Source organism: Bactrocera dorsalis, chromosome 4 (assembly GCF_023373825.1).
Source record: "Bactrocera dorsalis isolate Fly_Bdor chromosome 4, ASM2337382v1, whole genome shotgun sequence".
Taxonomy (NCBI): Eukaryota; Metazoa; Arthropoda; class Insecta; order Diptera; family Tephritidae; genus Bactrocera; species Bactrocera dorsalis.
Genome location: NC_064306.1, coordinates 63,683,305 through 63,753,932, shown reverse-complemented (window position 1 = coordinate 63,753,932; position 70,628 = coordinate 63,683,305). Strand labels below are relative to the sequence as shown.

The window sequence follows — 70,628 nt, the reverse complement described above, 5'->3', positions numbered from 1 at the left end:
ACCAATACCAATCAATGCCAATACCAATATCAATACCAACACCAAATCACCAATATCTCTGGCAAAAAAATAACAATATCAATATATCAATACCAGTACCATTACCAGTGCAATTACTAATATCAATACCATTACCAATACCGAAACTAGTACCAAAATCGATATTAATGCAATTATTAATACTAATTTCAATGTCAATACTAAAAATAAATCAAATAACGATAACATAAATACCAGTATCAATATAAATATCAATACCAGTATCAATACCAAAATCAAGACTAATGTCAATATCAAATCCCAATACACATAAATAAATAAAATAACAATAACAACACTAATGCCAATACCATTTCTAAATACCACTAACAGTACCACTTCCAATACCAATAACAATATTTATGTCTATACCTATAAAAATACCAATACCAGTACCATTACCATTACCAATATCAATACAATTACAAATGCCAATATAAATACCACCATCAAAACCAATACCAACACTAATACCAATATCTTATTCCAATACCAATAAAATTGCATTACCAGTTGTAATACTATTACTAAGTATCAATACTAGTTCTACTTTCAACTTATCTATTTTATGCTAAAATCAATAAAAAATACCAATACCAGTACAAGTACCATTACCAATACCAATGCAATTACAAATACCAGTACCAATACCGAAACCAATACCAATTCAATTACAAATAACATATCAGCAATAGTTGTACCAATCCCAATCCCAATACCAATACAAATACAAATACCAGTAATAATACCATTACCAATACCAATTACAAAATTAATGGTAAATGAAATCACTTGAAAACATGATGAATTTGGTATACTCACTGGGATCTATTTATTCCTACAAAACAATTGAACCGTAGCTGCAAGTGAGACAGATATCGCAGCGATTTCCAGCATTTCAATTACATTTTTGAGCATACAGTAGCGGCATTTTAGGCGCATAACAGCTTCCACTTAAAATGTCCAAAGTTATTTGAAAAAAGAAATTACAACGAACCTAAAGTCATTTGCTATAACGAGATTGCAAAAACAATAACAACAGCAGGCACATATACTAACCGGCAACACACCCAAAACAAACAACAATAACAAATAGAATTTAAGCAAAAGCAACAACAACAATAACAAATAGAATTTAAGCAATAACCGAAAAATATACATTAAAATGACGGCTACAAGGACGAAAAACAGTTAATTTACATGAATCGGAATGCCAACGACGATGCTGGTGAAGGTAAATGAAAAAGAAAGCCGACAACAATTTAGAAAATGTACAACAAATATGTGCGTGAGTGTATGTGTGTGTGTGCAGAAAGTGAAAGAGTAGATATGTATAAAAATAATTTGCATAATAGAAGAGCATTGTTGTTGTTAGCTATAGCTTGGTGCTTGTTTTGTCTGTGTTGTCGTCATTACGCGGCAATGATACGCTCGCTTCGACCAATGCCAACTATTGTTATAGCCAGCGACATAGCGTTTGTTGTTGTTGTTATTGTTACTCAGCGGTTATTATATTGTTGTCACAGCGGTAAGGCAGCACCGTTATATTAATACATATATAAAGAATATATGCAAATGTGTGCGCTGTATTATATCGGCAGATATATTTAAAGCTCGCGAGGTTCGCTATTCACACACCTGCCAAATGGCCTGCCAATGTGCCTGGCGAGGGAACACGAAATAGAAAGGATAATAGAAGCGCTAAAAATGTGTGTCTGAAAGTCGAGCGCATATATAATAAAAAGCGCACACACACATACATACATATATACACATACAGTGTCTGTATTGTTTAGTTATTTGCTTGTCGCTTGGTGCGCTAATGCCTTCTATATTAAATACAAGAACAATATCAAAGGAAAAGCAGAAAAATTGTTTAGTTCGGTGGCACTATTATACCCTACACAAATAAATTTTTTTTTCATACATGAAAAAGATTTTGATTGGTCAGCTTGTATGGCAGCTATATGATATAGTGATCCGATTTGAACCATTTGTTCTGAGATTGTAGCGCTGTCTTGGAAAATACTCCATCCCAAATTTCGTGTCGGTATCTTGTTTATTAAAAAAGTTTTTTATAGAAGAACTTTATTTTGATCTGCCAGTTTGTATAGCAGCTATATGCTATAATAGTACGATCTCAATAATTTCTTCGGAAAATATAGCATTGTCATAACCAATAATTCGAGCAAAATTTCGTTAAGATATCTCAGTAAATAAAAAAGTTTCCCATACAAGCACTTTGTTTCGATCGTTCAGTTTATATGACAGCTATGTGCTATAGTGATCAAATAACAGCGGTTCCGACATATGAAGGGCTTATTGGAGAGAAAATGACGTTTACAAAATTTCAGATTGATAGCTCATAAACTGAGGGATTAAGAGGCGCTTACACAGTTAAATAAAAAGACAGACCTGCAGAGAGACCGGCAGACAGTCAGACATCTCTAATTCCACTGCTCTTCATGCTGATCATTTCCATACATATTTTATAGGCTCCCCGACGCTACAAAGATTGTGACCAACTTAATACGACTATACCCCGTTCACGGTATAAAAAGCTAAGCAGCCAAGTGTGCAGGCTGAAGGATAATTTTTTGCTTACGAAGACGGCAGGGGAAATTAAAATACCACGCAATGTCATTTTCATTGTTGTCAGCGCCGCCAACTTGTCTGCGTTGAAAGCGCCAACTTTTCGCCGTGTTTTAGCCTTGTTTTCGCCTTGCTGCGCCCATTATGTATCCACATAAATAAAACTAACTGTGCGGAGCTAAAAATGTACGCGCTGCCTGGCGGCTCAAGCAAGTCGAATACGCCCCTATTAAGCAAGCAAGCAAGTGAAAGTGTCGCCAGCGTTTGTTGGGGGTGGGAGAGGTTGGCTGAGAAACTCTTTAACTTAAAGCCCACGTCATTTTGTCATGCACGTTCTCATTATATAACTGTAATTGAATTCGAAGACAATGCAATAAGACGTTTATGTTGTGGAACTAAGGCGAAAGTAATGAAAAGGAATTTGCGAAAAACCGAAAGTAAATTAGTTGAGTAAATATTGCTTTAAGTACAAAATGGCGACGCCTATGAACACAAAGGGAATTTGGAATTTTTCCTAAAATAATGGAAGTTTATTTTAGTCAAGGAAAGAAAAAGAAATGTTGAATTCAAGTATTTGAAATATTCAAGTCGCTTTGGCATAATGAAGTTTGGAAACACTTAATGCCACTGGTAGAATTATAGATTAGAAGCATGTGAAATATAGTAGAGATTTTCAGTGTACCCTGTTTCTAAATACACATACACCATCTGGCCATCCTAGCGGATTAGTCTCCGCAAGTCTATGGAAAATTGAATTAGGCGGTGACATGCTTGCATTGACTCAAAAGAAAACGAAAGAAAGTGAATTTTTTCCCAGTCCGGGTCAAATTTGATCACATGTTAATATAGCAAAGAATACAATAAAACAGCGGACCTTAAGTAATACTCCGTGTTGTTGTTGTTGTGGTAAAAAACAGTACTCGAGTAGTTTTAGAGAAAGTTGAAAGTGGATAGCGAACAATTTATCCCTGTGTCCGTTGGTAATTCCTTCTCAAGCTATTTCTCCAGGGACGTAGTGGTGTCTGTTGTTGTTATAGCGGCAGAATTATGTCGATTTGATAGACTTTGGCCGCATAACAAAAACAAGGTTCGTTCCGGTTACGTAGGCCCGACTTTCGTAGGAACGAAGTGACGGTGATTCTGATCCTCCTAGTTGAAAAGGTTGGTGACACCCTCAATTGTGACAAATGTATACTTCGAGTAAGCAAACATGAAAAACGCACATGCATAGACAATAATAAATGCAAACGGGATGTAGTGGGCTTTTTCTCTTGACAACAGGTCCCAGATATTACTACATCAGGACTACCATAGAAATACTTCTTCTTTCTGAAACCCACTTCCTAAGTAGTATTGCCGCTAAGTTTGAAGGCGCAACATCTTTTAGAAGGATAGCTGTCAAAGTAATCACATTATTTTGACATAAACCATCACTATATTTTGGTATATTATTATGCAAAAATTTGCATCGGAAAAAAGCTTTTGAAAACCTAAATCCTGACAAGGTTACTGTTTACGTTCCAAAGTATAACTTATTAGTTTTTAATCCTATATACAGGATATACGAGGGCTGTCCGATAAATAACCGACCTCAACGTGAAGCTAGCGGCACATCTGAAAAAAAAGTTTCTACTTCAAATTGTGCATATTATAATAGCTACTCGCCAAAATTTCAGAAATTTATCTTGCGCAATTATCTGTTGATAGTCGTCTTTGTGAGTCTATTTCGGTGATTTCCCCAAAATGGAAAAAATTGAATATCGAGCTGTAATTAAATTTTTATTTTTGAAAGGCAATACGCCTTCACAAATCAAAGATGAGTTGGACTCTGTGTATGGTGACTCTGCACCATCGTTTACCACCGTAAAATTTTGGGCAGCTGAATTTAAACGTGGTCGCAGGAGCTTGGAAGATGATGAACGTCCTGGGCGTCCAAAAACTGTAACCACTAATGATAACGTCGCTAAAGTTCATGAATTGGTACTAGACGACCGCCGGATTAAAGTTAGGGAAATAGCTGAGATTATGAAGATGTCAAAAGAAACTGTTTGTCACATATTAAACCAAGATTTGGGCATGAGAAAGCTGTCCGCGCGTTGGGTGCCGCGTTTGCTTACGCTAGACCACAAACGTGCGCGCATGAACATTTCCAGCGCTCTGTTGGCTCAGTTTAGAGGCAATAAGACCGAGTTTTGGCGCCGATTGATAACTGTAGACGAAACTTGGATTCATCATTATACGCCCAAAACAAAAAACCAATCTAAACAGTGGATTGAAAAGGGGGAACCAGCCCCAAAAAAACCTAAAGCTGTGTATTCGGCTGGGAAAGTGATGGCGAGTGTTTTTTGGGACAGCCATGGAATTATTTTTATCGACTATCTTGAAAAAGGAAAAACTATAACAGGAGCATACTACGCATCATTATTGGACAAGCTAAAGGAAGAAATTTCGAAAAAATCGGCCACATTTGCAAAAAAAGAAAGTCTTGTTCCACCAAGACAACGCACCATCTCACACCTCAACAGTTGCCATGGCGAAAATCCACGAATTGCGGTTCGAACTGCTTGACCATCCACCTTATTCACCGGATCTAGCACCAAGCGACTTTTTTTTGTTTCCTCAACTTAAAACTGCGCTCGGCGGCCAGAGATTTTCGTCAAATGAAGAGGCAATCTCTTTCGTGAACTCGTATTTTGCAGACAAAGACGCCAAGTACTATTTGGAAGGGTTGCAGAGATGGGAGCATCGCTGGGAGAAGTGTGTGGAGTTACAAGGAGACTATGTAGAAAAATAAAAAAAAAAATTTTGAAAAAGTCGCGTGCATCATGGTTAGGTCGGTTATTTATCGGACAGCCCTCGTACATACATACATGTACAAGTGCCACAGTCTGAAAATTCTGAACGTTTTGGTACCCCAACTCAAAATCAATTATTAAAGTACTGTATGGTGTCAGCTCGATGAAGTAACAAGTCATCCAGTGGTGGAATCTTTATTGTTCTTGAATGGAAGCCAATAAATTTCAAATAAACAAGTCAGTAGTCTATAAGTATTCTGAAGTATATACTTGCCCCAGTTGCAAATTAACATACAAGCCGGTGTATTAGCAAGATGCTACGTTGGGCAAAAAATAGTAAGACTTTTTAATTTAGATATCGTGCGAAATCCACTCATCAAAAAAAAATTGTCTAGGGTTAGTATGACTGTCAGTGATATCTGTGCCAAATGTCATATCAAAATAATAGTGAGTGTTTAGTACTCGTATAGTACGCGTTGACGATGAACCACGTCCAGGAAGGCCATCAATATCTACTGACGATCAACACGTCAATAAACTAAAGGAATTGGTACTTGAGAATCGATGGTTGACAGTCAGAGATCTTACTGGTATCTTTAGAATATCATAGGGATTAATGAAAGCCATTTTGAAAGATCATTTGGGTCTATGAAAAGTAAAAACACGATAGGTTGGAAAATAGTTTTTTCAATTTTTTTACGAATTTTTTTTCGAAAAACAGCATCTGTGAAATAATGCTTTCCGACTACCAGGATTTCATGAAACGTATTATTACTAGCGATAAATCTTGGATCTATGCTTAAGAACCGGAAACAGATGGTCAATCGGCTGGATATCGCGGCAAAGGTGAGAAATCAGGGTTATGTTGTTTATTTTCTTCGATTGTCGAGGTGAGGGACACTCCAAATACCTTCCGACTGGCCAAACTATCAACAAGGAATTCGTTTAGTGTGTTATGCGTCATTTGCGCGAAACTGTTTGTGAAAAGAGGCCAAATTATAGGCTGTCAACTCTTGGTTTATGGAGCACAATAATACACCGTCGCATATTGCATTGGTTCTTCCAGAGTTTCGCCAAATTTTCAACCAATAACGTGCCGCAACCACCATATTCGTCTGGTTTAGCTCCGTGTGACTTCTGGCTATTCACCAAACTCAAACGAACGCACCAGAGAACTCATTTTGAAACAATTGAAGACATTAAAAGTGAATCACTACCCGATTGAGACCTATTCTGGAAACTGACTTTAACAACCGTTTCGAGGATTGGAAAAAAATGTTGGCGGAAGTTTATCAGGGCCCAAGGGGAATTACTTTGTGGGCGATGACAGGTATTGAAGAATAAATTAAGAATTTAGAAATTATGAAAAAAGTTTTATTGTTTTTTGCTTGAATGGTTAAACTTTGAAAAATTAAAAAGTCGTTTTTTTTTATTTCTAGGCTAGGCTAGGCCCTTTAGTATTCTGAGAACCTCGTAACTAACGTAAAAATTTTTGAAATATTTATTATTAAGAGACATTTTCGATTTATAAGCTATGAGAAAATGAATTTTAATTAAAATCCTGTTTTGCAGCAATGAATTTTTGAAAAAATTTTGTGCTTTTTTAAGCAAGCAGATTTCACAGCCTTCTAAGATATTTCACACCGAGCAATTTTTTGTTTTAGTGGTGTCTTGTATATACATATTTATATATACATGTAAACACAAATATGGTCATACACACACATATACATACCTAGTACACACTTAGAATGTTTGATATGTGCATATCCTTCATTCAAGGTTACCAGGGCACTCGTATGACTCGGTGACATTCTTAACGCTTGTAGCTGCCAGCACCAGCCGAAAGGGGCTGCATTTTCTCATTTCAATGATGAAAACGTCAATTGAAATGCTGAAGATTTTTCTCCAGCAACGGTAAAAACGAGCATGTCACGTTGATGCTGCTGTTGTTAGTGCTAATGGACACATAAATTATTGTAGCGTCGAGCTGTGTTTGGCTTATCGTACGACCGTCGTGGCAGTTCCATTCAGCACTCGGCTGTTATGACCGTGTTTATGTGACTTTTGTGGTAGCCATGCACGTGTTTGTATGCAAATGTGTGTGTGTTTTTACATTGCTGGCATAATATTTCTGTGACGGGTAATAATTTTGCGCTTTAATTGCAGCATTTGCTCGGTGATAATTATGTGAGGACTTTGCATGCAGATAACTGTGTGGACCAAGCAATCACAGTGACATGTTTCATAAAAAACACTAACGACACACAAACACACAGACAAATAATGAAACCTTTCACTGCTTGCCAACAGCAGTTATCCTGGCTAGCTTCTATTATTAACAACCCCCTGCCTGGCGCACATTTTGCGGCTGGCGCTACCTTTTCGGTGTTGTTAATTTTATGTGCTGCTTGTTACCACATTCGGCATTATCATTATTGTTGTTTTCTGCTCGACGCATTCGCGAGCCTTAATTACACCTGCCGCCAAAGGCTAAAATTGAGTTTTCCTGTTCACGTGTTGGCGCTTGTACCGCAGTGGAGAGGGGGAGGGGACTAAGTATACGCTGTCAAGCCACAGCCATTCACATTGTCTACAACGATAGGGGGTATATGCTTAAAATAACGCAAAACACGTGGCCGCAGGTGGTGGCGTAATAACGGTTTGGCCGTGTGCGTGCGGATTTAGTGGTATCCTCAAAAAGATAAGATAAGCACAGTCTTGTACATCTTAATACTTACCTTCACACACACACATAGATTTATTTGTGTATTTATGCTGTTATATAAAGTCATGCATATTTTAAAAACAGCACATCATCCATCTTTGATACGCAGCCAGCCGCGCGCCGCATTGTTGTCGGCGTCAGGTGTGACCACAGCTTTTTGATGAAACCTTTTCAACCACCAATTTGGCAAATGAATATATATAAACTCTCACACTGCTCACACACCGCCTGGCAGTAAACACATATATACATAACTAACCATAAATATACAGGAATGTTGTAGAATAGCTTAAGTCGAGTTAAGTGAATTTGAATATTTTGCGTTATTTTGAGCAACTTTTCTGAGACTCGTTGCTAAGTTTTCTCGAAAATAACATTTTATAAGTGAAAGCTTCAATTGTCAGTAAAATAACTTTAAAGGCTATGATCAGCATTTTATCAGAAACCAAAAAAAAATTGAACATCACTAAGTCGACTTAAGCTATTTTGGTAGTTATATCTTGCGCAATCACACGGTTTTTCCAATTATGTCTGTACATGCATGTTATGAATATTATTTGACTTATTATTCGAGATAATTGAACATGCATATTCATGTACGAATACATACATATATACCCTGTAATAGATATGTAAATATGATTAAGTCGTGGTTGTAAGTATGTGAGAACTATTTATTGTTGTTTCAAATGCTCAAAGCAATGGCTATTGGTGAGTACAATAAAAGTAAAAGCATTTATGGCAGCATTGGACATAATTTTCTAAGCCTTAAACATAGTCATTAAGTATTCATACGGTCCTTATAAGAACCTTCTAAAAATTAAATAACCATAATCGGTCACTAAGCGTATTATTCGCAACACCATCACACATCTTGAGAACCAGCATTCATTATTGGATAATATTCGACCGAATATATAAGGTCCAGCACGCAAAGAAAGAAAATATAGCAAACGTAGCTGAGAGTGAACGCGAAGCCTCGAACTTGAACTGACTATGGACCGACTTGACACATTTAACATCGAGATCTTATGTAAATTGAAAGCGTACAAAATACAGCTTGTGCAAGAACTGAAGCCGTTCGACCCTCTCAAGTGACATCGCCTCGCTCTATGTGCTTTTAAAAGTTCCAAGAAGATCCGACTCAATGGGTATGTAAACAAGCATAATTGCCTCATTTGGGTCGAAAAGCAACCTGAAAAGATTTAAGAGCTACCTTTAATCCAGAAACAACAATGGTTTAGTCAGGTCTGTGGCCCGAAATCATTGGTCCGTGTCTCTTTAAAAATAATGTCGGTTAGAACAGAACCGTCAATGGGAACCGTCATAGCGCTGTGATATCTCACTATTTGATCCCTGAAATAGAATCTCGTGGTATCGGCAACATTTGGTTTCAACAAGACGGCGCCACTTACCACACATCACATCAATCAATGAATTTATAGAGAGAACACTCTCCGCTTCGATTAAAGCCTTGCAGCAAAACATCACGCGTGTCGTTCGACAGTTACCAGTCGAAATGCTCGAACGAGTCTTCGAAAATTGGACTCAACCAACGGACCATCTGAGAGATAGCCACGGCCAACATTTAAAAGTGGTAATCTAAAAAAAAATAAATACAAAGTAATGTTTTTTTGAATGATAAAAACATGCCCCATTAAATTTGAAGTTTATATGTTTTTTTCTTTAAAAAAGTAGAGAACCTTGAAATGGGTCACCCTTTTGATTTTTGAGATACATAGCAGTACCTAAAATGTGAATTAAAACTTGGAATACACCCTGGTTGCAAGAGAGCGCGAAATGTAGATCCTCTCTTTTTATTAAAACAAGTTTTATTCCGGAGCCAGTTTGGGTTATAAACATATTTTTTACCAATATGTTAATTCTAGCGTCATCTAGAGAAAGATTTTTCCAAATACGGTTAGTTAAACATTGTAAATATGTATATATTACAAATATGAGCAATTAAAGAATCCAAACTGCAATATTCTAAAATTCAACCCTGAAAACTTACAACTTAGCATGCTGTTGTTTTAACGGTTATATAGTCCCCTTTGGGGTGGTAAGGTTCAATTAAGTTGTCATTGAGGTTATTCAACGGTAGGCTCAGGAAACGTCGTGTCTCGATGGGTTCGGACCATAAGGAAAAGGGTGTCAGATATATAGGAATAGCAGATCATGCAAAGAGATTATTCGAGTCATGTGAGGACTCGGTGTATGCTGGACATTTATTTGATATGACGGCGTCGATTTTGGATAATTATGCGTTTAACCTGCTATAGTGTCCAGAACGCAGCTGCACAGGGGTCACTCTTGATTCTCGCGGCAACTTCAGCTCTTCGTCTGCGATGGGTGGTGGTTTGACTCCAAGTACTCCATTCACTGAGAGGGAGTCAGTAAAGGTGTTTCTGTCTTCACTGTGAGTGGCAGTCAATGCATGTCTGAAGTTAGTTGTGCCCGAATTCTGGTAGGTGTACATATTGTCTTATATCATGACGTATTTCAGGAAGGACCTATTGATGCTCCTAGGAGGGGGTTCCGTTTCAAGCAGATGACTTCATGGCACAGTCTACTCCTCTGTTGTACGTCTACTCCTGATAGCTTTTTTCACATACCAAGGGGAGATATGTGGATGGGGCAAAGTCATTGGAGCTGGAGGCGCAGTAAGCTTTTTAACGAGTTTTTGGATGCTTAGAGAGAAAGTTGGAGCGGAAATTTTTGATAAGGAGCTCTCAATCAAGTATAGTTTTGGGCTACCGGTATACTAAAGTGTCTTTCCAGTAGAGGTACAGCCTCTTTCAGGAAGCGTATTCACTCCGAGAGCAGAACAGCTGCTAGCATTGAGCTCGCTCACTGTGTGCTCAAAAGTAGTCAAAGAGTGTCTGTCTTTCACATCTTCTTATCTTATTGATAGCACCAAGTAACTTACTTTATTATCATATTCATTTTGTCATAGCGGAATCGTTTCTTTTTCTTCTTTATTGGCGTAAATAAGACTATTGTGTTCTTTTCCTTGGTTGTTCTTTTTTACGTGGCGGGTCTTAAGCCCAGCTCACATCCTTGAGGAGAGATTTTTCACATTCTGACTTCAGCTCGCATTCAAACGGGCGTCTTTTGACTACTCAAAGGATACTTGGTCCAAGACCGAAAGTCGTAAGGCACTTGAGCCATTTGTAAAAGATTCGTTTCTGCCCACTAATAACTGAGTGACGCTCAGAAAACTTTTCTCAATTTCGGGAACTTCTAAACAGGGTTCTATTCTCCCGGAATCCCTGAAGACGTTAAGTCCGAACAGCTTCGAACACCTTTATATCGATTACAGGAGATTGACAACGAGTTGGGTCTCCGTTGTATTTTCAAGTTCTTTGGGCTCCATCTCTGCACTTCATGTTAACTTAGCAGGTGTTGTTGGTTCAACCATAAGCTACTGTCTGTTTGCGAGGTCCTCTTCGCTTAGTGCGGTACGCAGAACACTATCAGCTCTCACAATGGGTTCATTTTGCCGCATGCACAATAATACCCACCAGTAAAGAACCGGAAATTCCCCAACAGCACCACCAAAGCTCTGACTGTATTCGTCGCAATACCCGCAAGGGCAAGCAGAGGAACCTCTCCTCCGTTGGAAGGACCAGGTGGAGAAGCACATACCTTCACTTGGAATCTCAAATTGAGGCCAAGCAGCGAAAAGGAAGAACGACTGGCGCGCTGTTGTAATCTCGACCATAACCACATAAGCGGTGTCTACGCCAATAAAGAAGAAGAACCTCAGTAAAGGTTTGAGTAGAAAAAAAAATCGAATCAAACCCTTTTATTTAATATCAGTAGTATTTATATTGTAAAGCAAAAACTACATATTTTTTGTATTAACGATATTATATAAATATATGTGTCTCGACGAAATTTACATGCTCTGAAATCAAAACCTATTCATCATGACACTACATACATTTACTCACACAAACATGAAGAAATACTTTTAAGCCACCAACTCTCTTATTTATTTTTATCGTACATATTATCTATGTACATATATTTACATACTAAAAATTGGGTTAAACATTCACCCACATATTGCTCTGCTACATGTGCCATACACACACAGACAAACACTTGTAGGTAAAGGCCTTACTATGTACCCTGGTGTGGTTTTATTGATTTCCGAAAAATTGTGTATAAATAAATGGGAGAACTGGAACACAAAAGCGAACTGGCAAGCAGAACAGCGTCAAGTGTAGATACATATAAGTATGTATTTGTATGTGTACACAAGCTTTACCCTTGCTAGTAAATACAAGAGAATATGACAGTAAATTGTAGCTGTTCATATTTTTATTTTCTTCCACTGAACTATTTAAATATTTTTGTGTATATGAACACATACTGCATACACTTTTGTGCTTTCAAAAACAATTTAAGTGAAATATTTGCGAGCAAAAATATTTAAAAACGTTCATAAGTTCATAAGCTTGAAAGAAATTAATTATAAAAGTGAAATAGTTGAGTAGATTCGTCAGCAAATGAAGACAATACGTCAATAAATTGCATCAGAAATGTTTGGATAATGAAGATATATGAATGAATAGTGTGATGACGAGGTTATTTATATTAAAAGATAAAGGTAAATACAAAATAATTTTTTTCTGTTAGGTGCACCTCCTCTTGACCTGATTGTGCTGTTGTGTTCAGATTAAGAAGGGATTTGACTGTGTCATTGCTGCGGAATGACTGGATTTCCGATGATGGTGTGGAAAAGGAGGGGTATCTAGGGAGCAGGTGGCCTCTAAATGATAAGGTCAGGTGTAGGTGGCAAGATCGTTGAGACAATAGTCCTAGAAGTCGCACGATAGGGAGTCGCTTGTCTGAAACATCGTTTGGTATTTTTCAACGCCAGTTTACATAGCCGTAGGCAGCCCCTTTTCGTGCTGTCAAAACTAGCTTTGAAATCGAAGAAAAGGTGGATCCTCTTTCATTTTTGTGGGGTCTTCTTGTCTTAAATTTCAATTGTCGGACATGTGAGAAGATTCATATACCCCATACGAAAACTTAACAAACTTCAAATACTACTACCCATCCACCATAGTGCACCAATTTAATTAAAGCCTTACAAATTCGACTGAAGCATAAAACTTTAATTCTCCACAGTGACAATAATGTGTTTTTGGAAAGCCGTTAAGGATAGCCATTTTTATTACCACCGCTTACTGTCAGCCACATATTGCGCATTGTTGTTGCTTCTGCTGACGCGATTGCACCATTAGTAAATATGGCCAATGTGGCAGAAATTCCAAAGGCAAGGCCATAACAAGCAAATTTATGTAGGAAAACTACCGAAATGCATAAACACATATGCACACAGTATAACGGTACAATTGTGTGTTAGTTAGTTTTCGTAAAAAGTCTTTACCCGACGCGCACATTCCGCTTTATTGTGGTTTATTAACAATTGCGAAAATATGCCGCATACGCCATGTCGGCCCAACTCATAAAACCCGCAAACACACACACACACACAGGCAAGTGCAAACCAAGCGTAGCCATTAGGACGGCAATAAAGCTTTTTAGCCGCCTGAGAATGAGACAATTGGTGATAAAGCTGTTTTTGCGAATATTTTTATTACTTTTGCATTCTGGCCATTTGCTCGGCTAATTTGTGGCAAATGGCAACCCAATCGAGACGAAAGTATTTTGGCAAAATTTGGTTTAAATGACATTACATTTAGAAAGTGTGTAGCAGAATAGATTAATATTAGACTGCAAAGTTTCATGAGCAAGCGAAAGTGTTTCTTTTATCTCACACTTTTTATATAAATTAATAGTTCTCCGGGGGAGAATAATACTTTTTATCTAAAAGAGGTGATTTGGGAATTTAAAAGCATTGACATTTAGATATGTAGTAAAGCGTCATTTATGGATATAGAAAAATTATTAAAAATGCACAAAACATAGATGTGTGTTGTTGAAATATTTCCCTGCTGTCTGGAGATCGGCTTAAATATGGTTTAAAGGTCGAAAAAAGAGGTGTTCATTGGTACATAAAAGGCAAAATATCATATCCGTCGTTTTTTAAGGCTCTCATAGTCCACTTATTGTTTTTTTAGGTATAAGAAAATATTTTTTTAATAATAAATGAGGAATGCCGCTACGGTGATAGTCCTTCTTCCTTATTGGCAAAGATGTGACAATCCTTGACCGTATAAAAATACGGATCAATTCAGATTACTTAGACTAGATTGTCGTGGAAATTCGTTTCAACCTTTTTCTTAGTTATTTTTTTCAAAATAAGTACCGTAAACAAGTCTCTTTAGACATACTTCATCGAACGAATTCCGAGCCCACATTCACGGAGAGCAATATAACTGCCGATGAGACATGGGTTTATGAGTTTGACATGCAAACAAGTCAACTATCCTTAGAATGGAGGGAAAAACGAACCGAAACTACGCCAAAGCCGCTCAAAAATCAAGTTGTTGTCATTGTTGTTTCCAATATTCGAGGTTTAGAATATCATGAATTTATTAAGGAGTTTTATTTGGCCGTATTAAGGCACTTACGTGAGAACATCCGTCGATGGTGGTCGAAATCGTGAAAGAACAATTCGTGGATTTTACACGATAGTAATGCACCATCGCCTGGAGCCATGACTGGTACCGAATTTAAAGCCCAAAACGAAATGGTTACCATCGATCAGTCACCGTATTCACCAGATTTGGGTCCGAGAGATTTTTTCTTGTTCCTCAAACTAAAATTGTCGCGCCATGAAATCCGTTTTCAGTCAATCGAACAGATCAAACAAAATTCGCTGGAGGAGGCCGTCCCCAAAAGTGCTTATGAAATGTGACTGGAAAATCGTGGGCATATACGAGGTTTGACAGTTAAGTAATGAGACTGATTGATTTTATTGCCGCTCATATGGTAAACCTGTCACCTTCCGCCATTTCTCCCCTATCCATTGATATATGTACCATCGCTCTAGCTTGTTTAGTTCGCCTGCTGCGTCACGTTGAGTAGACGTGTGCTTGTAGTGCTCGTCATGAAAATGGAAAAACGAAATCAAGAGCAACGCGTCGCGATAAAATTTTGCGCCAGATTGGGCGAAACAGCTTCGGAAACGTACGCTAAAATTGTAAGAGTGTATGGTGATAGTGCTCTTAGTCGTGAAACCAAACGCCAAAGCTCACAATGGTTGTCTCCGCGCGCCCCCCGCCCGAAAAAAGCTCGCATGAGCAAGTCGAAGGTGAAAACGATGATTATTGCCTTTTTTGATAGCCGTGGAATCGTCCACAAAGAATTCGTTCCACCAAGGAAAACTGTGAATCAAGTCTACTATTGCCAAGTACTCGAAAGATTGCGAAAACGAGTCAACAGGGTGCGTCCAGACATCGCTCGTAACTGGATCCTTCATCACGACAACGCGCCGTGCCACACCGCCCTCAGCGTGTCCCAGTATTTGGCCTCTAAAGGGATCGCCGTGTTGCAACAGCCGCCTTATTCGCCCGACATGTCACCCTGTGACTTTTTTTGTTTCCTAAAACAAAATCGGTGGTCAAAGGAACCCATTTTGAGTCGATTACGGACATCCAGGCGGCCGTGACGAGGGTACTCGCGGACATCCCAGTCGAAGCGTTCCAGAAATATTACGAAGCATGGAAAATGCGCTGGAATCGCTGTATAGCTGCCCAAGAGGACTACTTTGAAGGAGATGGCAGATTTGTAGAATAATTTTCAAATATACGGTTTCTATGGAATCAGTCTCATTACTTAATTGTCATACCTCGTACAATGGTCGATTTCTTCAGATACTGTAGTCTGCAGAGATAAGAACTTAATATAATAAACCGGATAGATTCCGGACATGTCTAAATCTATTCAGCTCATTACGCTAATCATTTATATATATTTTTTTTAATGGACTCCGACTGCGTGTTACAAACCTCATGATTATAATTTTTTGAAAAAGCAAACGTGTACTTATTCGCCTACATTAATGTTGTTGTCTTCAAAGCAGCCCACAATCGATAATTGCTTTTAAGCTAGCAGTCTTCTGTCTTCAGAATTGTCCTTTTTAAGCAACAGAACTTTGCCATACAGTCTAAAATATTGTAACATCCCACAAAATTTCCAATTTTCAACGCATTTATGCGTCTAAAATGAAAACTCGATTTTCCCTACATATAAGTATATATCTACATATTTCATTAACAAGCATGCTTCTAGTGTGCCGCCGCATTTATTTATTTCTAATTCCCAACGCCCATCAGCATGTGCGGTTTTACCTTAAATCTTTAATGCAGACAACTCCCACAACGCGCCCCCACAAGGCAACAACAGCAAAAACACAGGAATAAATGCGCACTTATGCATATTAGCCCCCCGCCCCCACTCTGGGACCAGCTGTCTGCTGCCTTAGCAGCTAATAAAGGTATTTACCGTTATATTGGTGTGCATATATGTATGTATGTTAGAGGGTATTTTCCATTTTTTATTTATATCACTGTGCGCCAATGTCAGTAAATTGCTTTTAACGCAATTGCCGCCAACCCGCCCTCCGCGCCGCCGACACCATTTACCCTTTCGCGGTTCCAGTGCGCCTTCCCACGTTCTATCAGTCTTAACGTAGCATAGCTGGTGTAATCGCGTAGTCAAGTGTTTTTCGCAAAAGATTAGCATAATTCCGAAGCGCTTGGATGTGGGTTAAGCCATGTTATTGCACTAAAATTCCCAGTAGCTGTTGGTTCGAAGGAAATGGTGGGAAAGAAAGTGGAAAACTATATGAAAAGTATATGCAAAAACATATTCTTAAATATAGACATCTGTATGTATGTGGGTGTGCAATTTGTTATAACCAAGCTTTAAAATTTGGCGCCTAAGCCACCACCAACCTAAATCTACAACCGAATCTACTGTGTCCTTCTGCACTACCCACCAAATTTACTTAGGAAAGACTTGCATATGCGCATAAAATTATAAATTGATGATTATCACTGGCGTTTGTCGTCCTTATTTTCATCCCTTCGCCCTTCCTTATTCGCTATAACGACATTGGTTCGTCAATAATGCAACAGCTCATTACCACTAGATTTTCTATATAAAAAACTTCTCGTCTTTTTATGTCTCTCTTTGTGTTTGCTTTAAAATTGAGTATTCATATTACCCAACAAGCCAAAAATATTATTTTTTTTTGGGTAGTAGCCTCTTATAGATGGAACCACGTATAGAAGTTTACGCAAGTGAGGAGAGTTCTCTGAGCGCCATTCAATTGGGAGTGGCCATTAACCATTCTTTTACACATGGTTCAAGCATCTCACGACTTCCGGTCTTAGACCAAGTATCCTCTGGGTAGCCAAAAAACATCCGCTTGAAAGTGAACTAAAGTGAGAAGGCGAAACATCCTCTTCCCAGAGTTGTGTGTGTGGTTTGAGATCTGCCACGTAACGAACACCACCAATGAAAAGAAGAAATGGAATGAATGGCAGCTAAAGCTAACAACAGGAGATAGTGAACCCGATTCCCCAGTCGATGCCCGACGATGAAGAAGTTAGAACAGTAATTACCCATTTGAAGAACAACAAAGCGGTATGGGCCGATGGATGCAGCGAAGAACTGATATAGAGCATGCATCAGTTTCTTTGTAGAATATTGTCGGACGAAAGCACTCCCGACTATTGGAATTTAATTCTGTTCTGCCCAATCCGCAAAAAGGAAGACCCCAAAATCTGCGCCAACTACCGTGGAATAAGCCTCAGCATTGCGTATAAGGCTCTATCGAGCGTATTGTGTGAAAGATTAAACTCCAAAACTGAATGAACCTTATCAGTGTTGCTTTAGGCCTGAAAAATCAACGAAGAGGATCGGGAAACCCCTCTCCAAGTCTTTCCACACCAAACGAGGTTTCGGACAAGGCGAGGCGAGGACTGTACAACTTCTGGCGTACGCCGATGATATTGATATCATTGATCTCAACACCCGTGCCATTACTTCAGCTTTCTCCAGGACAAAGAAGCGAAGCAAATGACTCTGGAGTAGAACGTGGGCAAGACGAAATATCTCCTGTCATCAAACAAACAGTCGTCGCACTCGCGACTTGGCTCCCACGTCACTGTTGACAGTCATAACTTCGAAGTCGTAGATAATTTCGTCTATCTTGGAACCAACATTAACATCAACAACAACGCCAGCCTCGAAATCGAACGCAGAATAACTCTTTCCAACAGGTGCTACTTCGGACTGACTAGGCAATTGAGAAGTAAAGTCCTCCCTCGACGAACAAAACCAAACTTTAAAAGTATTATTATTCCCGTCCTACAGAGGCATGGACGATGACAAGATCTTATGAGTCGACGTTACGGGTTTGCGAGAGAAAAGTTCTGCGGACGATTTATGGTTCTTTACACATTAGTCACGGCGAATATCGCATTCGATGGAACGATGAACTGTACAAGATATACGACAATATCGACAAAGTTCAGGGAATTAAAGACAGGGACTGCGCTGACAAGGTCATGTCGTCCGAACAGACGGAATCACACCAGTTCTGAAAGTATTCGACGCAGTACCCGCCGGGTCAACTTTAATATTGAGTTGCTTAGTCGAAGAGACCGAAACTCATGTCGATGTCTTCCTCGGACTCCGACTCCTTTTTTTGTCAGGGGAAAAGGAAGACCTCCACTCCATTGGAAAGACCAGGTAGAGAAGGACCTGACTTCGCTTGGAATCTCCAATTGGCGGCAAATTGCGAAAAAAAGAAAAGACTGGCGCGCTGTTTTTAACTCGTCTGTAATCGCGTAAACGTGTCTCCGCTTGTAAAGAAGAAGAGTTCCGTGTTACTTGATCGCAATCCACTAAGTGTTTATCGACATGAGAACAAAAACTGAACTAACTTAAAGTTAACTGTTATACTTGCAGCTAAGAAAAATTCAGTTTCTGCTTGAAAAGGGTTCTACTTGTAAAAGACACCTCAGCTTGTTGAATGATGCCGATAACGGGTTTTTATTCCAATTAGAGTGAGAAAATTAATTCTAAATAATTTATTTGGCAAACCTTTCGCACGTCGCTTAACGAAAATAATTTTAATTATTTATTTTACGCTCTTAAGTTTTATTTTTAGCACCTTTAGTAACTTTAGTATGCACACACACACACACCTTTTTACCTTAACACATGAGAAAATGCAGAAAAACCCTTGTCAAAAATTAAAAAGGGCATTTTACCGCTACTGCCTCAGATTAATAATGCGTTTTTTTTTTGTTTTTGTCACTTAGTAGTTTTTGTGGGGGCTTTCCTTCTAATCACCACCGCCCACGAGACCTCATTTGCGCAAAGCAATGCCACAGCCGTTGCGTCGCGTCGCTCATACGCCTCCAATGCCACGTAAATCGCAGTGCCGCCAGCTAACCACTACACTCGTGTGATAAAATAAAACCTACATGTTACCACCACATACAAGCATAACAAAGGCAGCAGCATATTCTCGCCAAAAACTACCCCGCTGACCCCACTTCAATCCGCTGCTCAGCTTTGCTTATCATATGCTTCGACTTTCAGCTGCTGAACCAGCTGCAGCTTAGCTACCCTCCACCCTTATCCTACCCTTACATGTATTACTTAATATGTAGTTTGTATGTATATATGTGTGTGTGTGGATTTTTACAGCTCACGCCCCACAATCCTACCTCAAGCATATAAACATCGGCACGTCTCGACGGCGTCAAAGGATAACTGCGAACAGCAACTTATTAGTGTATGGTTGTAAATTGTTGTTGTAGACATTGTTGTTGTTGTTGCTGTTGTTTTTGTTTGTGTTGTAGTGGTTTGTGCTATTTTTAACACGAATGCATAACCTACTCTACTCTACAGTTAGTCGTGCTACACTTCGTGCGTTCGCTGCTGCTCCTGGCGTTACAGCCGTTACACATACATGCATGCATGTATATATAGCTGAGTGTGTTTGTATGTATTTGTAGTGGAAATGAGCTATGGCGAATGTACGCACACATTACAAGCCTTAAAGCTGCCGAGTATCTGTCGACTGCCTTTGCTACTTCTGCACAGTTTTCACTTACTAACTTACTTTTGTTGTTGTTGTTGTTGTTGGCCTTGTTGTTATCATAACTTTTTTATATGTAGATTGCAACACTAAAGGTATATATATAGTTATGCTTATATATACATACATATATACGCCTTTTTTGCTCGGCGAGTTACAGAAAGCTCGCCAGCAATCTCCGCGCTGAGCGCAAAAGCCTGCAAGAGCAGCAAAAGCTCGCAGTCCTTTCGTGTCAAACGAGCATATATGCAATTTAGATATACATATATAAAATATTTACACACATACATATATACACTCTCAGGCGCACACTAATGTGAAGTATCTATAGTAAAATAGACGAGCATTCGAATCACTGCTGCGCTATCATTAGCCACTTGCCTTTGGCTTTGCGAATTAGTTGCTCATACGCGAGCGCGTACGAACGCCAATGGCTGCCCCCCCGCACATCGCTGCCAAACGGCTGCTGCTCCACTTTTTTACGCTTTTATTTATTTACTTTTCACTTTTCTACTTTTTTTTCGCTATTTGTTGGCTGTTTGTTGTTATTGTTGTTTTTTAGTAGATATCTTCTGATGTGTATACATATAGCTTTTATATATGTATATCTATGTGCTCGACTTTTTTGTTGTTTGCTTTTTGTTGGCGTTGTTGTTGACGATAACGCAGCTGTTTCTTCGACGAAAGCGCTGGCGACGACTCGGCAATCCCATCGTCATCGACGACGACGACGAGCAAGCACTTGAAATGTGTGTTGTCATTTTTGTGTGTGATTTAGTTACTTCGACACCTTCAAGCGCTGCGGACGTACAAAACGGGCCAAAACACTCTGAAAAAACACTCACAGAAAATACAACAAAAAATAATATCAAAGAAATTCAGTGTTTAAAACGGTAAAAAGTTATAAATAATTGCAGAAAAATTTCAAAAATTTAAATAAAAAAATTTAATAAAAAAAATTTACAATAAAAAATATTTAAAAAAAAGTTTAGTTAACGGTTAAAAGTGTTGTTAGCCGACAGTGTGTGTGTTGTTGCAGCAGCAAAGCTCAGTTGTTTTTGCTTTTTTACGCCTATGCGCTGCGGCGTTGCACTCACCAACGGAAAGGGGTAATGCAAACATATAACTAGCTTAATATTTACAAAAACAAAAACAAAAAATATAGCTACTGGCATATATACCAAGTAAATATGCATATATGTGTGTGCCTGACAGCAGTTGTAATTGCATTGAGTCGTTGAGAGGGGCTGCACTTGTCGCCAGCGCAATGTCGTGCCCACTGTCAACGCGCAGTAGTGGCATACAGCCACAACAACAACAATAAAGCCGAAATGGCAGTTGCATCTATATATAAAAACGTATATATTTACATATGTATATATGTATGCATTTAGCCTATAGCTAGCATATAAAATATAAAGCATATAAAGTCTTATATAAAGTGCCAAAAACACAGACATACATACTATATATATGTATGTATATATAAATTGTTTTTTTTTTCATTCAAATGTTTGCGCAAAAAATATATCCAATTTGTATATTCAATTGCATTGGAATTTTGACGTCGTCGTATTCACCGTTACGGTACGAACACACTCACCTGCACCGCATGCCACAGCCAGTCGGCCTAACAGCCAGCCAGCCAGCAATGTCTTCGACGCCATCATCAACAATTCGCATGTGTATTTGTATATGTGTGTGTGCATAATTGTCGCCGTCGCCATTAGAAATTGTCGTCATTGCCGTTGCCGTCGTCGGCGTGGCCAACAACAACAGTCGTAATCGTTTTCAATGTTTTTTTTTTTAAGTTTTTTTTTTCAATTTTTTTTTGTGGATTTTTGTTGCCTCTCCTCCTTGCTTCGCAAATTCGTACGGCTTGCTGGCTGTGTTGGTGTGTTTGCGCAGTCACCTGCCAACGCCACAGCTGTGTAGCTGCATGATATAAGCATATTTCGGCAGGCTTTCAAGTGACGAACAAATACATACCACTACACACACACACATACAAATGCAACAATTTTAGTGCCAACACGGTTCGTCTTGCACTTGCAACGAAATTCAAGTGGCCTCTCAGAAAATGCTGAAAATTAGATAATATAATAATAATATGTACAGTTAAATATATAATATAAAGCTATATATAAATGAAAAATAAATAAACAAATATATAAACAAATACAATAAATGTAAATATTCTTGCATATTTACAATGCGAAAACATTTTAATTGCTTGCCTCGTGCCGCATGTGTGTGTGTGTTGCACTTTTGTAATGCTAACATTTCTAGTGAAAAACAATGAAAAATGTAACAAATAAAAATTAACTGCTTGCAAATACAATAATTTAAATAAATAATAATAACAATTGGAAAATATATAAGACAATTTATCAGTTGTGCAATCATTTACTCAGGCGTATTTGTCCACAGCCGTGTGTTAATATGTAGAACACAAGCGAAGTAAACGTGCAAAACGAAAGCAGTGTTAAAAATAGCCATAAAAATAAATAAGTAAATGAATGGGAATAAAAAAAATAAACAAACTAGCAACTGATTATGGTGACTTTTTACTATTTTCTAGAAATTTTGAAATATTTGAGCGCAAATTTTGGGAAGAAAAAATGTGAATGGAAAATTATTACGGTATTTTTGATAAAAAAAAAAAATTATTGGAAAATTAAAAAAAATACAAAAATTTGCAAAAATATTCTTTGTACGTTTTTTTGCTTTTGTTGCATTTAAAACAGTTACATTATAAAGTTTAACAATAATTAAAGCAATAAAAAATAAATAAATACTGGCTGTATAAAAATAAATAACAGTTATAATAAAAATAAATTTATTTATTAAAATAATACTCGTACTAATAAATTTAATAAAAATTTAGGGAAGTTAAAAACTATGAATTTCAAAAAAACCATATTGTTAAAAATAAAATTTTCGAAAAAATTCTTTTAAATTTAATTTTAAATGAAGAAATAAAGTAATAAACCTTTAAAAAATAAAATAATTACTAATTATATAAATAAAAAATTTAAGAAAGATATAATATAAATATAAATACAAACAAAAATTAAAACGAAATATTTTTTTAAAAATAAAATTTTAAAATTAATTTCAAACGAAGTAAAAACGTAAAAAAACTTTTTATAAATAAAAAAAAATACTAATATAATTAAAAAAATAATATTTATAAAGAAATTTTCGAACTTTCAAAATTATTTTATACAAAATCATATTTTTGTAATTAAAATAGCCAATAAAATTTAATAAAAATTAAAATATTAAAAAAGTGAAAAAAATTTAATAAAAATTAAAATATTAAAAAAGTAAAAAAGTAAAAACGAAGTATATTTTAAAAAATTAAATTTTCGAAAATAATTTTTTTTTTAAATTAATTTCATACGAAGAAAAAAAGTAAATAAACATAAAAAAAAAAACAAATTACTAATAAAAATAATGTATACAAAAATATTTATATAAAAATTTTCGAAAATTAAAAACAATTTTTTAAAAAATCATATTTTCGAAATTAACTTTTTTTCAATTGGTTTACATATGAAGGAAAAAAGTATATTCACTTTTTAAGACTAAAACACAAATTACTAATATATTATCCATAATTCAAAAACAAATTATCCAAAAATTTAAAACAGTTTTTAAAAAATTTTATTTTTGAAATTCTTCTTTTTTTTTGAAATTAAAATAACCAAAAAATGTAGGAAGATGTATAAATATAAGAAAAGTAAAAACGAAGTATTTTTTTTTTTAAATAAAATTTTCGAAAATATTTTTTTTAAATATAATTTCATTTGAAGAAGAATAAGTAAATAAACTTTTTAAGAATAAAAAAAAACAAATTACTATTTGAATTAAATAAAAAAATATATATGTATTTAAAAATTTCCGAAAATTAAAATCATATATTTGACATTAAGCATCTTTACGCGCCATTAATCACATTTTTCCCGAATAATCATCAAATATAACAAATTTTGCTAGATTTTTGTAATTACTTTATCTCGTCAAGTCCAAAAATTCTTTGAAAAAATTTCAAAATATCATATTGCATAGCTCTACGTACATTGATCGCGTCTCTACGCCTCTTAATAATAAATTGTTTATCATTTTTGGGAGTTTACTTTCTTATTTTCGACTACCTATCAGTTCTATTTGGTTTCAAGTTGATTTTCAGCGGAAAAATCACTTCGTATACGCCCACAAGCACACGCATATGGCAAAAGTGTCTCAAATTACGAGTTGTACTCTACTGAAGCTGCTCTTATGGAAGCATCAGCAACAAATTCAAGGTCACTTACTGCTGCACATTTTTCAAAAAAAAAAATTGAAATAAAATATGTATTTATCGTTAAATTCTTAACGGATCATCGCTTTCATCAACTCAATTTTGACAGACAGCTGATAAATTGTTTATCTGTCACCTTAACTCAACTAGACTTTGTTGATTTTGTCTTGAGTACTTTTTTGACTTTAAAATTTTTTTTACCTAAATTGTTTTTTCTTTTTGTGTGGTGACTAATGTTTGAAAATTTCCAATTGATTTTGGCAATCAGATAGCTTATTTCTTTAGATAATGTACTTGAGGGTACTACCTGTGCTAAAGGAGTGAATCCCATGATATTTTGAACAATTTGTTGGCATTTGTCAATCGAAAGGCAAGACATATTTTGCAAAAATGCTTTAAAAAAAAATTTAAAATTTACTCAATTTGGCGGAATAATGAATCATTATTAACATATTTACTTTTGAGTGACAAAAGAAGATTCGTCAAGTTAGCAAATATATAATATAACAACAAAACAAGAAGATAAACGTGTCTATTTACGCGAGTGCGATGAAGTCGCAATGAGCAAACTAGCATGAATTTGGAAATTTGGGCGCAAACATACATAACTCAAATTATACCAAAAAATACCTAATATTTAGTAAAAAATTAATGTGTATGTATATTACCTGGAGTTAAAGTCGGGTTTATCACCTCCAAACCAATAGATCAACGTTTGTACTCAAAGACAAACCATCTCCAGCCAAGATCTCAGATTGGAAACAGTAGTTTTCTTTAATAAATTTGCAGTTAAATTTGAGTTCGAAAAATGCGACTTCGAATATTTTTGGTAATTAAATAAATTCGATTTCGAAAGTTATGATTTCGAAGAAAGATCGACTGAAATTTGTGGTGAGTCTAATTTGTACCGCTGATGGATTGAATGTACTTTGAAGTTAAATTTGAGTTCGGAAAATGCGACTTCGAATATTGTTGATAATTAAATAAATTCGCTTTCAAAAGTTATGATTTCGAAGAAAGATCGGCTGAAATTTGTGGTGAAACTCATTTGTACCGCTGATTGATTGAAAGTACTTTGCAGTTAAATTCGAGTTCGAAAAATATGACTTCGAAAATAGTTAGTAATTGAATAAATTCGATTTCGAAAGTTATGATTTTTGTGATGAGACTCTCTTGAACGTTTGAGTGATTGGATGGAATTTGCAGTTAGATTCGAGTTCGAAAAATTCATATTCGAAGATAGTTAGTAATTTAAATAAATTCGTGTTCGACAGTTGTGATTCTGATTTTAAATCAGTTGAAAGTTTATGGTCGAATTCGATTTCGAAAGTTATGATTTCGAAGAAAGATCGGCTGAAATTTGTGGTGAGACTCATATGTATGTACCGCTGATGGATTGAATGCACTTTGCAGTTAATTTCGAGTTCAAAAATATGACTTCGAAAATAGTTAGTAATTGAAAAAATTCGATTTCGGAAGTAAATTTGTAAGTTTGCAAATTTTTGCATATTTAAACTTATAAATCAATTTTCGATTTTAAAAAATTTCAAATAATCGAGTAATTGATAAAAAAGTTTCGTGCATAGTTGCCATATTTATAATAGAATTGAAATATTAATTACTAAAAAGAATTTTGGAACTTATGTAGCAAAGTTCAAGGCGTTTATTTTGATGTATTAGTGAAATTTTTTTCAAAAACCGCTGAATGCTGAATCTCTCATTTCTTTTACGTTAAACTTAAAAACAACTTGAAATTGACCATATAGAATAAAAAATTAATTATTATAATTATAATAATTACTTATAAACTACAAAAAAAAATTTTAAATGAGTATAAAAATTAAAAAAATAATAATTAAGCACTTAAATATTTGAATGCATTAAATAGCAGTATGAATTTTTTAATATTTTTTTTTTTTTAATTTTTAAAATTAGCTTATAATTATTTAAAAAAATTCTAATTTCCTTAAAAAAATCTAATGATATTTGGCAAAATATATATTTTTAATTATAAAAAATTGTATATTCATCAACACTTCAATTAAATACGAATTAACAACTGACATTAAGAAAAAATACGCTTAAAGCCTCGTTATTGACACACTAAAAAATTAACTTCATAAACAGCATTTGCTGCGAACGCCATAACACAATTTAAACCCCATTTCTACTGCATTCGCTTAAAGTCAATTTCTTCGTGCTAAATTAAAAATTATGTGTACACACAACTACATGCATATACATATAGTATGTGTGTGTGTATACGAGCAGACAAACTTATATAAATATAAATGCGCGAGTATGCACGGCAACCCCTTCCAATGGGGGCCATTGTGTACGGTTTATTTACTATTTCATTTAGCTTACGCGCTGCGCTCACTTGTGGGTTCTTGAAATTTGATTGGCGCTCAGCAGCGCTCTTGCGCGCTCTCTGGCGCTCCGGCCCACTCCGGCGCTAGTTTTGTTGGCGGCGGCAGCGGCGGCCCACAGCGCGTACTGGCGACGGCACAACAAGCAGTTGGTTCTGACTCGGCTGCTTTTGAGGCTGTGTTGTCAGTCATTGATTGTAACTGTTGGACGACGCCAGCAAATGACGGTACAAAACAGCACCTCGCGCTCAACCAAAACACACACACGCACGCATACATAAATTAATAATAAAAAACAAATTTTTTTTTAAAGCGCGAAGCACAATTCGGTCGCTTCAGCAGCGCAGTTGTTCGCCAAAATATATACCGACGCACACACGTACGCGCGCATAACGGCAAGTGTATGTAAACAGTCAATAACAACAACTACAATAACAACTGCAAACAGCCAAACGCCCCAGTCAGTGAGGCAGCCAAGCAGTGGGCCAGCCAACCAGCCAGCCATTGAGGCACTCAGTCAGTCGGTCGCTCATCACTCGTCGCTCGGTCAGCTGTTTTGTGTTTTGTTGTCTCCGCTCGGTGTGTGCGCTCGCTGTGCGCATCTCATATGTAGCGGTGCCCGCCACCTTTGCGACTACATTTTTATTCGAGCATTACGAGCGCTAAGTGTTGTGTGTGTCGCGCGCGCGTCTGTCGTTAACGTTAAGCGGCAACTTGTACATTCTCAGTCGAATTTAAATAATTTCAAATTTAATTAATTATAATTTATTTTATAGTAAAACAAGTCAGTCATACGTTCAACTACTTAATAAAAATCAAACATACAAACGCATAGTTTCAAGTTCAAATGCAAATTCAAAGCGTGGAAAAGTGCTTGTGTTGCATGTGAGTGTCTTTATGTGCGTACGCGTTGTCAATTGATATAAATATTCAGATTTAGTGCGAAAGTGTTGCAGAAAAAAATCCAACAAACATAAAAAAAATCATACAAATACGCGCCTAGATACAGCGGCAGCGCGCAACGGAAGTTCGAAAAGGCAAGTTTTATTAATTCTGCGAAAGTCAGTGGAGTAGATAAATATTTTATGTGGAATAAAAACTGCTAAGAACCAAATATAAAATTATATATAAATAAATATATGATTGTTTATAAAAAATGCACAAATGAGTGTGACCGTTATGTGTAACCGCAATATAAAGTATGCAAGTCAAGAAATATTGTCAGCAATGACTAATGAAAACTAGTATGATAATATTGTTAAGCGCCAGAAATATAAATATTTTTTTGCTTATTATTAATATTTATTATTAATAATGTGCCAAGAATTTGCTATCAGTAACTTAACTCGAAAAGTACTTTTTTTCTACTGTGTTGGTATATAGGTTAAAGGTTTAGCACATAAAAGTGGCTTCCAGCGAAAATTCCAGTTAATTGCGATAAAAAATATGTGACTAAATTTTTTTGATTAGAAATTTTTTTTTTTATCTAGGATTAAAAATATTTTTTAATTATTAACTAATTATAAAATTTAAAAAATATTTTTTGAAATTATTAATTAAAAAAAAAATAATTAAAAATATTTTTTTTTTGTTTTTCAACTTTAGTTTGTTCTAAATTTTTGCTTTTAAAATTTTTTATTAAAAAAAATGTTTTTTAATATTTAAATAATTTTTTAATAATTAAAAATATTTTTTTTTTTATTTTTCAACTTTATTTTGTCCCAAATTTTTGCTTTTAAAATTTTTTATTAAAAATTGTTTATCAAGAATTAAAAATCTTTTTTAATAACTAATTTAAAAAAAATTAAACATATTTTTTAACAATTTGTTACAAATAGCTTCGCGCAAATGACGCATAATAGTCAAATCGTATTCCTTGTTGACAGTTTGGCCTATCGGAAGAAATTCGGAGTGCACTAGAAAAAAAATTAACTATAAAGTCTTACTATTTTTACCCACAGTAATTTATATCTACATTTGTTACTCTAAAAATAATTTTCGACCAAAATCAAAAATAAAGCATAAATCATCATGACTGCAGCACACTCATTTGAAGTGCTTAAATTTATCAGATGAAACTCTCGCTTTATTCCCTCTGCAGCAATATCTAAAAATATATATAAATAAGCGCTTATCAGCTTAAAGTTTCGACATTATTGCCAACAAATTTCATGCCTTGCCATTATGCAATTTTGTTTGTGTGGGTGGCCTGAACCGTGCAAACTACAACAAAATAGGCGAAAATGGCTTTAAAGTTTATGTGCAAAAAGTTAACCTTGAAAAGCTTATCGGCTGCTAGCTGGCTGGGGGACTGTGGTGTGTGGTTGAGCTGCAAAGCAGTGGAAAATTTAATAATTTGCATTTCATTTTTGCTACTTTCTTTTAATTTCTAAATTTTTTTTTTAAATTTTGTAACGTTTATTAAACATTTTTTTTTTCTAATTTTTTAGCACATTTTTAAATTTTTTTAATTTTTCTCATTTTATTTTAATTTTTTTTTTAATTTTATTCTCAGTTTTAAAAAATTTTATTTAAAAATTTTCAATTAAATTACATGTTTCTATTTCTTAACTTAAATAACCTTTTAATTTTTTTTAATTTTTTAAATACATTTCAAATTATTTCTATTTTTTTTACTTATATTTACACTTTACTTTTATTTTTTTTTCTAATTTTATTTCAAGTTTTTTCAATTTTATTTTTAATTTTTATGAATTTAACTAAAAATGTTCAATTAAATTAAATGTATCAAAAATTTATATGCAAATTGCATGCTTTTATTTTTAATATAAATAATGTTGTAAATTTTATTACTTTTTTAATATTTTTTTACAATTTTTCATTGTTTTTAATTTTTTCAACACATTTCAAGATCATTTTTATTTTTTTTACTTGTCATTAAAGATTTTTTTACTTTTATTTTAATTTTTTTTAATTTTTTACTTTTATTTTATACTTTTTTCAAATTTTAATTTCAGTTTTTATAAATTATAATTAAAATTTTTAAATTAAATTAATTTTTTTTTATTTCAGATTTAAGTTTTTAAATATTTGTTAATTTTTAATAATATATTAAATTATTTTTTAATTTCTTTAAACTCATTTCAAATTTTTTAACTTTTATTTTTAATTTTAAATATTTTTAATTAAATAAAATATTTATTTTATTTAAATATTTTCTTTTTTAATTTAATACTCCTATTATATAATTTTTATTTATTTTTTAAAGAAATTTTAATATTTTGTTCGAAAACTGGTTTACATGTAATTTAAAATTTTTCAAGTTTTATTTTCAACCTTAAAAATTTTCAATTAAATTAAAAGCTTTTTTATATTTAAATTTTTTTTTTTATTTATAACATCTAAATATTATATATTTTATATGCGCCTTCAACACATTTTAAAATTATTTTTGAAAATTCTTTTACTTGTAATTTAAAATTTTTAAACTTTTATTTTTAATATTTATTTTTTTTTTACTTTTTTTAATATTTTTTAAACATTTCTAACTTTTATTTTGAGTTTTAAATTTTTTTTTTGATTTGCAATTCAATCAAAAGTTATGTGTTTTTAAATTTAATTTAATAATTTTTTAAATTTTTTAAATTTTTTGTACTTTTATTGTATTGTTTTATATACTTTTAAATTAAAAAAAAAAATTATAAATTATTTTAGTACTTTTTTGTTGTAATTTCAAATTTGTTAACATTTTTTCAATTTTAAATTTCGTTTTAAACTCCCTTACACATTTATACATATAATTACAGCCAAAATTATACCTTATATTAAATATTGTTGTTTTTGCAAAATAATATTTAGTATTTTAGCGCTTAAACTACATTAAACAGCTACATTACACTAGCGCTTTCATATTTTCAATCTAGATAAAATCCTCAAAACTCACAGTTTTCTACTTCAATGAACACGTGTGAACTCCATTAACTCCACTAAATACATAAAACTTCGAAGAATAGAAAATAAATTAAAATTTATCTAAATTAAGCAAACCACTGCTTTGGCACAGCTGTTTTTCTCAAGCGAGTAACACGCATTGAAATGCAAATCACAAGCGAAAACAAATTTATCTTTCCATAGTAAACATTTGTAGGCTTCATTAAAATTTGAAAATTGCCTTACTTTTTTGGAAAATTTCCCATTAGCAGCGCCGCGCACGTTTTTATAGGCGATTAAAGCATTTCGCACTTCGCTCGGCGCACTTTAAGCCACAAACACACACATATACATACATACATACACATGCATGTATGTGTGTGGCATTATCATTAAACGCTTATTCATGGAATTTGAATCGAACCACACTATCAGCGCTGAATCGTGCCATAAACACGCCGCGTTCAGCATTGACCGGCGGGGGAAAGCCCGCATCATGCCTTGGCGATTACGCGAAACTCTCTGTCTGTCCATTCAAAAGTCCACTAAAACAATAAACAAAAAACGACAAAATGTCGCAAATCGTCATCAGCGACAGCGGCGGCGGCGGTGCTTTATGGAATTCACTTTTCGGTTGCTTTGGATTGGAATTGGCTGCTCTCGCGCGTAACGTAAACAAAGCAATTAAAAGTAAAGTAAAAGTAATTACGTCTGTCTCTATGTCATCTCCAGCGTGCGAGGCGAGTGTGTTCTGTGCCATTCATTCTTCATTCAATTTGTTTGTCGACAATTCTTTACAAAACGCCGTAACGCAAATTGTTTGAAATGCAACAAAAAAAGAAACAGACAAACGTTGAAATTTCATTGTAAAAGCAGTTAAAAATGAAAGCGAATTGTATACAAAGCTGGCAGCGCAGCTTTCATTATTTGTTGCGAGCTTTTGTGCGGCTCCAAATGGAGTGGCGCAGTGTGTTGCCAAGTGCAGTGGAAATGTGTTTGGCTGGCAGTTAATTAGATTATTTGGGGATGTTCGCTGGTTGGTGCCTCTTACAGCTGCCGGGAATAACAGTTTTGCAGAAATTTAAGAATTTAATCGTATGGTTTTGAAAGACAGACTTTATACGGATGAAATTTTCTGTTGCTGGGGTGTTCGATTCGCCACTTTTTGCTCGCTAAGCTCAAGCTTTGAGCTCTTGCCACAAAATTTATATATGACAGCTTTAATAAAATCCGAGTTGAAATCAAATATGTGAGAGATTTCCCAGGTTCATTACAGCGTATCTTCAAAAAAATCAAAAATAGTTGTCTATTATTATATCTAATATGTAACAATTTTATAACCAATATAACCATTTTACAACCAGTATATTTTGTTTTAATATGAGTGTATGATAACCAATATATGTATAACCGTTTTGTAACCATTTTATAACCAAAACTCAAGTTTTGTTTCAATAGGAGTCTGTGATAACCAATATATAACCGTTTTCTAACCAAACTTCGAGTTATGTTTCAATGTGAATGGTTTCTACTACATCGTTTTTACTTCGCCTGTAAATGAAAAATGATGTTACGTTATTTTATTTATTTATTTACGACATACATATAGTATATGGTCAATTTCACATGTTACAAAAGCAAACTTTCACAACATTTTATTATTATTATCGTAATTCGATATTTAATACAATTAAAATATGATTTGAGACCCAACCCTTGCATACATTGTAACACTTTTTATTATGCATAAAACTCTACTCATGTAACTTAGCTTTAAATCCTAATTAAAAATACACTTATGACACTTAAAAATTATAATTCATTATAATTTCATTGTTTCCGCGTGATTTTTGCTATTCGTGAAAATAATATGAAATTAATATGCGTTTAATATAAGATTTGTGGTTTAACTGAAATCTGAGATTGGTGATTTTTATGACAAATTGCCACGTGATTTGACTGATTTAAGCAGAAATTTACTTTAATAATTGATTATTTGCGTTTTTTTTTCTAATTGAAATGAACTAGGTATATTTTTATTATTCTCTACATGGTCACCTAAAATGCAAAATAGCGTAACCTCGATTTTCATAAGTTTATAGGCGAAAGAAAAACGATATAATGGAAATCAATCATATTGAAACAAAATTTTAGTTTTGTTAGTTTTGGTTATATATCGGTTATATATTGGTTATCATACACTTAAAGCAAACTTGAGTTTTGGTTATATATTGGTTATGATACACTTAAATCAAACTTGAGTTTTGGTTATAAAATGGTTATATATCGGTTACCATACACTCACATTGAAACAAAATTGCAGTTTTGGTTATATAACTGTTATATATAGGTTACTATATCTGACAGCGATTTTCGATTTTTCTTTTTTTGATGATACGTTGTTTTGCATTTTAGGTGACGATATATGCAATACCTGTGAAAAAAGTGTTAAATGAAAGCGAAAATAAAGCGAAAAGCTTCGTGTTAAAAGCTTTAGATTGTGCATGAAATAATTATTTTCAAGTATTTCACGATCATTTATAAATAAGTCTGAGTAAAGTAATGATGAAATTTAATATAAAGTATTGACAGATCGAGATAATTGTATCACGTTTAATTAACAGCTTTCGCAATTAGCACAAAAGCTGAAATTCTACATATTAGATTTATTTATTTGCTGATCAGAAATTGCTTAACAAAAATCAAGAACTCAGTTTTTGACTCCAATTTTATTGATGAAATATAATTATATTACATATATATATTGACTGCGAAACTAAGCTAACGACAAAATAATATAATAATTTATGTATTATTTCAAATCGTTCTAATGTAAATTAACAGAGCTCATGAGTAAAAAAATTGAGTGTTTTTGAACAGCGAAGTTTCGAACTTAACGCTGATTGGTCAAATCATTTTAATAAATCCTTTGAGAAGCAGAAATATTATGTAAAACTCATATGCAGCGCTATGCTTTCATCTTCAGCTGCAATTTTCATTTTCGAAGTCCAATCTGATTTTTGTAGGAAGCAGATTTTTTCAATATTTTTTTGAATCTGAAGCAACTTTTCGGAAGTTGGTAAAAATATGGTTTGTAAACGACTGGATTATATGTAAGCAAGTATAGCAAAGTGATTTTGAAACCATTGTAGTTTGATTGACGTTTATGGTATAACCTGAGCAGGGTCCATAAAATTTTCCACGAAGCTTGTAACACCCAGTAGGGAACGTTGAAGACCATATATACGCGTATTAAATGCTCAGTGAGATATCGATCTGAAATTTTCTGCACCTCATTTTCTTCTCAACAAGCTGCTTATTTGTCGGAAGCGTCGGTATTGGATAAGTATAGGGTATAGCTGTCATACAAAGTGACTAATCAGGTTCAAGTCTCTGTATGGAAAACTTTTTTATTTGATAAAATATCTTCACAAAATTCAGCACAGATTATTGTTGTTGAAATTGCGATAATCTCTGCAGAAATTGTTCAGATCGGTCCAATATAGAATAGAGCTGCCATACAAACTGATTGATCAAGTTTAAGGCTCTGTATGGCAAACTTTTTTATTTAACAATGTATCTTCATCAAATTCGGCACAGATGATTGTTGTAAAAATTGCGATAACCTCCGTAGAAATTGTTTAGATCGGTCCACTATAGCATATAGCTGCCATACAAACTGAACTGAACTGAAGGTAAAGGCCTTTTTATACCCTTATGTGCTATAAGAATGCAACTTTAAAGAGTATAGTGAAGAGTAATCTTGTTACCATATATATAAATAAAATCCCGTTAGTGGATTATATAGTAAATATAGCTTATAAGTCGGCATCTGCTACAAAAATTAGTCTACTTCAACGCCATACTCGCTGAAACAGGTGAAATTATTTAATTTTAACTGCTGCGGCAGCCCTAACACAGCAAGTGTCTTCCATCACAAGTATCCGTCAAGTAATCCGAAAATAAATACAAAGTTTACTGTTACGAGTATTATCAGTGCACACATGCTTATGTCTGTGAGCGCATGGCAAAGTATGTTGTGCAAATATTTGTTTTCAATCAATCTAAAAAAGCAGCATTATCAAAGAGTCTGCTTGCGACGGCCCGAAAACTTCCACTGTACACAAGTGTATACATAATTATATACATACATATGTGCATAAGCATTTACTTCCTCACACGCTTGACTTGATTATGAAGCACGCGTTTTTCGACTTAAATTAATGGTGCGTCGCGTAACACATTTACTTATTGGCTGCTAGCAAACGGCAGCGAACTATTTAACAGACCTTCAGTTGACACTCAATGATTTCGGCAAGTCAAAAAGCAACAACAAAAGCACTACCTAAGCATGTGGGCATTTGTCGTCTAGCGAGCTGCTTTAATAGCAATCAATCTTTTTTTGCCGTAGTTTTATTGCCTTCTTAAGTTGTTGTTGTTGTTAATAGTGTTAACAAAAAAGCTACTTTAGGTTTAAAGGCCATTTGAGTGCATTACTTGCGTTTTGAAGATATTCTTTCGGAAAATTTATAATTACTTTTGTGTGTTTGTTTGCAAGCAGTGAAGAATTTAAAGCGAAATTTATGAAAATTTTGCAATTTAGTGGCTGTCACTGTTGGCTTTTGTATTAGCTAGGCTATTACCATGTGATTGCGATCTTTTTTACAATGTTGAGAAAACGGGTTTAGTTGGCAAGCTATCTTTCCGAAATTTGGCAAGTATTATTGCTGAAGACAGTGCTACAATCTCCAAACATATTGTTGAGAACGGACCACTATAGCATATAGCTGCCATACAAACTGACCAATCAGAATCCAGTTTTTCTATGGAAAACTTTTTTACTGGGTGAGATATCGTCACGAAATTTGGTATAGACTACTTTCCAAAGCAACACTTCAATCTTAGAAGAAATTATTCAAATCGGATCACTATAGCATATAGCTGCCATACAAACTGATCTAGCAAAATCTAGTTCTTCTATGAGAAACTTTTTTACTGGGTGAGATATCGTCACGAAATTTGGTATCAAATATTTTCCAAGGCTACGCTGCAATCTGCGAAGTAATTATTCAGATCGGAACAATATAACATATAGCTGCCATACAAACTGACAGATCAAAATCAAGATAAAATTCTTTTTATGCACTTTTATGCTATAATAAATGCAACTGTGAAGGGTATAATGGCTTCCGTGTTAACATTTAAGTTAATATTTTTCTCGGTAACGGTAACTACCGTACATAAATATATATTGTATAATAAATTTGGCTAAGTATATAAGCGCTGCACTTGGCTGGCGTCAAAAGGAAGTGCCACTTTGAAATGCCAAAAATTTTAAAATGCCGCATATGTATTGGTGCTTACATATATGTATACTTATATACAACTACATACAAAATCCAACTCGCCTACAGTATCAGCTAAAAATATGCTCACGTGAGCTAGAGCAAGATATATGGCCTTAAGGTGCGCACAATTCTTGTCATTCTTATATTTGACGGCATAACAACAACAACAACAAGCAACCGCATTACTTACCTAAAAGCCAAAAACAAAGAAAAATGTTTCAAAATACCTTTACGAACACATACACATACATGCAGGCATACACACGCTGTGGAAATGACGCGCGAGGCCAGCCGTATCGCATATGCCCAATCTGCGTTTGCAAAGTCAACGCAAGCGGACCAACAAAAGGCGAACGATATTCCGATGTTTGTTTAAAAATAGGTCTGCCATTAGTAATCGATTCTATTTCGGCAGCCGGTAGTTGATGGAGATAGCAGCTACAAAGTCAAAATTTCGACTCAATTGCTGACAGGCGAAAATAAATGAATGAATGAGTGCGTAAATGCTTATGTAAATAGAAGTGGTTGTTGTTTTTGGTTTTTCGAAATTGAAATTTCTTCAAAATTCTTTGGCGTGTGGATTATGCGAAGATGGCGTCAATGTACAGCATTGAGCAAGTGACAAGCATGAGGAGGCTGCAGCGGCGGCAGAAAACTATGTGGCACCTCAGGAAAACGTGTCGCTGGGAGATTACTCATTAGCACATATCCATGTATATGGGATTGTTTATGAAGCTGTTGCATAATTTGAAATCTATGAAAATTAACAACTACATAAGTTTGAGTGGCATAACAGCTGTTCGAAGATCTGAGACAATTGCAATGTGTAAGCAAAATGTAGGAAAAATGTAGTTTCTTTCTTTCTCGCTGAACAAAAGACAATAGTATGAATAAATTATTTTGTATGTATAATGCATATAATTTAGATAACGCAAATGTCATGACTGAAACACTTTATTTTCGTATAAATATTGTATAATTTTTCTTAGAATGCCAGAAAATCCTATTTAATATCTTGTCTTGTTGAAACAAGCCTATGAATGAATGAGAAAACGCCAATTTTTTATTTTAGTATTATATATAAAAGTTATCGAAATTTTCGATAAATCGATAACAACATTAAAAATTGAAATATCGATTAAAGGCTTAACATTTTTTTTAGTCAGAAATTATTTCTGTGATAGAAATTAATATTTGTGACCACACAAACAGAGTTATCGATTATTTTACTAAGGCTTCATCATATACCAAATATCGAATATTTATTCTCAAAGTCCACAAAATCCATTTAGCATTCTCTTATGATAAGTTCGTTCGTTATTTGTAAAAAAAACACATTAAAAACAAAAGTTATCGAACATTACGATTAATCGATTTCAATTTTAATTAATTCTCTCCTGATAAGTCTGCTCGTTATTTTAAAGAAAATTGTGAAAAATACACAAAAATTAAAGATATCGAACACTAAAATTTATCGATACTAACTACTTTGATCGAAAATAAATCGATAACATGGAAAATAAAACTTACGCAACATTTTCGCTTTATTTATTATCTACAACTTTGACCAAAAATAAATCGATAACATTTAAAACAAAAGTTATCGAACTTTGAAATTAATCGATATCAATTTTGAAAATTTTAAAATCTTTAACTTCATTTTAACATTATTTATTATTATTGCTTTGAACAAAAATTAATCGATAACAACTGTTTGAATTGAATAAGTGCTTTAAATACTACCACATTTTAATCGATTTTATTTGAACAAATGCCTTTTGCACTTTAATTAATATAAAGAGAGAAATTAATAGTTGCACTGGCGCACTGCATTTACTTCAATATAAACTCTAACTAAGCGGTAATTTCAATAAATCAATAACCACTTTTGGAATTAGCATGTGTACGCATGTCGATTATATGTTTGCTAAAGTGCAATGCATTAATGAAATTATTTGATTTTGTTAAAACACGTGCTAACCAGACCTAGATTGAACACTTTAACAAAAATTAAATTTGTCGAAAATTTCGAAAAATCGATAACAGCATGTAAATTTATCGATAAATCGTTACAATGATTATGATAAAAGTTATTAATGCTACTATACTGCACTCAATAATAAAAATTAGATGCATCTAAAATTTCGATTAATCGATAACAACATGTAAATTTATCGATAAATCGATAGAATTATTATGATAACAGTTATTAATGCTACGAGATTGAACTCAATAATAAAAATTAAATGTATCGAAATGTTCAATTAATCGATAACAATAAAATTTATCGATTATTCGAAAAAATGATTATGAGAAACATTATTAATCTATTTCTCAGAGCTTGAGCTTGCTTTGACTGGATTGAGTTAAAAATATAAACCATCTCCGATGCTCTGCCCTCATTATTGATTGTTACAATGAGTACACGAGAACTTTTTAAATAATACAGCTAAATACACACTACCAACCACTTTTAGTTAATATAAATACAAATCTAGTTTTCCAGTAGAGTGGTGACTCTATTCCTCTTATGACTTATTGATTTATAATCTATTTTCAAACTGTTTGCTGCTTCGCAATAATATATAAATAATTCTCTAAGCATTTATATACTGCATACACACAATAAATAATGTACATATTAAAGTAAATACAACTCGTTTTCGACCTTACTAACGGCGTATACAAATAAATTCCCGTTATGTGCAAAAGTAAAAGAAATATCATCTGTTATATTTATATAAATAAATCAACAGCCATATATTTATGTATCCTTTAAAGCACATAATGTGCACAACCACCATACACACACACAAATCATACATATTTACATATCTATATTTAAATACAGCAACAACACTGATAGAATGAAAATTGAAAAGAAAGCTCGAAATTCAACTTTCGCTCCCCCGACTACCAACAATGAGTTGTGTGTATTTAAATGGCTGTGAACACACACACCTACGCAAATACATACAATTTGGTATACACGAGTGTCCCACGCAAGGAGGCGAGCCTTTCACTGCTCCTAAGCCCATTACAAAGCAGCAACAGCAACAACAATTATAAGCATTTACGCTATGCGGTGTGCTCAATGCGCACGCAATGCTTTCGCTGGTTACATTGTTCACAACAACAACAAAAAGCAACAACATATTTACATTTATTTATATGTGTGTGTATATGTTCGCTGCCTGTAGACACCGTCCGTAATGAATGCATTGTAAATATGTATATCTCTGTTTATATTTGTTGTTGTTGTTTGTTAAAAAATTCTATGTGAAAAATCAATAAAATCTGGGGCAACAGCTTTTACGTTTACAACCACTCAAAGCGCTCACACCACAGCTTCAAGCGCGACCATATGCATTGAAAGAGAAAGGATAACACTCGACACAGACATAAGAATACACAGAAATATGTACAGTGTTGTGTAGAATAAAAGCAACAACACTAATACATTCACATATACATATGTATTGGCAGTTACATTCATGAAAATAACATTTTTCGTTGTTGCTGTTGAAAAATTACTCATGCTCGCGCTCTCTCTCTCTCACACTGCAATATTTTACGATTGATTTATACTTAGTTTGCAGCAACAGACACACACACACACGCACACATGCGCACTCTCACTCTTATTGAGAGCTACAGCAGTTGCTCATTTTTCACAATGTGCTCCATAACGCCATTGAATGTTACGTATACGCCATGTAGACTACTCCAACCAACTCTGTTGGAGCAGCTGTGGCGCTGTGCTGCCTGCTGCAATCGCGTTTGTGTTGGTGTTGATTGTGTTAACGGCACTGCTGCTGGTGTTGGTACGTACGTGTTCATGCATGTCAGCTGCCCATTAACATAGTGACCCACAACAAACTACACTTTGCTTTGGGGGCTGAGCGCAAGGGATGCTCAAAAAAATTTTGGCACAGAAACGAAGTGGTGTCCTGCGAGTGCAGGATGCGCTCGTGTAGGCACCACTGTGTACATAGCAATTGTAATATATGCTAGTAGTGGCGATACCGAATATTGAAGCTGCGCTCTGGCGACTGTCGTTTACTATTTTGATTGAAAGTTTTTCTCGCTCTCGGCATCTCGGCAGCGCGCTCTCGTAGCAATCTCTCGAGAGTAGGAGTGGGTTACCCCGTGTGCTTTGCGTAAATTTTCATTGCCATATTTGGCGTAAAAATAACTGGAATTGCATTGGCATGCAGCAGCAGTCGGGCGGCTCGGCTGGAGTGCAGGCCTCCGCCCCCTGCCTGCGACAGTCGCCTTCGGCAACAGCCCTGCGTGCGAGTAATGAGTTTGGGTTTTGCGTAACCTAATTTTATTTTTGCATTCGCTTTTTATAGCATTCACATAATGATGCTTCGTGCCTGCAATTCCTTAACCAGTAGTCCGCGCTTCGAGTATGTATTGGTGCAGCTGCACTTGTCTCACTCCTGCAACGCCACGTACCCGTACATGCGCAACATCTCATAAACTTTTTCTTTTGTTTTTCTTTTGCTCACAAACTTGATTAAATTTAAATTCAACTTCGGCGCCTGCAAAGCTGACATACCTTTAAGTATTCGCCTCGTAACTGTAACGGGTAGCAAGTAGTGTGGCAGCGTGGCGTTGACAAGCTTGTAATAGTAGCGCTAGTTAAAGCGACTTGTTGTTGTGCATTACGTTTTAGATTACACACAAAAACAGCTGATATTTCGTGTTTGTATCTGTGTGCGTTGGTGTGTGTGCGCTCGTGCGTGTTTCGCTTTAATTACACGATTTACCACAAAGTGCGGTGTAAAATTTGGGTTAAATTAACTAATAATATATCGAATGGTTAATTTGGGTGTGTATTTTGGCGTTATTTTTAATTTGAAAAATTGTGTGCTTTGTATTCTTGTATGAAAAAGTGCCCGAATTTAATGTAATTTTATAATAACACACATAAATTTTCAGAAATTGAGCTTATTTCGAAACTTATTACAACTCTTTCTTAGAAATGTATTATTTATAGTTGTTTAAGGAGAAGTTTAGGTTTAATTTTTAAACAAATTAGATTGTTTAAGTTATTATTGGATCAATTGCAGACTTTAAAGCTTTTCATTCAAGCTTTATACAGCTTTTTCTGCCTAAAGCTTTTAATTTTTGTAACTTTTAATTATTCTATAGACAAATTATAAATTGAAATTGTTTATATTTCTTCTAAAAATGTAATTTCCATTCCGATACCAAGCTAATACGACAAAAAAGCTTTGGGTGTGAAGCTAATGATCCTTTCTATACTATATAACATAGTTATACTAATTGCGTTGAGAACTTATTTTATTTTAATTACATTTCCGAAAAAGCTATTTAAATTGACTGATGAAAATCTACATTAAAGCTCAAAGAAAGCTTTTCAAATTGGCTCCACCTCATCAGAGAAATTAAAAAAAAAATCCAAAATACATTTCTCTACATTTTTTATTAATAAATGAGCCTGTGAAGCCTAGCCAATAAATTTATAGTGACCAAAAGATTTTCATTCATAATACGACAATGTCTTTCGAATAATATTTATATTCGAGCTTTGGCGGAGCTTTTAGTCATAACTTGACTGCAGCGCCATCTAGCAAAGAGCTTTTTTACAAACGTGTATCCATATAGATTATGTTCCGAATCGTGTAGCTATATGCTGACGCTTAGTACGAAATTAAAAACAAAAAACATTTAATTAAAATTTATAAATATTCTACCTTTAAACCGAACTTCCTTCCCTTCCCATAAACTGTAAATGGGAAGAATCCGTTGGAATAGAAGGGCAGTGAGCTTCTTTACAGATGGGCCAAAGCTTGGGGAGAAGGTTGCTAGAGTGGTTTACTGTCAGGAGCTGTCCAATTCCAGCTTCAGACCTCCTAACTATTGCAGTGTTTTCCAAGCCGAGGTTGCACACATTTGAAAAGTGACCATCCATTCAGATACAAGCCTTGAACTCATTAACAGTGCGTTCAGGACAAGAAGTGCCTAATCTCGCTATCAATATCATCCAGTTTCTTTGTGACAGAACTGGTATGGATACCAGATCACAACGGAATTGTAGGAAAATGTAAAGCTCATGAGCTAGCAAGGAAAGGCACCTTAGAACTCCCATCATTAGAATGGGAACGGTTCGACGTCAATAAGCTAAGCTTCGTGGGAGATTGGCAAGCGCTGGGCCAACATCGACGCTGTCGCAAAATTCTTTTGGCAAACATCGATAACAAGTGATCTAATGTTATCTTAGCTCCCAGTAATGCTAGCCTCTCCCTAGTTGTGGGGCTTTTAAAAGGCGATTATTCTATTGGCGTTCATGCTGTAAGGCTGGGAATCTTACCAAACGCCATTTGCAGAAGCTGTGTGGAAGAAGATAATACTCAACTCAAAACTTCCTTCTTCAATTATTGCAATGATTTCTCTTCCCATTACTAAGATAATGACCAAAAATACATACTTTTCATATAACTCGATTGTTTTAGAGTACAATTGTGATTAAAAGTATGATCTAAAGAACAAAATCTTTTTAGATTTATTTGTTTGGAATGAACTTATTTTTTTCATTGAGCCTCTAAAGACTTCTTTTAGCTCGCAGAAACATTTGAGAAGTATTTTCGTGTTGCGCTTAGCTCACCGCCAAATAAACAGTATCACAATTTCAAAAATATCTGAAAATAGCAGGTGTATGTCTTCGCTAATACTGAAATATCAGCCTGATTGTAGGCAACGCTTTTCTGTACTCCATTTTTCTTATTATGCCAGTAACTTCCTTTAGTTGACTTTTGATTCGTAAGAAAAGTTTGCGTGCCAGTAGCGCCATTGAGTATATATGAATATATTATATTATCTATTTAAAGCTCAATACGACTATGACTAGTATAAAATTACACCAACAAAAGTATACTCGGCCCTACCCTGCATTTCCGCCATACTTTCCTACACAGTTGGAATTTCCATGTTAATTTGTGTTACCAAAATATATTTTTATCATATTCTATTCATATATAATATTCTATATATATGTATACCTATGTATATACAAATCGTAAATTCAAGTGAATATGTGGGCGTCACTCAGTTTGCTTAAATAATCATGTGTGTAGATTACGTTGCCTGCGTAATTATGTACTTACATACATACTTATAACGATATATTTCGGTATATATAAGTATGAGCGCGTCGGTAATCACGCAATAAAGTTTATGGGCGTCTATCTAGCTTATTTATATATGTACATATACATATAAGCCGCATATTTTTACGTCGAAATTACGTACACATGTATCAAAAAACAAAGCTTTTGTAACGATTCGCCAAGTTCCTTTGAATTGAAAACTTGTTGACCACAAGCTGCTTTGTTCAATGTTGCAGAAATTTTGTTGAAAAAACTTTTTTTCTTATATGTGATTATATAGTAAATACTTAGTGGCAAGTATATAATATTAAATATAAGAATCAGTCGTAGTATATAATATGGTCCCCACGGTATGATACACTGGAGGAGGTAGTGAGGCCACAGAGTCTGTTAAAAGTCGTCTCAAGCACAGAAATTCTCATGAACCTAATAACTTAACTCTATCTGGTAACGCAATGAACCAATACTGGTCTATGCGCGGCTTATTGGCCTACCAGATTAACCTAACCTATATGTTGGTTAGTCGAAAAAATCTTTTCTACATATTTTTTTTATATTTATACTAATAAATAAATAAACAAAAATGTACCATTTTGGTCGACCACTTCTTGCAATTTTGCCGCTAGAGACATTATTCCATCAGTGTAAAACTTTCATCAGTGTAAATCGATATTTCCAGAACGGAAGTGAGCGAACCATTGTTGTGCTAGACGAAATAATACGGCTTTCACAAATTTCTTTGGTGGCTTGCGTGGCATTCTTCCCTTTTTTATACAAAAATTTCAAAATATAGCGAATTTCTTCATTATTTTCACTCATTTTTGAACAGCTGTAACTTTTTTTCAACTTTCCCGAATTTAATTTTTGTTTGGTTAAATGAAGCTTAACCTATCCAACACTATGTGGTATGACACAATGCGATTGGTAGCACTGGAGACATATGACTACAACGACATTTATTGAAACAATACGAAAAGACTTTTTCGACTAGCCAATATTTACCAGAAAAAAATATTTCCAACTAAAAATAAATTTTATGTAAAAAAAAATAAAATTTTAAAATAATATTTTTTGAAAAAATTTTTTTTCTGGAAAAATTTTATTTTTTCGTATTTTTATTTTTACAAATAAACACCACCCATTCATTAGCCACCATATTGCACAATAAAATTTTCGTTTTTCTTTGAAAGCAAAAATAAAAGGAACCATTTAAATTAATTCATCTGCCATGGGGTCCATCAAAAATCACATGCTCATTAATAATAATATTTTCGATATTCAAAAAATATTCGCTGCCATATCTAACCAAACACATGCAAACTCACATGCGTATATATAATAATAAATACTAACAAAGTTTGCGCTAATAATTTATAGAAATTTTCATTTAATCGGCAAATCATGTCTAACAGAGATCTTTATGAAAATGTTTTATTTACGAAATGAGCACTACAAATCTTTTGGCTTTTCGTAAATAATGATTTTGGCACTTAATTGCTACTTTTAATACACACACATACACACTTATACAACTTATATAAATATGTCATAGATTTGTTAAGTTGCCAATGCGCGCTTGAAAGTAGCGAGTGAGTGAGCAAGAAATCGACAAGCGAATTTGCCAAAAAATTGCAGCCATGCAAGTGCAAAAATAACAAAAATAGCCAAGTAAAACAATAAGAACATGAAATAAAATGTGAATTACGATTGTCACCATTTAGCCGTTTTGGCTAGAATCATTGCGCAAAAATGTGGCGGCACCGTCCGCAGCTAAAAATACGCGCTAAAAATAATGCGAAATTCGCAAATAAATCGCCAGCAGAAAGGCGCGACTGCACATTTATCAAATCGAAAATGCAGGCCATTCGTAATGCCAAATGCATGTATGTACATATGTATGACTGTCATATAGTAAAAGCCTCAGTGAAATGTAAATAAACAAGCTTTCTGCTGCACTAGCTGGAGCGCGTTGAGGAGCGCGGTGGGTGTGGGTAAACTACAAATAATATTTCTTGCAGCAAGAAATTTTGAATTTCTTAGAAAAAATCGTAAAGCCACAAATGCCAGGGTTAGCGATATCGTCAACGTGCGGTTAGTGTGAGGTCCAGATGCCTTGTGGTTGGGTAGTATGCGATAGCAGCGCAAATAATGGGTGTTTTGGTGTTTTATGAAGAAAAAAAAATCGATTTGACACTTAAAAATATTTAAACCGTATAATATTTATGATGGTGTTCGAACAAAAAATTAAAAATGAACAGGGCAGTCGACGACTAACTTTGGCACCCCATGCAAACATTTACCTGCCAAGCAAAGCAGTGCACTCATCCTTTCTGTCTTCTACAAGCAACTTCGTCTCTTTCCAACGTGCAGGCACCGCACCCTGTCCACTGCCTTTAACACCAATAGTATTTCTCTATTCATCTCTGTGTTTTTATGTCACGCTGAGCTCTTATTATACAGATTTTCTGTGTCAGTGGCGCAATTCGCCTTAAAATAGCCGAAAGATCGGACAGATACACAAAGGTGCAAGCAGCAGTTTTCGGTGCACGGTGTCTGGGTGTGTGTATGTGTGTGCGGACTGGGTAGTTGATAAATGAAAGCAATATACAAAGGACTTACGGCATGAAGAAAATGCTGATATGCCAAATTAAGTGGAAGAAGCAGTAAAATATAAGCTGTATGTGTATATAATATACAGGCTTATGTACTTAGCCGAATTTACTTATGTAATTTACTGCCAAATTACCAGCTAAGCTGATGATATTTTTGAAGAAAGAAATTAAATATAAAAAAATTAATTGATGAAAAAAATATTTGAAAAATGAATAAAAATAAAATTAAAATTAAAAAAACCATAAAAAAAATTAAAAAAATTACAAAATAAGTGATAAAAATAATTAAAATAAATTTAAAAAAAAATTAAAAAAAGTTTAAAAATTGAAAAGAAGTATTTAATTTGTATATAATGCACAGACTTACGTAATTAACTGTCAAATTACAAGCTTCGCTGATGTTATTGTTAAAAAAAATTTAATTAGAAAAAATTGAATAAATCTAAAGAAGTTATAGAAATGAATAAAAATAAATTCTAAATTAAAAAATAATTTTAAAAAATTTATAAAATTAAAAAACTAAATTTTAAATTAAAAAAAAATTAAAAAAGATTTAAAAAATTTTAAAAAAATAAATAATAAAAATGAATGAAAAAAGGTTGAATAAAAATTAATTTAGTCCGGCAAAATGCATATATTAACAACAAATACACGCTTATATATTATATAAAAATTAAATGAAAAAAAATAGTAATAATTAATAAAAATATAAAAAAAAATTAAAAAGGAATTTAAAAAAAAATTTAAAATATTAAAAAAAATAATAATTAATAATTTAAAAAATCAAAAAAGAAAAATATTAAAAAAATTAATTTTAATTAATTAATTTAAAATAATAAAAATTAAAAAAAAATTAAAAGAATTTCAAAAATTTTAAATAAATTAAAAAAAAATAATGAATAATTTAAAAAATTACAAAGAGAAATATTAAAAAAAAAATAATTTTAATTAATTAAAAAATTAAAATAATTTAAAATACTAAAAATTAAAAAATAAATAAAATTAAAAATAAAAAAGTTTTAATAAAAAATCAAATTACTCTGGCAAGATGCGTACATATTTACAACAACAAAAATATATTGCATATACTTACGCATTCCTCATCTTAATTATCGAAAATATGCTAGTAAATTGCTCATAAAATTATCTCCTCGCAATTTGCCGTAAGTTGTCGTGTCTGCGGCCACGCTGATATGGCAGAATGCGCGCGACGTAAAGCGCACTTTGCTATTTGATTTGCACCTCAATTACAATTTTCGCAATTGTAAACAATTTCAAATTAAAATTGAATTCATAAATTTTCAAAGTTCATAAATTTCGTAATTTCAACACGCTGCAACAAAATCTACGACAACAACAGCTAGCGCACAACAAACAATTTGTCTACAAGTTCATATATTATACATATTTATAAATATTTATATATATTGTTTGTATGTGCAAAGTCATACAAGTGTCTTATGTGTTCACGTGAGTTATTCCATATAATTATTGCATTTTATAGTAACAAAGGGGCTTTTGTTTGACAATACACTTCACATCCGATTTATGGGCGTCAATTTGATTTACGACACTTTTACAGCTTCTATGTAATAAATATGTATGAGTGTTATTGCTGTAGGTGCTGCTGTGAGTTGAAACAATGTAATAGCTATTCATTAGATTATGAATTGATTGGTTCATCGGTCAGCCATAACCACATACTTGTCATTAACAAGTGTAAAAAGTTTGAAAAGCAAGTGTGAATTCTCTGGAAATGAATTTTATTTGTTATTTTAAGTTTAAAATGAGCAAATAATTATCTATAAAAAATTTAAATATTTTTTTCTTAGTTTTTGGAAAAGAAGGCAATTATTAGAATTTTTTTACAAGTGGCAATAAAATAAAAATTATTTGTGTTTAAGGAAATTAAATTTTTTTGGGGGTTTTTCCAGGAAAAAAAATTAAAAAAGTGTTTATATAAATGATCAGTTTGTCGAAAATGTATATATAAAAACGATCAGTATGTCAAGCTGAATGGTTTAAGCCATGTTCGCATGTCTGTTCGTCTGTGTATAGGCGAACTAGTATCTTAGTTTTTGAGATATCGATCTGAAATTTTGCATACATCCTTTTCTCTCCAAGGAACTACCTATTGTTGGTACCACCAATATCAGAGCACTATAGCACATAGCTGCCATACAAACTGAACGATCGGAACAAAGTGCTTGTATGAAAAACTTTTTTATTTGACGAGATATCTTAATAAAATTTGGTAATGATAACTTTCTAAAGCAATAGTACCATCTCCGAAGAAATTGTTTGGATCGAACTAGTTTAGCATATAGCTGTCATACAAACTGAACGATAGGAATAAAAAGCTTGTATGGAAAACTTTTTTGTTTGAGGAGATATCTTCATGAAATTTGGTACCACTTATTTTCCAAGGCAATGGTACTATATCTGAAGAAATTATTTAGATCGAACGACTTAAGCATATAGCTGCCATACAAACTGACCTTTCAAAATCTAGTCCTCCTATGGACAACTTTCATATTTGACACAAATACCTTCAAGAAATACGGTACAAAATATTAGACAATATAATGCTATAATCCACGAACATATCGTTCAGATCGGATCACTATAGCTTATAGCTGCCCTACAAACCGAACGATCGGAAGGAAGTTTTTGTATGGAAAACTTTTTTTTTTGCGAGATACCTTCATGAAATTTGGTATCGATTATTTTCCAAGGCAATGGTATCATCTCTGAAGAAATTGTTTTGATAGAACTACTATAGCATATAGCTGCCATACAAACTGAACGATCATAATCTAGTTAAAGTATTTTTATACCCTTTTGTGCTATAAGAAATACACCTGTGTATGGTATAATATGCCTGCATAGGGCATAACACGCCTGTATAGGGCATAACACAACTGTGTAGGGTACAATAAACCTGTGTAGCGTATGCTACTTCATTACAGCCAATGTTAACATTCTTTTCTTATTTCCCCTGTGTTATTCAATATTTCATCATGTCTAACCTATAAATTACCTCCAAACAAACTACAACAAGCAACAATTATTATTTACACAAATTTTAACAAGAAAAGTTCAAAGCGAAAAATAATCCAAACTTACACCTATTTAAACATGCCTGTGAGTAATGAAACGTGCAACATTTGCAAAAACATTTCGAGCAGCTATTGAAATGCTCAAATTCACTGCTAAAAATACCAGCCTCATACTTGCCCCCATTTTCGCGCTGAACCAAATTGAGCAGAAAGCTATAAAAATCCAAATTTATCATTTCGAAAAGTAAATATTTAGAAATCCAATAAAATTTGTGCGGGCAGCGTTGACATTGAACGTGAACTCGCATTGGTTGTTTGCCTGATTTACATATTTCTTCGCGCTCATTTTTTCTTCACAAAAATTTTTTTTCCATTTTTCTGCTTGAAACAATAAAATTATTTGTGAAATTCTTCCAAAATAAATTAAAATTACGAGTGTAAACACACGCTAGCTAGTCGCGCAGCTAGCGCACAATGAAAACAAAACACAACACACAAAGCAAAGCGAGTAAACAGCAAGCAAGCAAATGAGCAGCTAAGTGAGTAACGGTGGCAGCTCCCAGCGAGGCGCGTTGGTCCAAGGCCAGAGGATGTAGTCAATGTACTCATAGGTACGAAATACGAAAGTCTAGCGAACAGACACGATAATAACAACAAAAGCAACAACAAACACATGTGCACCTACATTAATTGTAACGGTAGATTTGTATATAGATATTTGCGGGGGAAAATAGCGAGCAATGAATTTCAATAAACGAAATGTAAATAAGTTTATTTTCTTTGCTTGTTGTTGTTATTGTTGTTACGAAATAGCATCATTTGTGCTTTCACAGCCCACAGGCCAACTCGCTCATGTGTAGTCGCATAATGAAAGCTTTAATGAGCAATAAAACGGCGAACAGCGAGCACTGCAGAGAACATTTCAAAGGCGCACTATCGTCCCCCCTCTTCACCTAACGGTGCCTAACGATTGTACGAAAACCATGCAAACAAATAAACAGCATCGCTGGCAGGTAAATGCACCGAGTTGTCGAAATTTTGCGCAAAAACCGCGAATGGCTAATGTCGACTGTCGACGCTGACGTGCGCGGCGGACGGACAATCACTAAACTCACAGCGACTTAATAATTCAAGCCATAAGCAATTATAACGGCATGTTGCTGCTGTCCGCCAATGCAAACTATGTGTGTAAATAAACTGAATGAACGCCCACAGCAGAAATGGTTAGGCCACACAGAGGCGCGCAAGCACACACAAACCTACTCACACACTCACCGAGAGCCGCCAAGTAACTCACACTCTCATTTCCCCCTGTGTCGCGCTCATTTCGCTTTGTCATTTGTCCGCGTAGATTTTGGTCAATTACCGAGCGCTGCCTAGCTCTACGCCTGATTGAATGGATAGCAATGCAGATTTTCATTTTCATTTTAGTTCCCATTGAAAACAGTGCAGTCGTGGCCAACGCTCGCTCGCTCGCTTGCTCGTCTGTCTCGCGCTCGTCAACAGCGCACATAAATTTTAATAAAAAAGTGAGTTTCAAGTGCATAGAGTTCCGGTGGGATTGCCGTTGTCGTTAATCAGCAAGCAGCCAGCCCTTCGAGCGGACGCGGTTACGTATACGCCGCGGTGTCTGCAATTGTGTTTGGGAAAAAGTTTGCAACTTACATAATAACAAAGCAAGGCTCATACGCGTGTGTTTGTGTGCGACGCGTCAATATACGCTCGTGTAAGTGTTTGCGTGTGTGTGTGCGCGTGTAGTGAATTGAATGAAATTGAATGCGTCCTCTGCCAATTAAACGTTTTAACGCTTGAGCGCGTCACTCATACGCCCCGCCGGATGTCTGTGTGCCGACAATTTTGTAGTATTGTATGTTGTGTAGTTTTTTTTTCTAATTTTTTCTAATGTGCGCGCATTTTATTACTTTTTTTTTTGAAAAATAAAATCACATATGCAATCACGCTACCCCTTTTGTGTGATCTAACAAATGATCTGTGTTTAGTAGTTGCTAGCTGGAGAGTATGGTGCATCTACACATATACATATATGAATATGTGTGTGTAGAGTTGTTATTGTGCATTGATTTAATCAGTAAACACACGTTGGCTCGTAAAATCGCATGAATGAAAGGTTTCATTGTTGCGTTGCCAGCTTGAAAATGCGGAAATGTGCGCTCATAAAAAAACGCAGTTCTTAATTGCATTAGCGTAACTGTCGACTTCTGTTTTGAATTTCATTAATTTGCGAAAATTTACGCTACTATTGCGTAATGTGGAGAAATTTGAGCATTTTTCGCGATATTATGAAATTATTTCGATATTTTGATGTTGAGAATTTGTTTACGAAAAAGTAAGCAATACTTATATATGCAACTTCAGCCTAAATGTAGGCAAGCTTTTATTTTTTTTTTTAAATAGGAAAATTAATTAAAATAAATGTGAGTAGATGTGGACTATATTATTTTTATAAATTTCTTTTAAGAGATTTTAAAGTAACCACCAAAAATCACAAATATTAAGGTATATCAATTGCAATGCTCCAACGGAATATTTTGAATGAAAAATTAGTGAAGGAAATAAATTAAAAAAAAAATGTCAAAATGTTAAAAAGGGAAAATTAAAAAAAAGAAACAATTAAATAAATATCAAAGAAGTCAAAATTGAATCACAAATTAAACATAAAAATTTCATATAATAAATAAATTAAAAAAAATGTGAGAAAGCTACAAAGCGAAGCTTATATAATAAAAAAAAAAAAAAATGTTAAAATAGTTATAATTGAAACTTTAAAAGTAAAGATAAAAAATTCTGAACGCTAAAAAATGAAGCTTAAATAAAAAAATAAAAATTTCTGAAGTGTTAAAATGTCAAAATAATTATAATCGAAACTTAAAAAATAAATAAAAACAAGGAAATATTCAAAATTGTATTATTATAAAACTTTAAAAATTTATTTTATTCAAACTACAATAAAAAACGAATAAAAAAATAATCAAATATATTTTAACAGAAATTTTGAAACAAGTATTTATTTAAAAAAATAAATCGAAATAATTAAAAACAAAATTTCTTATCATTTTTGTTACACATAGCAAATATGCTTAACAAAATTTAATTGAAAAAAAAACAAAAACGCTAAAATCATATTTTTTAATTTCATTTAATTTTTTTTCAACTTTTTTTAAGTATTTTTTTAAATCAATTAATATTTTGTAATAATAATTGTCAAAATGCCAAAAAGTGAAGTATAAGTAATAAAGAAAAAACAATAAAATTTTCAAAATAGTAAACATCGAAATTTAAAAAATAAACAAAAATAACAATTATACAAAATTTTGTTATTATAAAACTTTAAAAACTTATTTAAATGAAAAATAAAATTCCAAAATTAATAGAAAAATATTCAAAAATATATTAGCAAAATTTTTGAAAGCAATTTTTATTAAAAAAATAAATCAAAAAAATTAAAATAAAATATAATAATTAATTAATTATTATATAACGCATATTCTTAACAAAACTTAATTAATAAAAAAAAACAAAAAAACGCAAAAAACATAACTTTTTAATTCCATTTAATTTTTTTAAATTTTTTTATAAGTATTTTTCTTAATTATATTAGTATTTTGAGATAATAAACTCAAATAAATTAATATTTTAACAACTTGAAAAAAAGTTAATGGCAATATGTATATAAAATTTATACAAATATGGGGTAGTCGAAAAAGTCCTTTCGTATTTCTATTCAAACTTTAACTTTTTTTTATTTGTAATGAACCAAATACCTACCATTTTGGTCGACCACTTTTTGCCATTTTTCCGCTAGAGACATTATTCCCCCAGTGTAAAACTTTTTTGGTTTCTCGGCGAAAAACTGCGACAAGTAATTTACACAGGCTTCTCTCGCAGCCAACTTTACTCCATTAAGGGAGTTCTGCATTGACCGAAATTAATGGTATTCCGATTATGCAAGGCCAGTGCTATATGGTGGATACATGAAAACTCACCAACCAAGCTCTTCCAGTTTTTGCGAAGTCATCAAAGATGTGTGTGTGGTCTATCGTTGTCCTGATGTCAGACGAAACCCTTTCTGTTGATCAGTTCTGGCTGTTTTTTCCACTGCTTCATTCAATCTCATCAGTTGTTCACAGTAAAATGTAGAATCAATCGTTTGACGTGGCGATTTCCACTCTTTTTGGAACTGTAACTTTTCAACTAATCGCTGTCAAACTGAAACTCACTTATTGACCTCACAATGAATCTAATTGAAATGCATACTTGTGCCACAAGTTAAAGCAAATTTCAATATTATAAATGTAGAAAGCTTTATGACGTTATCTGCTAATTTTCGATTTTGATCAGCGCTCCACATTTGACTCATTAACCACATTTCTTACTTGTTTTTTTTTTTTTAATTCTTGTTTCTATTGACCAAATTCTTGAAAAGTTCAATATACACATTATAATATTTAAAACACAACAACAAAAAACAAAATAAATTGTAATTTGTTTATAAGGGAACCACAAGCAATACTTCTTCTGTACATACATATGTACCTACCATTAGTACACATGCATGAGTGCGTGCGTGCGTATGTGTTTATTTAGAGTGACTTCACGGCAATTAAAAGACATTGACTCGGGCGAACAAGTTTTCAAGTAAAGTTCACGTTGCCTTTTGAAACGCAATTAAGTGACATTTTAGATAAAATTTTTTAGCTGTTTATTAACTTTGTATTTGTATTTTTTTTATTTTGTTTGCACAATTCTGACTTGTATATCAACTATGTCAAGTGTATATGAGTGATTTTTAATTAAAACGTGTGCAGGGTTAAGGTACGGAGCGCGGCGCAAATATTTGCATAGAAATTAAATGCTTGGAAGATTCATTTGTAGAGTAAAATATAAGTGCGTAAAAGATGTTGATAGAGCAGAAAAATTAAATATTTATTATTACTTTTTTTATGCAGAATACTTTTTTTTCGAAAATATTTTTTTTAGAAATTCTGAAATTTTTGGCAATAATTTTATTTATGTAAATAAATTTAGTTTTATGCCAAGCAAGAAATAAACAGTATTTTAATACTTTTATAAATTTTTTTTGTATATGGTTGCCACCTTTCAATAATCACAATTAAAATTATTTTAAAAATTTTTGTTATCATTTAAATTTTACATTAGTGAATACAAAGTTGAAAATATTTTAATATTTTAAAAATTTTTTTGTGTATATGGTTGCCATCTATCAGCAACGCCAACTGCAATTAGTTGAAAAATTTTGTTGTATTTTAAATTTTACATCAGTGAATGCGAATTAAAACATTTTATTATTTAGAAAAATTGTTTGTGTATATGGTTGCCACCTATTAATAACCCCAACTGTAATTAATTGAAAAATTTTGTCATCATTTAAATTTTATATTAGTGAATATGAAGTAGAAAATATTTTATTATTTCTATAATTTTTTTTGTATAGGGTTGCCACCTATCAATAACCACAACTGCAATTAATTGAAAAATTTTGTTATTATTTAAATTTTAGACTAGCGAATACGAAATAGAAAAATTTTTTTATTTTTATATTTTTTTTATGGTTGCCACCTATCAACAACCCCTATTTTTGCCCTTATGATTTGTATATATTCATATACTTGTACATACATATATAGTATACAGAAATGTGCGGCAGATTTTTTTTAAACAAAAAAGAAACTATTTTGTTAAAATTCAAGGTTGCCATACTTTATTTATGGAAATGTTCATATTTTTATTGAAGAGTTGCCATTTATAATTATTAATAGCACATGAAAAACTCAGTTCGTCACTTGTTCAAAACATAGAAGTGCGAAGAAATAAATATTTTAAAGCTTCTTATATATTTTTTATAGGGTTGCCAACTGTTTAATATATATTAAATTAAAAATTTTAATATTTAACACCTATAATAAAATGGTAGCAACAAAATTTGTATAAGCAAATCGTTTAAGAAACACAAAAATCATTTTTTTCGCACAGAGTTGCCACATTTTAAATTAAAAAAACCATTACTGTTAACAAATCAAAGGAAATAATCAGTAAAGTGTTAACAATTAATTAGTAAATGAGCGCAATTAAAGTTTTTCTGTACAAAACTAGTTAATATGTATGTAAACAGCGACTATTTACAACAAATATGTACAAGCGGGTACAAAGAAACTGTAAACTAATGACAACAACCAAAGGGAATGCCGCAAAAATCACCGCAAACTAAACAACCGCAAGTGCAAATATGCTAAATACATACATACAAACATACATATGTGCATACATACATTGGGTACTTAACAAAGCAGTGCAAATATTTTCAATGTCAAGCCAACAAAGTGTCAGCAATAATAAGTACAATGTGACAACCAGCAAATACTGAATGTCAAAAAATGCAACAAAAAGCAAATCAAATCAAATACATATACCTGAACTGTAAAACAAAGAAAACACGAAAAACGCAAAAACAAAAAGTAAAGTTAGTTAAAAAAACAACGACAAATTGGCTAGCGAAATGCATTGTAATTGTCAATTTCTGCTGAGTAGATACTTAATGCAATTAGAAGTTGTTATTGTAGGCGCTTCTCCTCACCACTTTTTATTTTTTGTCTTACAACAACAACAAAACGTTTTGTAATGCCGTGTGTCTGTAGCTTGTGCTGTCGCTCGCCCAAGTGGAATGCGCATTGCTGCTAAACAAATGTCACGTGACATTTGTAGACGGGTGCATGCTGACACACACACACACATGCATGCACACATGCAAAGCTTCTTTGTGTGCATACAGCTTTTCTTCGCTATACGCTCGTTCCTAATGCCAATGCGGCTTCCTTGTCGAACACAGCAAAATGGCACCAAGTATGTTGTTGTTATTATTTTCGTTATAGTTATTTCCTTTACCACTGCTTCTGGGTGGCTGTGACCCAAGCTGCCACAAGACTATGCGGACGACTCACATGGCATGCCATGTTCTCGTTACGTTAAGTGCCAATTTTGTTTTTTTCTAAATGCGCTGACACACTGGCATTTATTCAAAAGCGAGCAGAAACAACAACAAACACGTTGGAATGGCAAAGGAATTACCAAATCAAACAAACAATGAGTGGCACACAAGGAAGGAGTTCGCTTACAAACATACATACAAACATGCATATGTCCCACTGAGGCGAAAATGGCACACATATCGATTGAAATGCAAATATTTGAAAAGATACAATCGGCGCTGTCTACTTAAATACAATTAAATGCTTCACTTCCCTTTACAAGTAGTATGCACCGAAAATAGACAGAGAATTACATATGCTTTGAAGGAATGTGTATTTGTATAAGCTCACTTAACTAAAATTGTAGCATTTTCGAAGTAATTTTGGTTGATATCGTTACAGAAAAAATACGTATTTCGATTTTTTACTTGAAACCGCTCAACAAATCAAAGATACATATTCGATTTCGAAAGAAATTTTTTCGAACTAAATCTCCGAAAAACTTCAAAGCCAATTTCGAACAAAGAGCGCAATAAACTAAACATAACGAAATTTTGAATATTTTCGAAAATAAAATTTTCGAACTTAATTTTCGAAAAAATTCGGAGTTAATATTTTAGAGAAAACAATGAAATATTTAAAATATAAAATGAGCAAGACGAAAATTACCGAAAAAATTTCGTTCGTTTTTCAAACCGAATAGTCGATGGACTTCAAGGAAAAGTATGAAACAGTTTGTTAAGGCTAAAAGCAGCATTTCTAAACACATAATACTAAATAAATTGAACATAATTAACATTATTTAACATTTTACCATCGACTTCGAAAGAAAAGATTTCGAAATGAAATTTCGAACATTTTTAGAACTTTCTTTATTTGCAAATTATATACTCCAACACTACTCTAACAAAAATTTCGAGTTTTAATAGACTTGAACAAGGTTACTTAATTACGAAATTTCGGAACATCGACATCGACTAAAGGTACTACAAGTACTTAGTTCGTAACACTTCCACTACAAAAATTAATTATGTAACAATTTTCACAAACCAAGAAGTGTGAGAGTTTCCGAAATCATTTTTAAAGTAGACAGCGCACGACTTGTGACATATTCGAATATGTTTAACATTTTTCATTCGAAGCATTTCGAACATTTTTCTTAATGTATAATATAATGTGCTAAATTTCAACGTCGCTTTAAAGTGACTATGACCTAACAACCTGACAATGATTTTCATTACTTTGAGTGCCAAATTTTATTTCTATGCGAGCTGTTGACCCAAGTCACTGCACATAGTATTTATATTGTTGGCAGCTCAGCTCTTATGACATACTATTTTTTTTCTATTATGCTACGTAATACTCGTTTAAGCGCCAATTTTTACAAAATACTACATTGACATACTGGCACTTAGTCAAAAAATGAGGAAGTAAGAAGAAAATAGGTGTTTTTTACGATTTTTGTTTAAGAGTTTGCGAATTAAGCAAAGGAGTGAATTGAAATTTAAACAAAAAATCGAATAAAAGTGATAAAAAGATATGCTTGAAATATGCTAAAATTCACACATCAGAATATCAGATTTTTTACAAAGTAAGTTGACTTTATGTTTATGAGCACTGAACTAATATTGAAACCTTTTCGAAGTAATTTCGCTGATATCGTTACGGAAAAGTTACGAATTTCGATTTTTTACGAGAAACGTCCCGAGGAATCGATTAGAACACAAATTGAGTCAAATGATTTTGAAAAAAACAAAATTCGAACTAGATCTTCGAAAAACATGATAAATAATTTGGACCTTTTTTGAAAAAAGAACAGTTTCCAACTCTCTAGAACAAAAAATTGACAGATAATTATATATCTGAAAAGGCTTATCTGTATATTTCGTCACATACATTGTATGTACATAACTAAATTTAAAGCTTTTTCGAAGTAATTTCGGCCGATATCGTTACGGAAAACTTACGAATTTCGATTTTTTATGAGAAAAATCTTAAAGAATCGATTAGAACACAAGTTGAGGTAATTCATTTCGAATAACAAATTTTTCGAACATGAACTTCGAAAAAGTAAAAAATTAATTTCGAACTTTTTTGAAAAAAAGAACAGTTTCCAACTCTCTATAACCCAAAAATATACATATTTTACAAAGCATATCTGTATATGTGGTCAATTAAGTAAAATTAAAGCTATTTCGAAGTAATTTCGGCCGACATCGTTACGGGAAAGTTTGATTTTTTACGAGAAATTGGTTGAAGAATCGATAAGAACAAAAGTTGAGGCAATTGATTTCGAATAAAATTTTTTTCGAACATGAACTTCGAAAAACTTGAAAGTTAATTTCGAACTTTTTTGAAAAAAAGAACAGTTCCCAACTCTCTAGAACCCAAAAATAGTCAGATAATTACATATCTGTTGATATGGTCACTTCACTAAAATTAAAGTTTTTTCGAAGTAATTTGATACGAAACGGTAATTAAAAATAATTTTTAATTTCAACATAAAACAATAAAAAGCAAAATAATTACAAAAGTAACAAAAACAACAAATAAATTAAGATTTATGTATAATTAATTATGACAACTGTAATTAAAATCATCATTTTTCGTTTATTGACTTCGAATAGGCAATATTATTAGTTGTCACACATATTTCGCTATTTGTAAATACAATTCTAAGGCTTTGTGAGACCGCATGAAATAAAATCTAAATGAAATCCCAATGCAAAAGTTATTAGAATAGCAAAAGCTCAATGCCTTTTAGAAAAAATAGCTTACACAGAAAGTTATGTAATAGCAATTCAGTCACTTTGTTGTTTGCGACGAGTTTTGCAAATTCGATTTTCTCATACTTAAACCGCATTACCACAAATACCTTGCCGTAAAAGTTATGTCAAACACTTAATTTCTCGATACATTTGCTACGATTTCACTTTCGCTGCAGAATTTTGTTGAACAACGACAGCGACAGCAAATCCTTGTAAAATGTAATCAAATACTTGCTGTGAATCACATTTGTCCGTTTGTGAGTGTGCGTGTGTGTGGGTCACATATCACATTTCCACTCACACTACTGCAATGACATAAAGAGAATTTATAAAAAATCTAAGGCTTAAAAATTCCATAATATTTTATTTCAGTCAAACGCACACATAAATTGACACGATGTAAATGCTTTCGTATGTGTGCGTGTGTGCATAAATAACTGTGCTTTGCTCCATTTAGATTTGCTGTCACCGATATGTTGCGCGTACATGATTACAAGGCGTCTAAGTAAAAATTTATGTACACACTTGTATACATGTGTACATGTATGTATGGAAATAGATGTGTATGTGTGTTTTGTATGTGTAAGTGCCCACATATGTATGTACTGCTGTAATGTAATATTTTAACAAGGATTGGTAGTCATGTCAACAGACACACTTTGACTCCAGTCACTGCGTGTGCCCCCGATTGTTGTTATTGTTGTTTTACACATATACGAGTGTCTCTGCTGCCTCGTTCTTAACCCGCGTTATTGTTGACTTGATTTTATTTAAAGTAAATACTACAACAATTTTCGTCGCCAAATCGATTCAATGGCGTGGAAAGAAAATTGTCAGCGACAAATGGGTATGTGTGGGGGGCGGGGAGGCAGTGTTGAGGCGTTTAACCCCTGCCACTCGAAAGCTGTCACCACAATGTCTATGGCTGCTTTGGAGCGCTACAGTGCACTTAAGTGTTGGTAACGAATATGTATGTGGATGTGTATATGTATTTATATATATGTATGTATATGTATTTCTATATATTTTTCTCCATCTACATTTGTAGTCATGTATTATACTTTGTGCCTGATTATGCCTAAGCGTATGTGTCATTTATTTCTGGCAACTTTTTGCTTAACCAAAGCCTTAATTTCATTACAATGAGCGTGCGGGGATTACTCAGGCGGCGCACATATAAAAGTTTTGCGTCAATCCTAAATTCGCCAAATGTGTTTTTCTAACTAAATTGGCTGCATTGCTGTGGAAAGTCTTTATGACCCAAGAAATGATAAATTTCCGTTCAGTTTTGTGGGCGAAATAAGGGAATTTGCATAATCAGGCTTACGGGAGTATTGTGTTTGATTAAAACTCGGAGATAACGGCACTTTCAAAAATGTAGATACAAATGTGTGTATGCGTATGTGGTTAAATATTGCGGAGCATTTTTGAAGATCCCTTCGGCATGATTTTTATTTCCATAAGGATAATGAGTTTTAGTTTCATTTTGGTGCAAATCATATGACATAAATCACTGTTGAAGTTTGCATTTTCTTTTTTTTTTTTTGATATGAAACTACTTCACATACAAGCTCTGAACTGATGAAAGCTGTCAAAATTTTTTTTGTCAAAAAATTCATATGGAAACAGTTAAAGCTTTTTTTTATTTTTTGCCAATATAATTTTTTTTCTGATATGAACCTACTTCATAGACAATTAGTGAAAGCTCTGAATCGATGAAAGCTCTTAAAAAATATTTTTTGTCAATAAATTCATATGGAAATAATGAAAGCTCTTTAAAAATATTTTGTGTCAATATTATGTTTTTAATATGAAACTATTTCACATACAATTAGAAAAAGCTCTGAACTGATGAAAGCTCTCAAAATTTGTTTTTGTCAAAAAATGCATATAGAAATAGTGAAAATTTTAAAAAATATTGTTTGTCAATACAATTTTTTCTTTTCTAATATGAAATTACTTTATATACAATTTCTGAAAGCTTTGTGCTGATGAAAGCTCTCAAAAGTTTTTTTTTTGTCAAGGAATTCATATAGAAACAGTGAAAGCTCTTAAAAAATATTTTTTGTCAATATTATTTTCTTTAATATGAAACTACTTTACATACAAGCTCTGAACTGATGAAAGCTCTCAAATTTTTTTTTGTCAAAAAATTCATATGGAAACTGTGAAAGCTTTTAAAAAATATTTTTTGTCAATTTAATTTTTTTTCTGATATGAACCTACTTCATATACAATTTGTGAAAGCTCTGTACTGTTGAAAGCTCTCAAAAAATTTTTTGTGTCAAAAAATTCATATAAAAACAGTGAAAGCTCTTAAAAATTAATTTGTTTTTTTTTATGTTTTTATATATTTTGGAAAATAGTGAAAGCTCCGATGTGCGCTTCTGAAAGCTATAAATCTTATTAGATATGGTGAAAAAAATAGTCATATTGCCATCAAAATTCTTATAAAATTATATTATAAAAATTTTATGTTTTACACATTGAATTTTTTCCATAACTCAATATTTGTATTAAATTTTGAACGAAAATTCATAGAATTAGAATTATTTATTGAACATTTTTGAAATTGAGACTCAAGTACAAGTACTTGAAATCTTTATATCAATCTAGACAAATAATTGGTGAATAAAAATAAAACAAAAATAAATGTTTAATTTTCTCAGTGTTATAATTGAGTTCATTTTATCCTCACCGTATGCTTAAAATTCCCTTGACCACCCTGTCCTCAAAATAATTTTTTTTCCGCGCACTCCAATATCACCATTAACCTCTCTGACTCATTTTGATGAATTCGTTGTCACGTGAAACCACAAAAAAAATTACGAAAATCGAGAAAATAATGCTATCACATTAAAATATGGGTAATTATAGATTAAACAAATTACATGGTAATAAAAATACTTAAACTCTCCACAACAAAAGCAAAGGGAAAAACCTGCGACTAAGGTTACAAAAGCGCGATTATATATCAACTCAATTCTACTTTTTTTTGGCTGGCGCGAATTGAGTCAAGAGCATGGCGCACATAAATAAAAATCATAACAATAAATAAAACCGAAAATTTACACCTTCGAAAAGTGTCTGACACTGCACTATGAAATATTTGCTAAATAAATTCGAAAAGACAACAACACACGCCGCAGTTGTTGTTGTGCTGTTGCTGTTGCGTTTGCTGCTGCAGCGGACAGTCAAAGCAATGCGACGAAAAGATTTACGACAGCTGCTTAGCATGCTGTCACGGGCATTCGTGCTAACTAAAAGCAACTGCAACAATAGCAAAAACAGATAAAACTGTATTAAAGACGCTGCAGCATTTTTTCGTTGCTGATTTTTCGCTGACCTTAACGCGGCGGAAATGTTCAATGAGCGAGGAATTTATAAAAAATTTATATAAATTTAAATAATTTTAGTTTTGAGAAAACAAAAAGTTTAGAAGCGAAATCTTACAAATAGTTATAAGATATTCTAAAAAAACTATCATATAATGAAAGCTCTCAAGCTTATCATTTTCTTATGACATATATTAACTTTTTCTCTCAAAAGTTACAAAAAACTTTATACATAATTATTGAAAGCTCTGAGCTAATGAAAGCTTTAAAGAAATTTATTTTTTTGTATGTCTCTCAAAAATGTAAAAAAAAATCGTATGGAAACAGTAAAAGCTTTAAGCTGATGAAAGCTTAAAATTTTTTTTTTCATTTTCTCTCAAAAATGTCAAAAAATCCGTTTAGAAATAGTGAAGGCTTTGAGCTAATGAAAGCTCTGAAAAAATAAAATAAAATGAAAAGCTCTAAGCTCATGAAAGTTTTTAAAACTACATAAGTATAGTGTTTTATAGTATAAATTAGAATTTTCTACAAAAATTGCAAAAAAAAATGTTGTAAACAAGAGATTTTCATTGTTTCTCTCAGAAAAAGTCTATTTTGTTTTATAGCATTTTCTCTCAAAAATCGCAAAAAATTCATTGCACAAATAGTATAAACATTCAGTTAATGAATGCTCTCAAAAACAATAATTATTTTCATAATGTCACTCAAAAATGTCAAAGAACTCATATGGAAGCAGTGAAAGCTCTAGAATCTTGAAAATATTTTTATTATATCTTACTTACTTTTCTCTCAAAAATTTGGGACAAAAGCAAATGTACAAAGACGAAAACTTTGTTGTTGATGTTTTAGCGGTAAAGTTCTGCCGATTTGAAAGTCCTTAACCCGATCCCGGTCCGATCCGACTGCCTCAGGAACGCAATATGAAGGCTCTGAAAAAAAAATGATGAAAGCTCTTAAAAAGATGAAAGCTCTGAAAAAATCTGTTTTGTTTTTTAGTATAAAGTAACATTTTCTCTCAAAAATTTGCAAAAAATTTCATATACATTTAGTGAAAGCTCTGAGCTGATGAAAGCTCTCAAAAATATATTTTGTCAAAATATTCATATTCCATACAGTGAAAGTTAAAAAATATTTTTTTTAAGCATACAATAATATTTTCTCTCTAAAATTGTAAAATAGAAATTTCATAGAAGTGAAAACTCTGAGCAAATGAAAGCTTTTGGAATTGGATTTTTTGTATGTTATAATTAACATTTTCTCTCAAAAATTAAAAACAAAAATATTAAACAAAAACTGTGAAAGCTCTGAACTAATGAAAGCTCTCAACATAAATAATTATTTCATGTTTTCTTAATCGCTCTCAACATAAATTAATATTTTACATTTTTTTTTAATTGCAGGTAGTCGACACAATTCTCCAAAATAACCTAAAAAGAAGCCAGTAAAGCAAAGAAAGCACGACTCAGCTCCACAAACAACGACAAAGCTCCCGGAATACTTCGATGAGTTACACAGCAATAGCAAGAACAAGAAAAAAATAAACCACAATCTGCAGAAACCAACATAAATTAGTAAAAACAACTATCAAAGGATACAACAACAAAAATACAAAATAGACAAAGAATTCTCAACCAGTTAATAAGTGAACTAAAGAAAGCAAGCTTAATATTTAATACAAAAACAACTACAAAACAACCAACAACAACAATAAGAATGCGCTTAAAACTTTAAAACCCACAGACGACAACCAAAAACATAAATAAAGACACACTTACAAACAAACAGACAGGCAGACAGACGGCCGCAGACAAAAGTCAAGTCATTTCGGAATACGAAATTACAAATTTATAAGAAATTACCAAAACAAAAGCAAATAGCAACAACAACCATTAAATAGTTTGAAAAACGTGCAGCCGCAAAACGCGAGCGATTAAATTTGCATTAACAGCACGCAGCAACAACAACAACAACAGCAGCAGCAACCACAAGCAACAAACAATAAGCAAATAGTCTCAGCTTACGAACAAAGGGCGGAGGCAAAGGCGCAGCCAAATAATTGAAATAAACCTGCGACCCACAGCAACAACAACAACAATAGCAGTAGTAGTAGCTGCAACAACACGTTCGTTATAATTAAATTATCACGACGCGACAGTATTGGACAACAAAGGCAACAACAAATCAATATATTAACATTGCTATAAAAACGGCAACAACAGCAATAACAAACAGCGCAATTCCAAAACGGTGACAGCGCCATCTACTTGCATACAGACAGACATACATACCAACAATCAAATTAATAAATATAATAAAATAAAGTGCGTCTGCACCGGCGGCGATTACGATTGATACATACTTACATAGAATAAATCACAAGCAGTCGCGGCAACAATAACAGTAGCAATAAGCAGTACAGCAACAGCAACAAAATGCATATAGAAATTCAGGTGGCGTTAAATTTCGTGATTTCGTATCTTTACAACAAACTGCCAAGGCGACGTGTGAACATTTTCGGCGAGGAGCTCGAGAAGGCGCTGAAGGATAAGTTCCAAGGCCACTGGTATCCGGAGAAACCCTTCAAGGTGAGTACTTAGTTCATTTTTGATTTAATTCTCAGCAAGAAAAATGTTGAAAAATTATAAATAAACTTTAAAGACACGCTTGACTTCTGCTAGAAGAGTAGAACTACTTGATCTAACAACAGTTACTATATAAAGTGTATGTCCAAGGTTGTTAGAAACAGAGCTTACGACAGTTTCCTCTCGTTACTTTATTTGATTTGCATTTGACAGTAAAATATATTGGTTTGTGACGTCATAAAGTTTTTACAGTTACTATGACATGTTTGACAGTTCGAGTTCTTTATGACTTAGGCCTTCACTGCCCTGTCTGTCATTATTAAAGCCTGCCTTAATGTAGTCATGTTCTCACTGGACTACAATCTCAGTTGTCAACCCAATAATCAAAAGGGCTCTCACAACTTTCGAGAGAATTTTCGTCATTAAAAAATCTTCTGTTGTCTTCGCTTAGTGATTGAGGATAGTTTACAACTTGCAGTTCCTCTATTGGTCGGGTAACATCGACTAAAATTTTAGTCCTTGACAATCTGCTTTATCATTCAAGCCTGCCTTAATATAGTCATGTTCTGATTGAACTCCGACCTCGATACCCAAACAACCAATATTCAAAAGGGCTCTCAAAAGTTTAGAAAAAGCTTTCGTCATTAAAAATCTTCTCTTGCCTCCGCCTAGTGGCTGAAGACATCAAGCCAGAAACCTCAAATAGAAGGAGGACCTCAGTCAAGTATTTATCAAAGGTTCAGATATCCTATTATATTATATATTGTATATTCCTACAGTAACTGTATATGGACTGTATATGGGCTATACAATTGTCCTCAAAATACCTAACAATACTAACCTACCTAGTGGAAGACTAGCTACAATTTCTAAAGTCCCACTCAAATAGTTTTAGTGGGCTTTTTATTGAAGGGTTAATCTTTTACTTATAGGAGCTCTAAAAATCTCCAAAATTCGGGACATTTGGGAAGAGGGATCTTTTTGTTAGTCTGAGTAACTAAAGTTGACCAGAAAACCGGTTCACATCATTTTTTCTTTGATTACAAAGTGAACCAAATTTACCGAAAAAAGGGTTCTAAACAAACCACTGAGAGGAAGTCAATAATTTCTCGGCACCTATGTGAAAAACAGGTTAAAATCTTTACTGTAAGGAAACGTTAGAAGGTTAGTGTTAAAGTCTAAACCTTTTTACCGAAACTACTCTCGAAGCACCGTTATGAAAAACTTTTGAACAAAATAATTCTTTTTTTAGAGGTTAAGATCTTCCAGTTTTGAGAAAAAACAGGTTTAAACCTTTGCACTAATGCATTCGAAGATTGCACCGAAGCACCGGAGCATAAGTTATGAAAAACTTTTGAACAACACAATGCATTTTTTACAGGTTAAGAGCTTCCAGTTTTGAGCGATTGATAAAGACTACAGAAAATTAGCTAATATTTAATAAATGAACGAAATTTTTTCTAAAACCCCAATTTTCCTTTCACACTTCAGGGTTCGGCATTCCGTTGCTTGAAAACTGGCGATCCGATCGATTCGGTTTTGGAGCGTGCTGCGCGCGAGAGCGGTGTACCTATTGCTGATATTTTAGAAAATTTGCCTGCCGAGCTCTCAGTTTGGGTGGATCCCGGCGAAGTCTCCTACCGCATTGGCGAAAAGGGTGCTGTGAAGGTAAATACTTAATTTCACTTTTCATATTTTCAATTTAACTAACAACCACCTCATTGCCGGCACAGATACTCTACTCGGAAAACAGTGACAATCATGAAGACAACACATCGGCCGATCGTGAGGTCAATAAGACCTTCAATCCCGAAGCGCAATGTTTTCGTCCCATCGATGCGGTCAATACGAGCATGAACAATTTGAGTTTGAGTCCAAAGACTTCACCACATGCTGGCTCATCGCCACATTCGGCCTCCTCCAATTCGCCCACCTACAAAGGTAGTCCCAATCCGGCAGCAGCCGCAAACGGTTCGTTCATGCAGCGCACACAAGCGCCACTAACATTCACAACAGCCACCTTTGCTCAGACCAAATTCGGTAGTACCAAATTGAAAACCAGTTCCAAGCGCACCAATAGGTTAGTACACACACATATCTCTAGAAGAGCGAATTGTTTTAAATATTTTTTTTCTCTACTCTCTACCCAGCAGCAGTTCGTACCGCATGTCGCCCACTGAGTTCTCCAACTACATTAAACAACGTGCCATGCAACAACAACAACAGCAACTACATCACGGCGGCCATGGTAATCCGAACCTGGCGCAACCACCGAACCACTTCGGTCCCATCGGACCCGTCTCGCCAGCACGTTCACTCTCACCGAATCCACTCTCACTGGGCTTAGGACAGAATGGCGCTACAGTCGATCCCTTCTACTTCCCCAACATGGCCTCCATGGGCATGTATCCACAATTCAACGGACATCGAAATGTCTTCGACACGCATTTCCATGCCGCCGAGAATAACGCGCTCTACGGCGGCGGCGCTGCCAATCCAGCTAACGGCGCTCATGGCAAGTTCAACAACTACCTGGATCCACATGGCTTCTATGGCTTGGGCGGCAATCAGCATTTGCAGCAAGCTGCTGCGGTGGCGGCTGCTCATCAGCAGCAACAACAGCAACAGCAATCGCAAATGGCACCACCACCCGGCGTGGTGGGCGCACCGTTGTCGGCACAGCAACAGCAACAACAACAACATGTCAATGGCAACAGCAAACTTGTGGTTGAGAAGAACGGCGCGGACAACAACAGCAGCAACAACGGCAATAACAACAGCAATAACGGCATAACTGTGACCGTTTCGAATGCCAGTAGCGCTGCCGAAACAACAAACACCGTCGTCACCAACAACGCAGTCAACAGCACTGCCCAGCAAACAACAACACCAACAGCCGTCAGTCCGTCACCATTGGCTGCCGCAGCCGCTGCTGCCGTCGCTGCCAGCGCTGCCGCCGCCGCCGCGGCCAATAGCAGCCAACAGCAGCAACAACAACAAGACTCAAACAACTCGAAACTGATCGACGGTCTCAACTCGTTCTATTCCAATGCAGCCGGTCCCTACCAGCAACTGTTGGTGGCCAACTAAGGTGTTTGTAAAATACATATTTTTTATGGTTCTTTTTCACATTTTTTTAACGTTGGTTAGTAGCAGCGTGCGCGTGGCGTCGCTGCAGTAGGCAAGCACAGAATTATTTTTTTAAAAGCTTATTTTTTTAGTAAAAAGTAAACAAAAAAAAAACACTGCAAAAGCAAAAACAAAAATTATTATAAATATATATGTATGTATATTGTATGTATTACAAAAACAACATACTTGTAGCTAATGTGCAAACCAAAAATAAGGAGAGGGAGCTGTAGCAAGAAGACAGTGCAAAGCGTCAACTTTTTTAAAGCAAAATTATAGCAAATACAAAAACAACAAAATACAAGTTTATAAATAGTGAAATTCTGCTAGTGTAACTGTAATTATTACAACAAAATATGCAAATTAGCAAAACAAAACACACATACATAACTACAAAAATATATGAAGGCAATGCTGGCAGGCGGCATAAGCAAGCGAAGCGCATGATAGCTACAACAACAAAAGCAAAAATGCAAAAAAATGCAAGAAATAAGAAAATTACTAAACTACAACAACATATATGTAAATATATATATAAATATATAAGCGGCGCTTGGCAGGCAGCGCAGCGCAGGGTGAGAAGTTTTGTAATTATGTGTGTAGGCGTGGCACCGACGGACGGACGGACAGGAGAAATGCTGCAGCGCGTTGTTTTTATAAACAATTTAGATATTTATAATGAAAAACAACAATAAAAACAAAAACAAAAAACAACAATAAAAACAAAAACAACAACAACAAAAAACAAAAATAACAACAACAAAAAACAAAAATAACAACAACAAGACCAAAAAACAACAAACAAGAAATCTAACCTAAAGCAACACTATCAGCATAGTATACAAAATTTCTCAAGTCGTTTTTTATTAACTAGTTGTAAACGGACCAAAGCGGAAGCGGTAATAGTAACGCAAACGGCAGTAGTGTGGCTGTAGTAGCGCATGCAGCCAAAGCGCAGCTGGCAAACACATATATATATATATAGTAAATGATACGATCTAGTTAAAGTCTTATTATTGATAAGTTTTAAAATTAGTCAAAAATGAAAAAGTGAAAATCGTTTTGCTGTTTTTTATACCCACACACACACACACATTTTTCTAATATTCAAATGTTGTATGTATTACATAAGCGTAAAAAAAAACATATATACCATATATATGAAAATATGAGAATGTTAAATGTTTTATAATGCTATATATTATTGTATAACTACTTATTACTATTATTATTATATTAAATTACATTATTATTACTATGATTATCAACAACATTATTGCTATTATTGTAACTAAAAAAAAACCAAACAAAAAAACGATGAGAAATGAAAGCAAATCTAGTGAAAACAACAGTTATGTAAGCTAAACGGCGGACTATTGTAGAAACTTTAGCAGCAACTTAAGTACGCATGCATGCAGCACACACACACACATACACAAACAAGCGCAGGAGACACGAGCAAGCTGTTGGTGAAGCAACAGCAAGAAAACTAATCGTATATGCAAGAAAAAGGAGCAGGAGGCGATAGTAAACGAGCAGACAAGGCTGTAAGACGAAAGCAAGAAGAAGAAGCAATACAACTAACGGTATAGTCAAGAAAAAAGGGTCGCAGGCGGTAATAAACGAGCAGTAGGAGACAGTAAGACAAAATTACTTGCAAGCGAGGGTGTTCCAAAAGCGAATTGCTGACAGCAGCAACCAACACCAGCTCCTTTAAGGTGTAAATATTGCAACAACAACAAAAAATAACAACAAAAACACACATTTTCAACTTTGTGCATGCCAGCAGCGTTTATTTCGTAAATCCAACATCAAAGCTACTCTCCTGTGTCCTCCAGCCTTTGCGCATGCGCGTGTGCGCAACAAGAACGCGTCAACTGTGCAGTGTGCAATGCATACATACATATAAAACACACATAATGTATCTCCAAAAACTACCTATTATTTGTCTAAAATGTTTGTAGATAATTTTTTTAATTTTTTATTTAGTTGAATTTTTTTAGTGCAAAGTGCAAATTAATTGTTTTTGTATAGATTATTATAAATAAAGTTAAAAAGTACATTTCGTAATGCAAATTAATATATATATAAACAAATATATATATATATACATATATGTATATATGTATATGCAACATATACATATATAAATATATACTTTTTCATATTTTTCTAATTCAATCAAATTTGTAATTTGTTACTGTGTATGAAAGCGTTTTTTATTGCTCTTACTATTATTATTATGATAAATATTTTAAATATTTTTTATTACTAAATGTTATTATTATAACACATAACCTACACTTACATGCAAAGAAAAAAAACAAAAATATTAATGCTGAAAAAACAAAAACAAATAGCAAATAGGCGTTAATTGCAAACGCAAAAGCAAAAGCAAAATTATTATTGCAAAAGCAAGCAAAAAACAAAACAAAAACTGCAAAAGCAATGCGCTGTTTACTTTGTACAGAGTTTGTTTGCTGTTACATTGCAACACACACACATACATACATACAATAATCGTTTTTATTTTTAACATTAATGATTTTTTTATACTTTTTATACAAAACAAAAACCAATGTTTGTAGTGATTATATAAAATTCTGAAACTTTTTTATTGAGAATATAATAAAAACTTTTCCACGTTACATAAATTAATGAAAACAACAAAAAATACAAAATGAAGGACTTTTTCATTTCTATAATTTTTTTTATGAGGAAATTGTGAGTGTGCAGGTAATTGAGCACACAGTGCTCGTTGGTTGGTGCTGCCGCAAGTTTAGTGATGTGCAGTTTGTTGCTTGTTATCGATAAATTTATCGATAGTAGGCCAAGTTTTATTTTAAAAATTTTCAAAAAATTCAGAGAAAGACAGTTTTTTAACTTGAC

General features: G+C 33.6%; 1 protein-coding gene across 8 annotated transcripts; it reads left to right on the top strand.

Annotated features, from left to right (window-relative positions):
* Nucleotides 1–20,971: 20,971 nt before the first annotated feature.
* Nucleotides 20,972–70,420, top strand: LOC105226947 (protein Tob1). 8 transcript variants are annotated; one of them, XM_049456407.1, is made up of 6 exons: nucleotides 20,972–21,306; nucleotides 27,649–27,913; nucleotides 63,433–64,613; nucleotides 66,102–66,278; nucleotides 66,344–66,690; nucleotides 66,761–68,178. In XM_049456407.1, the coding sequence occupies exons 3-6, from the start codon at nucleotides 64,461–64,463 to the stop codon at nucleotides 67,698–67,700; spliced, it is 1,617 nt and encodes a 538-aa protein (XP_049312364.1). In that variant the 5' UTR covers nucleotides 20,972–21,306; nucleotides 27,649–27,913; nucleotides 63,433–64,460; the 3' UTR covers nucleotides 67,701–68,178. The 8 variants fall into 8 exon arrangements, with proteins under 8 accessions (XP_049312364.1, XP_011204390.1, XP_049312365.1 ...); XM_049456408.1 differs by having other exon boundaries at nucleotides 20,980–21,090; XM_049456409.1 differs by lacking the exon at nucleotides 20,972–21,306 and adding an exon at nucleotides 26,536–27,099.
* Nucleotides 70,421–70,628: the final 208 nt, after the last annotated feature.

Bases quoted from the DNA above. Each gene is read 5' to 3' on its own strand.
- LOC105226947 (XM_011206088.4), top strand. From the start codon at position 64,461: ATGCATATAGAAATTCAGGTGGCGTTAAATTTCGTGATTTCGTATCTT. The intron at 64,614-66,101 runs GTGAGTACTTAG...TTCACACTTCAG, and splicing joins ATCCGGAGAAACCCTTCAAG to GGTTCGGCATTCCGTTGCTT. The intron at 66,279-66,343 runs GTAAATACTTAA...TTGCCGGCACAG, and splicing joins GCGAAAAGGGTGCTGTGAAG to ATACTCTACTCGGAAAACAG.